Below are 72,089 nucleotides of genomic sequence, written 5' to 3'. Positions count from 1 at the left end.
GTAACTGTTAACATGCACCATGAACTAACATGTATGCATAACTGTATTTGCATTAACAAATACTAACAAATGTTAGTACACACAGCTGTCACTGTACCTTTTAGAAAGGTCCTTAAACATAATTACAGATACATTTTGAACCAGTATGCACCTTTAAGGTACTATTTTTGAAAGGGTACAGTCCCAATTACAGCTGGGGTACATATTTTGACAATTTTTTCTTACAGTGAATCCTAAAAAACTATATTGATCATTGTTAGTTCATGTTAGCTATAAGACAATGTTAGCAAATATAACCGTATTGTAAAGTGTTACCAATAAATTCAACTTCAATAAACTTAAATTTTATTTTTCTTACCCCTCTGGAAGATACTTTTAGTTGTTTTAGGCATAAATTCACTTGATTTTCTTTTCTTTTTTTTCAGGAAACAAGACTTAATATTTTGGGTCATTTTGCCAATCTTAAACATGCATATCGATTAAAGAATATTTAGTATTTCTACTAAAATACTAATATACTGACATTCATTTCTTGCAGTGTAGTTTTAAAGGGATAGGCACCAAAATAATGTACATTTTTGTCATCATTTACTCACCCTTATGTTATTCCAAACTTGTACACATGTTCTTTGTTCTGCAAAACACAAATGAAGATATTTAGAAAAATTTTAATAACCAAACAGATCTGGGGCACCATTCATTTCCATGGTATTATTTTTTCCTACTATGGAAGTCAATGGTGGCCTACATCTGCTTGCTTATAAATATTTTTTAAAATATCTTACTTTGTATTCAGCAAAACAAAGAAAGTTTGGAACAACATATGGGTGAGTAAATGACGACAACAGTCTTTTTTGGTGCCTATCCCTTTAAGGGTTGTGACTGGCAGCTGTGTAGCCAAAGATGATATATTTTATACACAACTATATTTTTAAGTCATATTAAAAATGTGTCACACTGCAAATAATTACAATAAAACATTCAGCATAATTGTTTTTAGCGTCAATGCAAATTTCAACAAACTGACTTCTTATGTGATTTACTTCATCCAAAACTTTGTTTCACTTAGTCTTGGTTAATTTTTATACGTGGAGATTCAAAGTCATTATTATAATACATAGATTATTTTTACTTGACAATGTCATGTCACGCCACAGGAATATTTAACCAATCTGAAAGAAAGCAAAGTGAAAGTGAAACAAAAAAAAGAAACATTAACTGATTACATAATCATGCATTTAAAAGGGGACATACCATGAAAATCTGACTTTTTCCATGTTTAAGTGCTATAATTTGGTCCGCAGTGTTTTTATCAACCTAGAAAATGTGAAAAAGATCAACCCAGTAACTTAGTTTTGGTAAACCATAGGTCATTGAAATTTGGCTCCCCTTGTGATGTCAGAAGGGGATAATACCACCTCTTAATCTGCACTATACAACCACAGCGCTGCCATTTAGTGCAGAGAGCAGCTCATTTGCATGTTAAAGGACGCACACAAAACAGCACATTTTTGCTCACACCTACAAAATGACAATTTTAACTTGCTATAATAAATTATCATATGATAATTTGAGCTAAAAATTCACATATGTACTCTGGGGACACCAAAGAATTATTTTGAGATCTTAAAAAAGTCTTGTGAAATGTCCCCTTTAATTCAACATCTCAAGTGGCAATGACAAACACCAAATCTATTAAATACATTTTATTACATCAGCCACATTTCTATAATTTTATAGACAGATATCATGACTGGAAACCAGACAGCAAAGAATCAAATGTGTGTCTGTAAATAAAAGGACATAATGAAAAGCCAGTTACAGTCTGAGACTTTTGCAAATGTGTGAATAATCTGCGTAAGACAGGAAGTCAAGCTTGGTTCAACAATTTAATATTTACATGGGCAAGAATCATTCAAACATATTGAATTATAATTTCGCAGCTGACTTTTTGTGTACTGTCAGAAAAGCATTTTTAGAAAGTCGATGGACACATACAGCATTTTAAGTGCTTGCAACAACATTAGCAATCAGGGCAGATACACCCCATTAGCAAATTGATGTTTTTTTCCCCTTAATACACAGAGCCAAAATGCAACAATTCTAGAAGTTTAGTCCAGTAGATGTTTCCCATCCCTTTACAACCTCCTCATCTTTGTTCAACCCCAGTTGTGTTTGTCCTCCTCCAAAAGGCTGAGGATCTCCGTTACAAGACCTGTGCCGATGGTTTTGTTACCATCCCGAAGCGTGAACCTTTGTCCTTTATCGAGAACCATGGGCTGTCTGAGGGTCAGGGTTAAAGATGTGTCCTCTCCCGGCATTACCATCTCCTAAAAAATACAGATAAAGACAATACCCATTAAGATTAGATTAGATAATTTACTCACCACCATGTCATCCAAAATGTTGATGTCTTTCTTTGTTCAGTCGAGAAGAAATTATGTTTTTTGAGGAAAACATTCCAGGATTTTTCTCATTTTAATGGACTTTAATAGAGCCCAACACTTTTAAAAAAAGTTTAAAATTGCAGTTTCAAAGGACTCTAAACAATCCCAAAAGAGGCATAAGGGTCTTATCTAGCGAAACGATTATCATTTTTGACAAGAAAAATAAAAAATATGCACTTTTAAACCACAACTTCTCTACTTCCTCTGGCTGTGTGACGCGCCAGCACGACCTAACGTAATTGCGTAATGACGTGAAAAGGTCACGTGTTACATATATGAAATGCACATTTGCGGACCATTTTAAACAATAAACTGACACAAAGACATTAATTAGTATCAGTTGACATACAACAACGTCGGAACGGTCCTCTTTCTCCACACTTGTAAACACTGTGGCGTAGTTTCGATACGTCATCTATGACCTCTTGGCGTATTGGGTGAGGTCGCGCTGGGGCGTCACAGGACCGGAGGAGGAAGCGAAGTTGTGGTTTAAAAGTGCATATTTTTCTTGCCAAAAATGACAATCGTTTCGCTAGATAAGATCCTTATGCTTCGTTTGAGATCGTTTAGAGTCCTTTGAAACTGCAATTTTTAAACTGCATTAAAACTGTTAAAGGTATTGCGGAGGACTTTCTTTTTCCGGGTGGATCATCAAGACTATTGGCCCTCCTAGTTGTCAATCAGGAGTGTTGCGCAATTGCATTTTTTAAAAAAGTGGATATGGCGGTTCATTTATAAAATTCGAGAAAATCCTCCGCTACACCTTTAAGTATTGGGGCCCATTAAAGTCCATTAAAATGAGAAAAATCCTGAAATTTTTCCTCAAAAAACATAATTTCTTCTCGATTGAACAAAGAAAGACATCAACATTTTGGATGACATGGTGGCCAGTAAATATCTGGATTTTTTTAAAGAAAATGGAGTAATCCTTTAACAGCACAAAAGGTCATGAGTTCAAACCCAGCGAGCAAACATACTGATAATAAAAAATAATTATAGCTTGTACAGCAACTTTAAGTCACTTTTAATAAAAGCGTCTGCCAAATGCATACAAATAAAAAAGTAAATAAAATCTTCCAGAAATGGTGCAGGCCCAAAAGCAAAGAAAACGTACCTTGCCCCCAGGAAGCTCCACTCGACAGGCCATGTCCCATGTGAGAGAGAACATGACGGGCATGAAATTTGTGACAAAGGGTTTGTGCCGACCACCTTCCTCTTTACTCAGAACATAAACCTGAACAAACACAAAGTTAAAATGGTTACTGAAACAGGACAATGTGGGACAAATTAAACAAGTTGCAAAATTGGGCATGCTTGAATTTAAAAGTCATCTTCCACATACTTTGGAGCAGATTGATACAATTTTCATATTTTACAGAAAATGTTGTGCTCCACAACACACACACACACACACACACAATGATAATGCAGTTTTGAGGGGGTCCGCAGAGTTTAAGGGGTTAAAGGTAATTATAAGACTTACCTGAGCTTTGACCTTCTGGTGTGGCTGGATGGATGCAGGTTTGCTCATCACCATACCTCTTCTAACATCCTCTCGCTTCAATCCACGAACCAAAGCACCCAGATTATCACCCGCCTCCGCCCGGTCCAGCGACTGATGAAACATCTCAATACCTGGGTTAGAAAGAGATGATTCGGGGACGCATTTACATTTTTATACTTTTGTGATTGACCACGTTTCTTGCAATGCATTGTGGGCAAACTCTAGTTTTCTCACCAGTGACAACGGACTTGAAGGAACGACTGTGTCCAACAAATTCACACTCATCTCCTTTTTTGATCACACCTCGCTCAAGTGTGCCTGTGACCACGGTCCCACGACCTGCAGGCACATGAATAACAAATAGTGAATATTACATGTATATAAATATTTATAATAATAAAAACAAGATTCTGATTTTTATATATTTTAGAAAATAAAGATGATTGTCACTACTAACCCATTAGACAATTTGATGACTAATCGACCATCCTAACCCATAAAACACCAGAAACACAAGCAAAGCCCCTACCTGGGATTGAATAGACTCCCTCTATGGGCAGTAGGAATGGTTTCTCCAGTTCTCTCTTTGGTAAAGGAATATACGTATCCACCACCTCCAAAAGCTTCATCACAGCGTCAATACCCAGCTCCGGATTTCTATTCTAAATCGAAACACACATACGATCAGAACACGGTCTGTACTGTACATTATTCAAACCAATGCAATGAATTGGGATTTGGCTCTTACCTCCAGAGCACAGAGCGCTGATCCGATCACGACCGGTGTGTTTTCCCCGTCGTATCCGAACTCGGTCAGCAGCTCTCTGATCTCCAGCTCAACCAGGTCAAGCATCTCCTTGTCCTCGACGGCATCGGCTTTGTTCACGAACACCACCACGTTCTCCACACCGATCTGCCGCGCCAGCAGGAGGTGCTCACGGGTCTGAGGCATCTGACCGTCTGTCGCGGCCACCACCAGGATGCAGCCGTCCAGCTGAGCTGTTCCTGTGATCATGTTCTGCAGACAGACACAGAGAGAAAGAGAGATAGGGTCTCAAAGTCTGTTGCTTCATATAGTAAATTATTGTATGTATATCATGCAAAAGCTATTCATGTGCATTACCTTGACATAATCGGCATGTCCAGGGCAGTCTGTGTGTGCGTAGTGCCTGTTAGCAGTGGTGTATTCAACGTGCGAGGCGTTAATAGTAATTCCTCTTGCTTTCTCTTCGGGAGCGTTGTCAATATCCTCGTATTTCTTATAGCGTGCACCGCCTGCCTCAGCAAGAACTAACACACACAAATGACATTAAACGCACTGCTGTTGGTATACATATACATGAAGATATATACAACATGGTGCGTAAACAAGAGGGTGGGGTCTATTGAATATTGTGGGAGGAGCTTTGCATAGGTTCATGATTATGAATGAGATACCTGCACAACTGACCATGAAAGATTTGGATAAGGAGGAGATTGAAATGATTTTGAAATACCTTTGGTGATGGCGGCCGTAAGCGTGGTCTTGCCGTGGTCTACATGACCAATGGTACCGATGTTCACATGAGGTTTATCTCGAGAGAAAACTTTCTTCGCCTCCGCAGCGAAATTCCTCCGATTAAGAGGAACTGCACACTAAGAAAAGAATTTTTTTTTAACAGGATATAAACTTTACTGTCATACTATATGTACACTTTATTAAAATGTATTTTATCAACAACATCAACGTTGATAAAGTTTTGGGATAAAACACTGACCAATTTATAGGAACTGTGCAGTAAACTGGGAGAGGTCAACTGCAGAGCTGCAAAACAAAAGAAAACCATTCATTCATATAACATGAAAACAGCACGATATTGGCTTGTGGTTATGTAGCAATTAGGGCTGTCAAAATAAACGCGTTAATAACGCGTTAACGCAAATTCATTTTAACGGCACTAATTTTATTAACGCGCGATTAACGCAACACGCAATTTCTGTTTGACCCACAGCTGGATGAATTGAGACGCAGCAAGTGACTGGCGCTGTCTGGATGAGTCGGAGCTTTTCATAAAAATAAGAACATTAAGCTCTCGTCTAGCGAATCCAATGCTCTAAATGGTATTTAAACATCTAAAATGCACGTTTTCTGCACGTGCAGTTTTCTTTATCTGCACGTTTTCTGTGAGGTGTACCGTCCCAAATCCATATAAAGCAAAGATGCGTCTTCTTTCACTTTTTAGTTTCGTTTTAAAAAGCATTCAGAAATTATAGAAAATAGACCGCAGGACTTTCTTGATGTTAAAATAATTATTAAGAGAGATAAAGTTCGGGATCTGATTGATGTTAAAAGAGTTATTAAGAGTGACAAGGCTCAAAAGCGATGTCTGACACAGACGTCTGAAGCGCATGAACACAAATGCGCGAGTGCGTGACCCTGATATATATAGATATCTAACACAAAATTACAGGTTTAAAAATATCTGTTTTGACAAGAATTCACGCAGGTATGACCTATAATCTGTTATATCTGAAGTGAATGTTTGGTTAACTGTTAAGGAAAAGTATCTGTTGTGTCATTTATATTAAACCCTTGCATTATCCTACAGTCTTAAAGTGGTCTGTCTCAATGTCAAAATTAAACAATAAAAGAAAAACATATATGTATATTGATATTGTTTTTGCTCTGCATTAACAGGTAAAGTTCTGTCATGCTTTGTCAGATTCCAACAATTGTTCCAATTGTTTTGAAGTTTTTTAATAGAGAATGTTAAAATATAAATGACACATTTTTGAAAATTTGCTCATCCCAACTCAATTTGCCAGCACAGGTCACAAATGATGCAGCAGCAAACAGAAATGGAGAAAGAACAAGATCTTCTAAAGGCAAAAACATTTATAAAACTATGGCTGATGGTTCTGTTGAAAATGTAAACAGGCTGTTGTAGACATACATTTGCATATAGCATATATATTATCCAAATCCATGCTGATTAGAGCATTACAAACTTAAAAAGTGTTACATTTAGGTAAATTTAGAACAGATAAAAATGTGCGATTAATTTGCGATTAATCGCGAGTTAACTCATGAAATCATGCGATTAACTGCGATTAAATATTTTAATCTATTGACAGCCCTAGTAGCAATATATCTTTAGTAACGTACATAACTTATCTATACATTACTTAAAATAACACAGAACAACTCTTGATGTTCAGATCTAAACACCTACAAAACGAGCTTATAGATCATATCTTCTAAATGCATGTTGACACAGTACAACTCCTCAATTCATTTATGTAGACACATTTTATAGATCCTATATGTTACTGTACTGGGGAACTTGACCTTGCTTAAGCGACACACGAGCATCTCATCCTCCGTCCGCAATAACAGACAATTATATAATTTTATCCATATATTCACGCATATATGATTGATTACCCACGCAAATCAATTGTGGCATGCACAAAGCATAAGTAAAATGCACGATGACAGATAAACGCTTTTTATAACTTACCGGACAGGCACGCGCGGATGCCCACGAGCGCAGCCATTTTGCGGAGTTTGACAAGAGGAAACGCGCAGGCGCGGAGAAATAGAAGAACGTCATCAACGTTGGACGAGGTAAAAATTTCAATTATTTGAAGTTTCATTTTTATTAACTAAAATAATACAGAACTATACAGAAAATATACAGTAACCATGCCAGAGGGCACAGACCATTATTTTAAAATAGCGTATTAATGAAAAATAAAAGTCATCAAATTGGTGCAGTAGCATAGACTGTAAAAAAATACAGTAGTCTCCTCTCCTGTCCTGGATAAATTATCCCAAAATTATTAAGAGTTGTAGGAAATGTAAAGTTATTATTATAATTATGACCATATGTCTTAAGCAATATAGTAATTATCAGACCTCTACTGGCATACATTTAATTTAGTTTATGTTGAATTATTTATTTATTTGTAGCCAAGGCAACTTGGCAAAGCAAAAGTAATCTAATTCTCATAAAAACAAATTTACATACAGTATAAAAAGCAAGTTTTTTAGAAAAACAAGCATATTACAACCAAATGGCATTCACTTTACTCCACAAATTAAACGGGCTTAGAAAAATAAATAAGTAAATAAATAAATAATGAAAGAAAGAAGAAAATATTATAATAAATTATGTACAAGAATGGTACATTTTTATTCAACATTTTAATTACATAAAAACACTTAACTAGTTAATATTCAACAAGAGAATGATATTGAAAGCCTCAACACATCAGATCCACCAGAGATAAATAAAAAGAATAATTAAATTAAAGTAAATTAAAACTATATAATAATTAATAAATTAATAAATTAGATAAAAAAATATTTTAAAAAATCACGTTAGCTAGGGCTTTTAAAAAGGATCCTATAATTTTTCTACAAATATTTTTTGAATGTGTGTTTTAAAGAATCTAGGATGATTTGAAGGATGATTCAAAAAAATTTTTTTTTATTTTTTTTTATTGGAATGTCAGATGTACATACAAAACAGGCCTGCAATAAGAAAAAAAAACTACAATTCTCAAAGGCAGACACATTGCACCATAACCAGTTACAGTTCAAATATGAAAATATAAGAAAATCTATTAAATAATATAAATAATGAAAAAAAGAACGGAATTAAAAAAAGGGAAAATAAATAATGGTAAAAATAAATAATTAATACTTTTAAACAATGTTAACAATACAAGGGGTTACAAATAATTATTGGGTACAAAGATCTTTGAAAAAATTGGCAATAACATTAGATTTTTCATTTGAAAGGGTATGAAGAGAGTTTGCAAGCATTTCGAGTTCTCTGATGAAGTGAGGAAAGGATGGAGGAGTTTTAAGAATTCTACACTTGTGAATGAAAAATTTAGCAAAGTCAAAGGATGATTCAAAAGTTCTATGGTAAAATTGACATATTACGTCATCACATCGCGACGATTTTCTGCACGCGCTGTGCTGCTGAAGGATCTGGAAGTTTCTGGTTTCGAGCTCGTGTGTTTATAATAACGGAGCGGCGTTCATACACATCAACATTGCTGCTAGATACCCAAGACATACATCATTATTACAAGGTAGGATGAGTTTGTTGTACTCATGGTTTCATTTTTTAACTGGACCGAACTAGAATTTGTTTACATTTAAATTGAATCTCTTTACAGCCTTATTTGTCTAATAACATTTCTAGCAGTGACAGTTGGTCACTTTTTGACTGTGTTACTTGTTTTTTCTATAATGCTTTTTTTCAATGTTGTAAGTTAACTAAACAAAATTATGCTAATAAATAAAAATTGTATTGACGTACACATCACCATAATTAATATAAGTTTACAGTTGACAATATACTAAGATGTAGGTTAACTAGAGACAAATGTGACCCAGTCTGTGAAAACCCAGCTAAAGTCATTTCTGTGATTTTTGTTTTTTACGTAAAATCTTACATAATACAAAGAACATTTTGTGAAAAAATAACTTTGACGTCTTTGATTAATATCAGGTCAAAGAGTGAATGAATGAATGAATTGACACTGTGATGCTCCAAGATTTTAGACCCATATTTTACTGAAGGGGGTTAAATATAATACTGTCATATTCAGTTTTGTGGGTTTTTTCACATTTTTGTTTTGTACCGTTTTACTTTGTTGTCTAAGTTTTATATTAGGGTCATGTTTCATTGATGAATTAACAATATTCTTCATTATAACATATGATTATTATGTTATTTCATATGACATTAAAATATATAAATAATAATAATGATTGATATGATGTCCCTCTTTTTCCTCAGATGGCAGAAGGCAGGGGTAACAGGCGTCAGCCCCGTAATTTGCAGGGTGTGCTTCAGATGGCTGTGGAGGCCGGTTTGGCTTCTGATGGTCCGGCTCCTATAGAGCCCATGACACAGGAGGTAAGCAGATCCCAATAAAAGACTTTGTGTGATCTTTAAAGGAAAAATTAAAAAGTTGACAGTGAGCATAACGATGACACAATGAGTATTTTACTGTTTGAACTGTTCCTTTACGATAAATTTTACCATCATACTCGATCATCTGGAACAAGTTGTTAAAATGTGTATTTGATTGACCAGAACTCTCTCTGCCTCACTAGAGAATGGAGTTTTTGAGAGGAGCCCTCGCCGACGTGTGTAAGGGTCAGATGGATGAGGTTGAACAGATGAAACGCTGTTTGGAAGTGTTGGGAAGAGATGAATGCAAAGAGAGAGGGAGTGAAAAAGATGTGGAGGAGGAAGACGAAAGAGAGGAAGCACTGGAGGTGCTGTCTGAGCTCTGTGAGAACCTGGACAACGCAAGAGGTTTGTGTGCTGTCAAAGCATTTACGTATGAATGTAACTCACTGGTTGACTCAAGCATCATTTATTTAACTGTTTGTGTGTGTTTGGCAGATCTGATGAAGTTGGGTGGTCTGGATTTGTGTATGGCACAATGTCTCTGTCACTCGGAAGCGGGGATTCGATGGAGAGCCGCTCAGCTCATCGCCAGCTGTGCCCAGAATATGCCTGAGGTGCAGTGCTACCTTCTCAACCAGGGGGCACTGTTGTCACTACTACAACTTACAGATCACGACACAAACAGCACAGTTCGAGTTAAAGCACTCTACGCTGTGTCTTGTAAGTCTATGTGTGTGTATGTGAAAGATTCAGGATTTAGTGGTGTGTGTTGTGAAGTGGAATATAATGGCAATTGCTGAATTATAGCCAGAAACAGCTCTGTATGAGAAAATAAAAGCCCTGTTCAGAATAATGTACTTGCATGCTACTATTTCATACGCACTGCTGTGTAGTATGTGTACTGTGCACAGTACTGTATCCCACAATGCAATGCAATTGATGCATCTCTTTTCTTTCCCAGGTTTAGTACGGGAACAGGAAGCAGGTCTGCAGGATTTCCTGAAACATGATGGCTTTTCAGTGCTGATGAGAGGGATGCAGTCAGACAGCGAGAAACTAAGAACTAAATCAGCATTTCTTCTCCTCAACCTTCTGACCAGTCACCCAGAACACAAAGGTATGTTTCTAATAACATCTATAGGCCACTTCACACTGGTCAGACAGACACCAACAGACACGTCTATGGGAGTCTGTCTGACCAGTGTGAAACCCCTGTTGGCAGTTGTTGGATCAAAGTCAATGAGACTTTAGAATGTGGTTGTCTGTTGGTGTCTGTTGGGTCTGTTGGTGTCTGTTGAAGTTGGTAGTTGTCTGACCAGTGTGAACTGGCCTTATGAGGCGTAGATTCTGGAAGCTGTGTTCTCTTGTTTCTGTTAGATTTTACTGCAGCATTTGATCATAATATTCTCATTGCTCGTTTTGGAGACCAGGTTGGTATTAACGGCATAAGGGCCGTTCACATTATAACGATAACTATAAAAAAAGCAGAGAATAGCAGAGCTCACACCACAACTAAAATGATAAAGATACAACGAACAATATCATTGGGATCACTTTCTGAGTGATTTTTTTCCAGCTGTTGAATGATAAACCATTGACAGCCAATCAAATCTATTTGAAATTCAAGTGCACGCACAATTAAAATGACAGATGAAACCATGGAGAAGCTCATTGCTTGGGTTCATAACATAAAATTACCTATTGCAGTTGCTTTGAAATTGATCACATTGATCATTTTATTCTACTACATTGACAACGCCAAAACGAAGATAATAGGTTACACAAACTACTAGATTCACTGTTTAGAGTGTTGAGGACATCTGCTGGCTATATCTGCTGTGTAAATGTCACTGAATTTGTAAATATGTTGTTCTTGTTGCATGTAAACAATTGCAAAAGTTTTTATTACAGGAAATATGCAGTATTAGTTAATGCCATTGAAGGTAAATGATTTGCGCGAGCAAATGAACATTATCGTCTGGTGATGTGGGTAGTAATATACTTATTGTTATAGTTATCGTTTAAGTGTGAACGGCCATTAGCCCTAAAATGGATCTTACTTGATAGATTGGACTATTCTACTACTGTTGGCCCTATGTTGTGTGGGGTTCCTCAGGGCTCTATTTTGGGACCTTTTATATTTTCCCTGTAGGTTCTATTTTTGAGAAGATTCACTATCATTTGTTTGCGGATGTCTGTAATGTGTCTTACCACTGAAATATGGGAATAAACTTACTTCAGTAAAGTAATATTCAGTACCTATATGAATGTCTGACTGAGGTTAACTGTTGATTGGCGAATTACTTTCTCTATATAAACATGGATAAGATAAGGTAATACGGGATGTGTAGATTATGTTTTTGTCTGCCTAAGAATGTTTTCTGGGTAAAAAAGGTCTAGTGTGAGAAATCTTGGTGTCATTTTTGACTCTGATTTTAAATTTAACCCGCAGATTAATAATGTTTTCAGGTTCTCTGTTGCAGCCCCTAAGCCGTTAGCATTAGCATTTAAAAATTCTTTGTAAGCTGTGTATGCCATATGTTGTGCATTGATTTTGTTTTGTTTTATTTTCTTTTTATCCTTCTCTGTACAGCACTTTCAGTCCACTTGTGGTGTTGAAAGTGCTCTGAAAATAAAGTTGAGTTGGGATGTCTGATTCTGAATGTATTCTGTAATACCATCAAATTGATTTTGTATTTACTCTTACTGTTTACTTTTTTCATCAGATACAGTGTTGTCTATGGGAATGGTGCAGCAGCTGGTGGCAGTTCTTCGATCACCTCATTCCTCTGTACATGAACACGTCCTCGGCACCCTCTGCTGGTTAGTAAAGTTGTTTTGTGATAAAAACTAAACTAGTGTAATGTAAATATATTGAAGTTTAAATATGAGACATGTTTTGCAATGTGTATTTGTGTAGTTTGGTTGAAGACTGTCCCCGTGGTGTGAGTGATTGTAGAGACCCATCACTGGGTTTGGAAGAGCTGCTTAACCAGCGAGTGCAGGACCTAAAGGGACGAGAGGAGAGCCTGGTAAATAAATCTTTCAATTCTTAGCCATTGCTTTCTATTTCTGCTACATTTTTGGTGCTGTTCCATTGCATAGTACCCCACGGTTTGGTTTGGGTCAGGTCAGCTCACCTCACTTTGGCTTGGTTAGCTTTTCCATTGAGTTTAGTATCACTTCGGAGTGGGAGGGATTATAGGCGTGCCGTTATATTTGCGTTGCCTACTGCTGTGACATCATACAAGTGAAAGCGTCCTTGTACATTCCCATACATTCATTTATTTCTCAGTCCACCACAAAATTAAAATTGACCACCACAAATAGATGTTTACACATTACGTTTATGACTATCTCTGTCTCACAAGGCAGTTTCTGTACAAACACCCGTGGCGTCATTTAAGTTGCTTTTAAGCATATATGCAAATGTGCCGCCACAAGCTGCAAGTCTGGGAAAACTGGTATGGTGTTCCTGATTCTCAACCTGTGGGTGTTTTTCATCGCTAAAAGGGTGTTACAGCAAAGCACAGATAACAACAGGTTTACTCGAGACAGCGCAAGCTAGCATGAAGGTAAAGCTAATTTTTTACATTATAGCGATGACACTGGTAGTGACAATTTTCTCAGACCAATCATTGATCTATAGTGTTTTCGCATCACATTTTAGTATCAGCTCAGATCGCTTGGAACCCCAGCCAAGGTGGTACTAACTATTAAAAAAAAATATTGGGTACTACGTACTGCACCCAGTGGAAAAGCCCCCAAATGTAAGCTGACCCGACCCAAACTATGGGGTAATATGCAATGGGAAAGCGCCATTTGTCCCTCTCTCATTCTTTTACTTTCTATGTATTTTAGTGTTGCAATGAATTATAAGCCAGAAAAATAATTGATGTAATAATTTGCTCCACCTCTGAAACAACTTTCTCCTTTGTCTCACATTTGTCTCACATCACATAGTTAATGTTAGTCAACATCTGTTTTGGCATTGTTTCAGGTTATGGTTATGCATTTTAAAATATTGTCTAATGTCTATAATTAATGCAATAGGAATAGTTTAACCTAAAGTAGCCCATATACCCTCAAGCCATCCTAGGTGTATATGAGTTCCACAGTCGGAGGTATATTAATATCCTATCTATTTTTATTTTTTATGGCATTGGATAGTGCCCCATTTTAAGCCTTTAGCCTGACCTCAACTTGGTCATAAACAGGCATATGACTATAGTTGATAAAGTTTGAAATAAAAATTTATTTAGATTACAAAAACCCATTACTTTGCCTATTAACTATTTGCTTTAATGACAGTTAATGTTGCATAATACTAGCAAATAGGTTTAAAAACGAAAATCTTGACATTCAGTCTCTTGAGTACTACTATTACAAAGCTTCCTTTTCACAATCAAGTTCTTTCCCAATGGATAAATGTTGTTTTTCATGTTGACTTTAATGTCCATTGGCACGAATTATCTCTCCTGCAGGAGGAGCTGGAATTTTGTCAACGTCTACGAGCAGCTTGTTTCCAAGGAAAACCTCTAGAGGACAATGGAATGGATCGCTGAGATCTTATTGCTGGTCAATAATTGTTCCTGCCACGCAGTGATGAGTTACACGAAAAGAGCAACCAGAGTTTGTATTTCCTCTCTATTTAAAAGAGACGGAGTGGAAACAGAAAGGATAAAGAAATGAACTAAAGAGACTTTTGTGTGCATGAGCATACCAAAACTTGTGTTAAAAACGGAATATGTACTTTATTTATAATGTCTTACTTTTATATTGTACTATTAATATGTACTGTTTAGGGTTAAGAGATTTTATCATACTATCCAAATGCCAATCCATGCTGTAAAACTACACACCAACATAAAAATAAATGTGAATTCTCCAATGTTCTCATTCAAACCTGTTTAAGTTTGATTCTGTTCCAGGTAAACATGGTAGGGAGTTATGTGTAAATAAACAAGTGGCCTTGTGACTATTTCTATATTTGAGATGGTTTTTGCAGATGTTACGTCGTGTAGTAATATTATGACAAATTTGAGAATGATGCCACTAAGCCATAGACAGCCTTAAAGATACATTATAAGTAGAGCATGTGTCTTCTGTTTTGCTTCTAAGCAGACATACTGTTGCATTTAGACATGTGATCACTAGGTGATAATGTGTGCATGCTCTGCAGTCTAACTTTATCTCATATACATACATATACAAAAATCAGTATAGATCAATGTGTGTGGATTAACTTGTGTTTAGATTAGCCAGTTCTTGCCACAAGTATAGCCATAGATCCTGGAATGGTGTTAATAATCGATAAATAAAATACAAAAATCTGAATAAAGCCAAAGTTACTTTAAGGATTAGTTCACTCTGAATTTTTCATTCCCAATGTCTATGCAGCTGTTCTCTTAAATTAAAATGGAGAGCGGCAATAAAATAAAAGTTTCATGTTGCCTGTGTTTAGTTATAAAACTCGATACTGTGGTTCGTGTTTACCTAAAGATAACAAAGGAGAAGTGCTCCTAAAAAATTAGAATTTTGTGGAGTACCATTTTATGATACATTTCTACAAGCACATACAAAATAAAAGTTTGTGTTTGCATAATATATGCTTGTGTGTACTGTGTTTATACAAACGTATATACACTGCAAAAAATGATTTTCTTAGTATTTTTGTCTTGTTTTCAGTAAAAATATCTAAAAATTCTTAAATTAAGATGCTTTTTCTTGAGGAGCAAAACAACACAAGAAAATAAGTCTAGTTTTTAGACCAAAAATATCAAATTTAAGTGATTTTGTGAATAAAACAAGCAAAAAAAAAATCTCCCAATGGGGCAAATTTTTTTTGATTTTTTTTGCTTGTTTTATGCACAAAATCACTTAAATTTGATATTTTTGGTCTAAAATATGATATTTTTGGTCTAAAAACTAGACTTACTTACTTTCTTACTTAATGTTTTTGTTTTGTTTTCAGTAAAAAATATCTAAAAATTCTTAAATTAAGATATAATTTCTTGATGAGCAAAACTACATACACTCTAAAAAACGATTCGTTGGCTGAACAACCATAACTTATGAAAGTAATTGGATTAAACACAAAAAACTTAGTATTTATAACTTTTCAACCTCTACTTACCATATTTAGTATGTGTAACACAAAAATTTAAGTTACCATGTGAACTTAAATGTATCCAAAAATAAAATGAAAAAACGTAAGTAATGCTAACTACTATAACAATTGCATCAAAATTAAGTAAATCTAGCATAACATTTTAAGTAACTATAGAGCCACGTGATTTCCCATGATGCCTTTCCAGCCAAAAATTATGACATCTGTCGTAGCCATTTTGTGAAGCACATGCCCTGTAAAAAATCCAACTTCAAAATGTTCTTTTAACAAAAAACAAAGTTTTTCTTCATCAGTTCATTAATTTGTGTTCACTGAATGAAATAAGCATAATCATCCTGCTAACAAATATCATTTGTTGACTGGAGTTTTAAGTTTTTGTCCAATTTGTTTACCCAACTTGCCAAATTGAGTAATCTGAACAAGCAATTAAAAAAAAAACAATGGTCTGAATAGTTCCCAGCATGCATTGCGACATGTTCACTTCTTTGGTTAATATTTACTAAAGAAGATGACTGTTTTAATGTTTGCTGGGTTTATTTATGTTGATATGTTGTTAATGTTAGTTATATGTTGTATTTAGAGTTATTTTGAAAAAATTATGTTTGTTCATTGTTACCATGATTGAGAAGTGTGTGCTCAGTGTAGAGGGCAACACAGTGGGTTAGCGCGCATCATTGTTTCCTCACAGCAAAAAGGTCTCTGATTCAAGCAAGAGCTAAGTCAGACAAAGACTTTGTTCAGGAGACCTTTCTGTGTACACTAAATTATGTATACCTTTCTGTGTATACTAAATTGCTCCAACTTCACTCTAAAATATGTGTTGGATTTACTTAAAAAGTGTGATGCAAAAATGGTGCATATATATTTTAAGTAATCCCAACTTGAAATAATTTTACTTAAAATAAACAATAAAATATGTGTTATATGAACTTAAATATTTGAGTTCATCATCATTCTTTACTTAAAAATTTAAGTAAATAAAACACAGGTTTTCTTGTAAATTTTAAGTAAAACTATCAAAGTTGGGAATACTTAAAAAGTGTGATGCAAAAATGGTGCATATATATTTTAAGTAAATCCAACACATCATTTTTTAGAGTGTAGGAGTCTAGTTTTGTAGACAAAAAATATAAACTTTTAAGTAAATTAGTGCTTAAAACAAGCAATCTGCCAATGGAATAAGAAATTTTCTTGAAATAAGTTTACTTTTTTTCATAAACACTTAATTCAAGAATTTTTTTCTTATTCCATTGGCAGATGTTTTTTGCTTGTTTTTAGCACAAATTCACTTAAATTTTATATTTTTTGTCTAGACTTAATTTCCTAGTTCATTTTGCTCATTAAGAAAATACATCTTAATTTAAGAATTTTAAGATTTTTACTGAAAACAAGACAAAAACACTAAGTAAGAAAGTAATTTTTGCAGTGTACAGAAAGAAAATTTTTATTTAGGTATTTTATTTATATTTATAAAATAAAATATATAAAAATATAAATATACATGTAAATGTTTCTTAAATACAACCATTAATGTGCGAGTATTTATATATATTTATATATATAAAATAATGGTAGACAGTGCACACATAAATTATGCAAAAAACTTAAATTTTGTATGCGATTAATCACAATTAATCATTTGACAGCCCTAATTTAAAGGGATAGTTCACCCAAAAAAGAAAATTCTGTCATCATTTACTTACTCTCATGTTGTTACAAACCTGTATACATTTCTTTGTTTTGCTGAACACGAAGGACGATATTTTGAGAAATGTTTGTAACCAAACTGATCGAGAGCCCCATTCACTTCCATAATAGGAAAACATACTTTTTCTGGGTGAACTATACCTTTAAACTCTTAACAAAAGCTGTGTTGTTATCAAGATTTCCTATAATGGAAGCATTATGTGTACGCTAGGGGTGTAAGAAAATATTGATGTATCAGGATATTTTGTTTGCCGATACGGTACTGATTCTCAAAAGCGCAATATCTGGTTTGTTATAATAATAATAATGGCCATTAGTTTTGAGTTTACATCCCGACCACTATTAGCTGCTTATCTCTAAACTTCAAGAGTCTGCAGGAAGTACTTGCTAAGGTTTGCATATGATGGTGTGTTCTTGGTGACAGCTTTTCTAAAATTATCCTATTCTATTCTCAAATTAAGAAATAGCCTTGTTTACAGTATCGCATTGCATCATATCGCAACCAAATGTACCGTGATACCGTTCTTCCCGATACACAGCCCTATTGTCCGCACAAAGTGACGTGTCTGAACTTCAACACCAACTATACATTTTTAGTGTTAAAACTGTTATCAGATAAATAAAGTTTATAAGTTATCAACTAAAAGGCCTTTTTAAATGTTTTACTTAAAATAAGGAACATTTTAAATGGATATTTTCTATTTTACTGTTGTTTCATTTTCACACTATTTCTGTTACACCTGCTTTAAATCATTCATTCATTTTGCATTATTCCTAATTCATACGTTACTTTGGATTGAAGAATCTGCTGCATGTATATTAAAATAATATTTTTTTTGTTTTTATACAGTCTCAAACTAGTGACAAAGTCCATGAAGAAGTTAAGATTCTTGACATAATTCTTGTTTATCCTTAATAAGGCTGAAGTTCGAGGCGCACTGGATACATCTGCCACATTCTCACACCTAAAATTACCTATAATGGAAAGTTTATAATGCGTGTTATCAGGACATTCTTGCGCAAGTGGTAGCATGCGTTTGTGCATGTAAGGTAGAGAAGAGTACAAAACCACCCTTAGTAAACAGAATCTTCATTTGTACTTTTATCCTCATGGATTGTCGTCTGGGATTGCTGGTTTACTGGCTGGTGGTCTTGGCCAGTTGTCGTACTGATGGTAAGTCACAATTTTAATGCTCTATCCAATATTCTAATATTGACATTTTTATTAGATTTTATGTTTTTTTGTTGTTTTGTTTTTAGAGAAATAACACTCAAAATGGTTACATTTAGGATCATTTACTTAATATGAACGTTGTATTATTTATTATCTTTAGACTGGAACCACATTTGTTTGAAATGACCCAAGTGAAATTATAGTGTGAAATATTCCTTTGTTTGCGATAAAACACTTTCTATTTGAAAACTATTTTAACAATCTTTTTCGTAAATCTTGCATTAGCCACCATCACAAGACACATGCAAGACTTCATTAAAGCCGTGGAGAGTATTGAAAATGAGAATCCAGGGCTTTCAATGCTCGAAGTGGTGAAAGGTCTACGCAAGACTGCTGGCTTCCAAACCAACCTTATAAAAAATTACCTAGGGGACCTCAATGATGCACCTGACCTTGTGACAAATCCATCGGTCGCTTCGTACGTTCCCAAGGTCGTTCATCACAAGATATCAAAGTTAGGTGAGGAAGAAGGAGTGGTTCTCGCCTTAGATGGTTCAAACGTCGCCTTGGCCCCAGTGCTTCTCGGACTTGAAGCTGGTCTACAATCCATCACCAAAAATCTAATCCCAGGCCTGTACCATTTAGCCTTGACCGAGAACCTGGTTGCCACTTTTGTACATCATTCCCAAAATAAGCAATCCAGCGTTTCTCTGGGCACTCAAGGTTTCTGGGATAGCATTCAATCCCCGAAAGTCTACACTCTATCCGGTTTGCCTTCTTTGGCAACAGATGCTCTAATAATTGGAGGCATAGATGGGATCATTCTTGGGACAGAAGTTGCCAAATCCAAGAATGTTGGAATGTCACTAAGTCAATTACTGAAGAGTTACTACAGTCATCAACTAGACAGCGCAGGATTGGACGCCGCACCCCGTCTCATAAGTCAAAAACGGAGGATGAACTTCAAAAAGCTTGTCAGCTTTTCTTCGCTTAAAAACCAAGTGGCACGCGCTTTAAAAGATCGTCGGGAATTTGACAGGAAGACACTGGAAGCTGTTTTGCATGAGGGGTTTGAGAAATTTGTCCATGTGTATGCTGGTAATTACGTGGCTTTAAAATGACAAAACATTCAGTAGATTTGTGTATTTGTATTCATCTTTCTACTCTCAACAGTCTGTCCCAACATCATCACAAGGTCTCAGTGGGGAGCAGCAGCATACGTCGGATCCCCGACCTATCTGTCTCTCCCTGTGCCCTACCTGTTCATCCACCACACATATGAACCCTCCAAACCTTGCACCACCTTTGAGCAATGCGCTAGCCATATGCGTGCAATGCAGAAGTACCACCAGGAAACCAATGGATGGGATGATATTGGATATAGGTAAGGAATGGGCTCCAAATGAACACCTATTAGATAATTGTGCAACATCTTTCAACTATTTGTGCACATCATGACTTCCCCCGTGCAGTTTTGTTGCAGGTTCTGATGGAAACTTGTACGAAGGACGCGGTTGGAATTGGGTCGGTGCCCACACCAAAGGCTACAACTCCAAGGGCTACGGTGTCAGTTTCATAGGCGATTATACCACCAGCCTCCCTTTCAAAAGTGTTATGGATATGGTGAGATACGACTTCACAAAGTGCGCTGTGGACGCAGGCGGACTGCAGTCATCATACTCCTTATACGGACATAGGCAGGCTGTACGCACCGAATGCCCAGGACAAACCTTCTACCAGGAAATCCAGAATTGGGAGCATTATGAGGTATAAGAAGTTCAAACATATTCCCACTTTAAGGGGTTGTGCACACCAAAACTTTTAAACGCAGCTGATACGCCTGGACAACGCCGAATGCCAGCTGGTTTTTCAGCTGAGTGCTTTGGTTGCTGTGAGCTGGTTGGTTGCTGTGGTAATGTCCCGCCCCTCCTCCAGCCGTGTGAGAACTGACATTGCCGAGCGGAGCTTTTCACCCAAAGTTGAATATTTTTCAACATTCGGCGCTGAGCGCGGAAAAACCACTGAGCGCCAATTTTCAGCGCAGAAGAAAACCGCTAGCTGCTGGCTTATTTGAATAACGCCGAGCTTCCATTGGAAACAATTGAAAACATGCGCCGGCTGCGGGCGTAAAAGCTTTGGTGTGCACGCCCCCTAAGTGTTTTAATACAGGCCTTAACTATGTGTCTCTGTGTATTTGTGTTTTACAGAGCTATTTGCCTTGATGACTCAACCAACTGGCTACAGGGATGTGCATGTACTGTGAACATGTTACTTGCATCTCTAAAAATAAACACAATATCAATTTAACTGCATTGTTTTTGTTGGTAATTAAGATACAACTATGTCTTCTTCCTGGGATTTGAACCCATGACCTTTGCACTGCATCCTACACACACACAAAAAAAGGATTCTGACCCTAATTCAATTTAACATCCTAAATTGCTCATTTAATCCATTACAATATTGTTTTTGGTTTTAATGAAAAATATTAAGTGATTTTTAGGCATGTCACGTGTTTTAAATCAACCTATGCGAACTTGACTCATGTAAGTTGGGACTACATGAATAATTTGTGTATTAAATCAATATTGCTAAAACTGGGCTGGGACTTTGCATGAGACTAAATATTGAGAGTAAATATCAAAATAAAGGGTTATTTATGCATTTTTAATTAATGTAAGAAAGGAGGGGGACTTATTAATGGTTAGTACATTGTATTAGTATTTGAAAGGCGTTCGGTTTTTTCTTGTTGTAAATTGTTGCCATTGAGCAGCTTAAGATGAGAACAGTCTCATTGACACGTATCAGTTATTTAGTGTTGTAAGCAAGGTTGCCGCACAAGCCCTGAAAAGTGAAGCCAAAACGTCTCGATCGCCCCCAGTGACTGGTCCCAGTATAGGTCATAAACCCCGCCTCCCCATGTTATTCAATAGGACTTGAGACCAACTAAACAATTTATTTACACTTCAATTATCTTTTTTTCTTAAGCTGGTTTCTGTCATTTACTGTAGTTTTTATCACACTGATGTAAATGCAAGTGTTTGTTTTTAAAATAAGTTTGTTTTTAGTTAGTTATTTAATGCTATAAAATCGGTGGTGTCACGCCATGATTGACAGCTGTGATATGCACATTCTGCGAGGGCGGGGCCTTGCTTTTGCGGCTTTACTTCCTGCTCATTACTGCGCATGACTGGTCCCGAAATCGCTACTGCGCAGACTCAAGACCCAAAATGTCAGCGCCGTATCGGGACACTGACGGCTTCACTTTTCACCAATGGAAAATATCTTCCTTCATGGTCATCAGAACAACATTTTTTATACAGGTTTGTAACAACATAAGAGTGAGTAAATGTTGACAACATTTTCATTTTTGGGTGAACTTTCCCTTTAACTATTCATACTAACTGTAGTAAATACTGTAATTTACTATGGAGGTAAAAGAAAATACTATAATATAGTAGAATTTGTGTGGGAATCGTGTAATGTGCTCTGTGTGGGACTATATATTTTGAAATATTTATTTAACAAATTTTACCCAATTGAAAACATAATTTAAACATTAAGTTATAATAATACGTATTAATTCTTAAACCATATATTGTCTTTTACTTATTAGTTTACTGCTTACCATATTTTAAAATTATGCTAATAATTTGACATGCATTTTTAGGTAGCTATGCACCGATAAAATACATCGCGCGTCGCAGCGGCGTCACGAACGATCAGGTACCGCTGTTCGTCTCGCGACCTGCTGTGAAAGAGTTACACATATAAACTCCTTTCCCCTCCCCATCAACGTCACCATCCCTCCGAAACTAACAACATGGAGTCCGGTGTTTAGTGGGCAAAAACGGTCTTCACCGTCAACCAAACATATATGCTTTTCCCGGTGCCCCCGAGGGACGCGCGCGACGCTCCTGAACGCGTGTAACGGAACGCGCACACACATGCACTATAGGCGGCGGTGTGTTCATGTCATATGAAATCATACCGGACCTGGAGAGCGAGAGATGTGATTGGACGCAGGAGATCCCAAAGACAGGCCGCTTTCTGTGAGTGTTACGCCATCTGCAGCGCTCGCACATCTACAGAGATCTTCTCATGTCATTTGTGAGGAGATGAAGTCTTAACACGAGCTTCCCAATTTTGGATAGACGAAGAGCTTTTAAACGCCCCAGATTTACGAGATCTGTGCCATTTATATCCAAGCCAAAAAACGGCCTATTTGTTATTGTTGATATAGCAAAAACTATTTATTCTTAGAAATAATTGATGTTTAAATAGGTCAGGGGGAGTAACACTGCACTGGAATGTTGCGTTTAGTTTTTATATGTATCCTTGAAAAAAAATAGGATTCAATGTAGTACGTAATGCATCCCCAAATGTCAACTATTTGGGTTGTAAAATCAAGCTTTTTTGTAAGTTATACACTTAAAAAATAAAAAGGCTTACAGGGATCTTAAAGCGATGCAGTTTTTGGTTTTCTAAAGAGCCTTTATTATGTAATGCATACCCAAATGTGAGCTCTTTAGTTTGTACTCAAGCTTTTTTAGTGAGTTATACACTGTTAAAAATATAGGAGCTTTAAAGGTTAATCACAGCAATGCCATAGAAGAACCATTTTGGTTCCTCAAAGAACCTTTCAGCCAAAGGAACCATTTTTTCTTACCTTCTCATAATCTGTAGAACCTTTTTCCCTAAAAAGATCTTTTAATGAAACCGAAAGGTTCTTTCGATGTTAAAGGTTCTTCATGGAACCATTTAGCCAAACATGGTTCTTCTAGGCACCATGAAGCACCTTTATTTTTTCAAAGAGCTCCTATTGTCCGATTCACAATTTTAAATTTTCTTTGGTGTGTAAGTATGTATTAGTACATGTTAACGATATGCAAAAGATACAAACCCCAAAGTAAACGATAATGCGAGTTATCATCTCCAGCATAAATCTCAGTGGTTCTTTGCTCGTAATCATAGAAGAACCGTTTTTAGTGCCATATAGCACCGGTGAAGCACCAGTGAAGCACCTGTGTAGAACCATATAGTGCTTTGTAGAACCATATGTGGTGCTATAGTGGTGCTATATGGCCCCTATATGGTTCTACACAGGTGCTTCACAGGTGCTTCACTGGTGCTTCACCGGTGCTATATGGCACTAAAAAAGGTTCTTCTATGATTACGATCCAAAGCAACAGTTTTGGTGCTATATAGCACCGTTTGTTTTTTTAGAGTGTATGGTATGTGGAAAATAATGTGTTTTTTGAACCATAAACCACGCAAACACATTGTATTATACCAAATACACAAAATAGCGTTTTTATCAATTAAATAGGTGCACTTTAAAAGTGTCAACTTAAAATAAAGGTACTAAAAAGCGTTCTTGCTATCAGTGCTATAATAAAATGGTTCTCCAAAACCATTTCTTATGTTTTTGTACACGCTTAAAAATAGGATTCTAAAAGGATTATTGGCAGTGATGCCATAGAAGAACCAATTTTATTTTCCCAAAGAACCTTGTAGTCGAAGGTTCTTAAAAGAACACGCCCAGATTTTGGGCAAAATCAAAATAAGCAAACTGCTCCCAATAAGTGACAAAATAACGCAAACATTTTCCTATTTATGTGTTGTGATTTGTATAGTCACACCTTGTACAAATAACAAGGTGATATGAGACACAGCGATCTCTTAACAGTATACATACTGGGAACTATATTCTCAGAAGGGGAAGCACTGCTACTTGGGCGGAGTGATTAGCACAACTCTGACCGAACTCTCTGCTCCCCACCAGGGGGCTTCTTTGGTGCTGCGAGTAAATCACTCCGCCCAAGTAGCAGTCCTTCGTCTTCAGAGAATATAGTTCCCAGTATGTATACGGTTAAAAGATCGCTGTGTCTCATATCACCTTGTTATTTCTACACGGTGTGACTATACAAATCACAACACATAAATAGGAAAATGTTTGCGTTATTTTGTCACTTATTGGGAGCAGTTTGCTAGCTGGAGCCATTCACTTCCAGTCTTTGTGCTAAGCTAAGCTAGCGGGGGCTGCGTCAGACAGAGTAACAGCACGCAAGGAGATGAGAAAGGTATGAATGGACTTATCTAACTCTGGGAGATACGGTGAATAAGCTAAATTCCCAAAATCTGGGCGTGTTCCTTTAAAAGAACCATGGCGGTGTCTGAAATAGCCCCATATATCCTCATTCACTATTCCCTACATTATAGTTCATTCAAATGAGTGAATGAAAGTGACTTTGAATTGGGACACTTGAGCTTGCCGGAAGTGCTGCAGTGTGGACGATTAGTGGCTAGCTGTGAGCGTACTTCGGTTGTACACTCATTATTGCAGTGCATTGTGGGGTTGAATGAGTGCACTTAATAATGTATATGATTTCGCATAGACATATTCGTAGACGCCTCATAGATTGACGCTGCCGATCTATGTATATATAAATCCAACCAAAATGTTCATTCTTAAACCATATGCTTAGTGCCTTAAAGGGATACTCCAGCGAAAAACGATAATTACCCAATGATTTACTCACCCTCAAGCCATCCTCGATGTACATCAGACAAACACAATCAAAGTTATTTCAGAAAATTTCCTGGCTCTTCCAAGCTACATTACGGTGGTAAACAGCGTTCAGGGAAGACTTTTTACTTTGAAGCCCAAAAGGTGCATCATCCTTCACAGAAGCAATCCACGTGGCTCCAGTGGGTTAATAAATGCCTTTTGAGGGTAATCGAGAAAATTATCCATATTTAAAACTTGTAAACCATAATAACTATCTTACGGTATCAGCCAAGGCACATGCATAGAGCTTCTTTTTTGTTAATGGTGGATAGCACCAACGTTAAAGTGCATTATCACCACCTTCACTCTCGTCAAAGAGTATAGAAGCCACTCCAACACAATAGGTGGCGATAATGCACCTTAATGTTGGTGCTACCTGCCATGAATGCACATTCTTGGGCTTCAAGTTGTTTTGTGGACCCTGTTTATTACCCTGTTTACATTTTCTAAAATAACTTTGATTGAGTTTGTCTAAAAAAGATAATCATGTACATCGAGGATGGCTTGAAGGTGAGTAAATCATGGGGTCATTTTTAAGTAACATTTTTCATTGGAATATCCATTTAATGCAAATCATTTCATTTCTGGGTGCACCCACCCATTTATTACTCAAAATCAATTTCTTAGATGTGTATTGCAGCCATATCAGTCAGGGGATGGCAAGTCCTGAAATGGAATTTCTCTTTACCATGTAGAAGAGGTAAAAGCAGCTGTGCCCAAACCAATGCATCAGGGGACCATGGAGCTTGAAGGTGACCTCTTGACCAGGGACCCTCTTGATCTGATGTCCAACCAAGAGGAGGGGCCTTCAACATCAACCTCCTTACTCTTACTGGTACAGATAAGGCACCAGAAGACCTTGTTAACCCCTATTTGGTTTCTCTTAACCTGCTAACCTAATTAGTTACACTTGTGTAGGAATCTTGCAACATTTTATTTCTCTCCTAAACAGAACTATGTAATGTTGGGCTTGTTTCAACCCTCTGAACTCACAGGGAGGGTTATCTCACGGTGACATGGTGGAGAGCGGTGATGGCCATGAAGATTTTGAAAGTCCAAAATGCTTGTTCCCCACACTGGAGCAATGTGGAAAGGCACAGATAAGCCCCCGGTTGTCAGCATTCCCTTCATCCCTCACTTGGGACTCGGACTCAGAAAAGGAAACCTTAGACGGTACTTGTCTCTGTGGTTCAACTCTGCACTCTCAAAAAATGTTGATTTGTTTTCACCCATGGTTGAGCTAAATATGGACATCTTTGAGGTTGTTTTACCCAACCATGGGTTTTAACAACCCATGACAACCCATTTTAGAGTGCATGTGCATATAAATCTGTAAATGACTTTAAACAAGTGTTTGCAATTGTCCAGCTAGCTTCAGGCTGAATATTCTGTGGTTGTACTGTGCAGTGTGTCTCTCCGTGAACATTATTTATGGTTTTTGTTTGTCTACATGTTGCAAGTATAACTGTGAGTCGACTGCTTCCTGCTAAGTCATGTGTATATTGTTTGTGTTCCTGTGTGGATTCCAATGATGATATATGTCAGAGGAAGAACTTCAACACTTTTCTAACCCTCATGGTCTGGCTGCTCACAGCCCGGGAAGTCAAATCTCTGGACAACAGGAAGACAGGTAAGAAGCAGTTGAACATTTTAATTGTAAAATTGGTTTACCGTATACATGGACGTTTTCAAATAGATATAATACTGATTTATAGATTGGGCTAGAATCCAAAGGGGGTCGCACACCGGCCGAAAAACACAGTGTAGTGTTGTGCAATTAGAAATTGAACAAATTGAGTGTACTAGACATTTGGCACCACAGAGCACCACTCACATAGTTTAACATTAAATTACATCAGGGGTGGACCTTCCTGGTCCTGCAGGACCACTGTCCTACAAAGTTTATCTCCAACCCTAATCAAACACACTTGAAAAAGGGTTTGATATGGGTTGGAGATAAACCTTGTAGCCTCCAGGACCAGGAATGCCCACCCCTGAATTACATGATATTTGTCCCAAGACTTCTTTTGTATCTTTTCAAAAAACATTGATCAGGGGTTAACATTGTTTAATGAAAATAAAATGAAAGATAGTTGATACTGGCCAATCTTGCTTCAGTAAGACACACCAAATGCTGCACCTGTTTCCATTGTGTAATCGCCTTAATTATCAATCTTAATCCCTATGTTTGCAGACTTGACATTGATCAGTGCCAAGAACATGAGCAATCAAAACACTTATTTCATGAGAAGATCATCCCTAGCCCCCTGGAGGTGCAAAATCAAGATGATCTAGCACACAGGCATCCAACAAGTACAGACTCACTGAAACATTCAGAAAAAAGTAAAAGAATAATACTTCATACAGTATCTCAAAGCATATCTAGGATAAATTAATGTAAATCACACCCTGTGCTATAATATGAATCAACCCCTTCATTATTTACTTCTAGTGGAACAAGACAAAGTGAGCCATTTTCCAGATGTTACACCAAAAGATGGATTCCAAAAAGAAATGGAAGGTGATATGAAAAAACATAACTTGAAGGGAATGGTAAAGAAGAATACCAAAGAGACAGATATATACACCTTCCCGGGTGACTCCGAGCCAGAGAGCCCACCGCCCGGGCCTTGGGCACACTGCACCTTTATCCAACGCAGGAGGAAAAAGAGGGCCATACTGAGGCCTTTTTCCGGACTGGGGAATTGGCAACGTACCACAGGAGCTGGCAGAAGGACCAGGGGGAAATCCTCAGCAGCAAAGGAGCTTAAGAAAGCCAAAGACGTTGAGGGAGGAATATTTGAGTGTAAGGAGGAAAAGGGAAAGAAGGTACGGAAAAGACAGAAGAGGTCAGTTGTGGACCAGCTGGGGGGAGATCTCTGTCAAGATATTTTCACATGTGTAGAGTGTAGCATTTACTTCAAAAAACAAGCCCATCTTTGGGAACATATGCGAGAGCACGGTCAGATCAAGCTTGGGAAGAAATGGCAATGCGGAGAGAAAGAGTCTTGGAGTGAACAGCTTAATAAAAGCTTTGAATGTGTAGAGTGTGGCATGGAGTTTCTAGACCAGTTATTGCTGCTGGATCATCACAGACGCCATGAGGAATCTCGGCAGAAAATCTTGGAAGAAATTGGAAAATTAAATAAGAGGGAAAAGCAAATGGCAGAGCAAGCTAGTTGCAGTAAAACGTTGGAGCCGGTCACCGAAAAGTCGACAGAGGTTGGCTCTGGCAGGTTTGTGTGTATGAAGTGCAGCTTTAGCTGTGATGTGCCTCAAGAGCTTGCAGACCATGCCAAGACACACAACACTAGAACAAGAGCCGGTGTCTATCGAACGTCACCTCGTTTTCAGCAGAGGGCCTGCAAAAAAGGACAGGTTCAACCATCAGCGGATGCTTCGACAACGGATGCTGTTGCATCGCCTTTTAGCAAGAGGTACCCCATTCGAGCATCCAAAAAAATTAAAATGCAACTTAAAGAGGACACTACCCAAATGCAAAATCCCTCTTCTTGCATGTCCCAAGGAGAGAAGAGCCCTGACAAAGCAACCCTGCATGCGGATACAATCCACTTGGAGGAAACAATCCAAACAGAAGAGTCCAAAACACTTGATGCTGATCCTGTAGTAGAGAACATCCTACAGCCTCAATGTCTTATATCACCGCCTCCAAAACCTCGCAAAAATGCTGCCCCGCGGCGTAGAGATGTGGCATTCAAGAGTATAGGAAATAAGCGGTCAGCTCGGGCTGCGAAGGGTAAGGTTGGGCGCACGAGGGGAAGCATGAGACTGGGTCCCAAGTCCAATCTGACTCGCGATGTTAAACAACAGGATGAAATTTCAAATGAGACCAAAGAGAAGAAACCAAGAGAAGGCACTTTAACACAAGAACCAGAGCTTGATCCAAACCAAGGCGCCAATACAGGTGAGACAGTAGTATGCCATGGCACCAAAACTTGTGTTTAAGGCTAAATCTGAATGAATACATTTCCTGGGTGTCTTTACTGTAGTGCTCCATGTGTATGTGTAGATGTTATGATGTCATCATCTTTAACACTTCGTCTTAACCTCCCAGGGAAAAATCCACCGGTCAGTTCTTTGGATCGCAAAGCTTCCTTCTCACCAAAGAAGAGCAGCAAAAAGCTTCAGCCACATGAAGAAGATCCCAAACTCAACAAAGACAAATCTGATAGTGTATGCAAGCTTGAGGAGGAGGACAAGCTTTTTGCTGCAAAAGTAGAGGCTGACGATGATAACGATGCAGAAGAACATGACAATGATGTGGTTAATCGTCTCATTGGTGTGTTAACAGAGGAGGAGGAGGATGAAGATGATACAGAGGGGTTGTTGAAAAGTGTGGAAAGAAAATGCCCTTATTGCCCAGACCGATTTCACAATGGCATTGGACTAGCCAATCACGTCAGAGGTCACCTGAACCGAGTAGGTGTCAGTTACAATGTTAGGCACTTTATCTCCCCAGAAGAGGTCAACGCCATTGAGAAGAGGTTCTCCTTCCAAAAAAAGAAGAAAAAAGGTGAGGACATTTTAAAGTAAATGCAGATGAATTAGTATGAGTTTGGGGTGGGTCTGGGATGTGTATGAAACGTGTCTGGTATTATTTTCTATTTTGGTACCACTGCTGAAATCACATACCTGAAAAGTTTATGCCACATGTTTGTATTGTCATTCTTTGCTCTCATCCTTAGTTGCCAACTTTGATCCGTCAACCTTCAGTGTAATGAGATGCGAGTTCTGCAGTGCCGGCTTCGACACCCGGGCGGGTCTTTCCAGTCACGCACGTGCCCATCTCAGAGACTTTGGAATCACCAATTGGGAAGTCACAGTTTCCCCCATTAATGTTCTCCGGCAACTCTTTGCTAAGCATCCTAATCTTGTTCTACCTACACCCTCTCATGCACTTCAGTCAAGTCAAGAAGAAATCTCTGATGAGGAGCATGAAGATGAAAAACTTGAGGAACATGATGAGAACAAGACCACAAAGTCCCTCACTTTCTTTCCTGATTCTCCAAAACAGCACTGGAAGGAAAAGCACAATGTCAGTGAACCAGATGAGGGTAAGTTTGTGGGTTTCATCTTAAATAGTTTTGAGGTTAAAATCATTGCGTTTTTGAAGTAGCTTATATGAGAATATGAATAAAATGAAATGAATTTAGTTTAAATTAGAAGAAGTAGAAATCCTACAAGACTGAATACATCCCAGAAGTACAATAAGTTATAAGAGGCTGTGGTATATTGTGGAATTAGCCACGCCTGAAGGGCTCTGTTAGGCACAACTTGAAGCGGAGAGCTTGCAACCCTTTTAGCCATGACTTTTTCACGAAACAGCATTAAGGGGTGGTCACACTAGACCAGGGGTCACCAATCCTAGTCTTGGAGGGCCGGTGTCTCTGCAGAGTTTAGCTACAACCCTAATCAAACACACCTGAAGCAGCTAATTAAGGTGCTTCAGGTGTGTTTGATTAGGGTTGGAGCTAAACTCTGCAGAGACACCGGCCCTCCAGGACCAGGATTGGTGACCCCTGCACTAGACTTTGAGCATGCAAACATTTTTCCGGCATTGTTGCGAATATTGGTGGGTAGCGCTTTGTCCATCTTTACTTTTCAGTAGAGAGAAAGGTCACGCTGTGACTTACCGGTTTTCTACTGGTCACGTGATATGAATTCGCAGGTCAGGGTTCACCATACTTGAACTTTGGGGCGCAGCGAAATGCAAAATATCTTGCACAACTTTTGCATGCGTATGAATGGAAGTCAATGGAACAAAAAGTGTACAGTAGTCTGAAGGTCCCTTAATGGCGCTTTTTTCCACGGGTTGGGTCAGCTTTTTTGGGGGGACTTTTCCACTGGGTACAATACGTAGTTCCCGATACTTTTTTTAGTACCACCTCGGCTGTGGTTCCAAGCGAGCTGAGCTGATAAAAACGTGACATGAAAACCCTGTAGGTCACTAGAGAGAATCGTCACTACCAGTGTCATTGCTAAATGCAAGATTAGCTTTACCTTCATGCGTGCACTGTCTCGACCAAACATGTAGTCATCTGTGATTTGTTGAAAGTTCCCAAACTCCCTTTTAGCGGAAAAAAACATCCACAGGCTAAGAATCAGGAACACCACCTGTGTTTTCCAGACTTGCAGGTTGTGAAGGCACATTCGTAACGCGCACATCCACATGTATGCACAGCATTTTTGCAACTTAAATGAGGTTCCACGTAGTGTCCGTGACATCACTCATAGGTTTCTGAAAATCGTTTTTTTAAGCCAATAGCAGGCGGTGCCTGCCGTCGGCATCTTGACCGCGCGTCACTGCGCATCACTCGTGGAAATCCGAAAATGGGTAAAGAGGCGAGATGTGGGCAAAGCTGAGGTGGCTGGTTAATTTAAACGGATGAGTTACAAAAAACTTCACCCCCTTACAGTTGTCATTATGGGCAAATTTAAGCTATACACCCCCCCCCCAAAAAAAAAAAAAAGTTGTACCAGGCTGTAAACATATTTTTTCTTCTCTAAAGTTGGGAATTTTAACATGGGGGCTATGAGAATTGATTCCCTTTTGGAGCCAGCCTCTAGCGGCCAGTCGATGAATTGCAGGTTAAATCACTTCCGTACTGGCTTCATCAGAGAAATCAGAAGGTCGCACCTCGGTGTCACTTAGCGGAGTAGTGATAAACGCTGTGTGCAAACATCTATTTGTGGTGGAAAGCAAACCGAGCCAAAGTAAAGTGAGCTGACACGACCCGACCCGACCCGACCCGTGGGGTACTATGCATTGGAAAAGCGCCATTAGTCTCTAGTACCCAATTTCTTTTTATAAAACAGTTATACACACAATACAAATAATCAAGCCAAAAAAATTATTGATGCAACATTTCATGAATTAAAAAACACCATTCCACTGGAAAAAAGTCCCTGACCGACTGTGAACAGCAACATAATGTTTCACATATGCTTACTGTGCTAATGGTGCTGTAATATATAGGTTCATTGGGTACAGCAATCAAAGCTGTGCTTTATCGTAAATAAAACACAGCTATTGACCAATCAAAATCAACGACTGGATCTAACAATTTTATAAATCTAAATTAAGTCTGAATAAAGTCTGATCACTGTAATTTTTACACATGTGAGTTAACTAAAGAAGTTTTTAGAAGTGAAGCTAAGAAACGTTGTAATGTTAAATTAAGAAATCAGCCTCTAAAATGTTTTAGACCTTGAAGCATGCAAAGTGTTGTGGCTTAGCGAGCACTATGTTTGCATAGCAAACATCATAGGTTTGATTCTCAGGGAACACACATACATACTGATAAAATGTATAATTTGTAGTGCACTTCATGTGGCTTTTGATCAAATGCATAAATGCAAATGCATGGGAACATTTTCAAATCTTGCTGTCATAACAAATCATCTGAATTTACACAAGCAATACATTTTTTATGCAAAATCTGGCATTTTAAATAGTGTTCCTATAATTCGATTCCAGGGGAATGCACTTGAACTTGAATGCACTGTAGGTCGGTTTGGACAGCGTCAGCCAAACGCATAAATGTATAAATTATTTTGGACCCTTTAAGATGCATTCAAGATGCAACAATTTTTTTATTTTACTATAAAATAAAAAAGTTTTGCAGGCAATTTCATTGCCTCCTCCCTGTATCCAGTAGACAGTAAGAAATTTCAAAACTTAGATAAATGGTGTCCTAAGGTTGATTAGATATTATGTTGTTAATAAGATGATATTGCTTACTCAAACATTAGCATTTACTATAGTAAATTGTATAATGTAGTGTATTGCACTACATTACTAGTGTACAGCTGTGTTAACTATAGTGAATTGGTTAACTGTACTGTACTGTATATTTTGCTGTAGGTTCAAAATTGTACTACAGTTTAATATAGTAAATACTAAGTCATACTACAGTATGATTGTGGTCAGCTAGGGGCAGTTGTGGAAGAAGTTTCTCATTGTTTCTGCATTTGAGGTCTGATGTTTAATATTTAGCCCCAGTCTCCGCCTTTATTCGGTCCGTCACGCCTCGGTGCGTTAGTGCATGTGTGCGGGGCAAAATGGCTGCTTCCGCCTTCCCGCAGACACAAACAATAGCGGAAAAATTATCGGACTGTAGGTGCTGTAAGTCCGATGCGCTGCAGTCGCTGATCGGTGAGTGCGCGCACTTATGCACCGTGCATGACAATGCATGACATTTGCATGTGCTCCGGACTGTCTCACTTGTAAAGCTTGCATGGCATGCGATGGTTTTAAATGATTTAAGACAATCCCCTAGCTGTCACATCCAGTGTGCGTTATAAATCACACATGCCAGAAAATGGTCTCGCACGGGTCCAGTCACAGAGTGCACGTCTGAGGTAGACAGACACATTCCCGCGCGGTTTAACAAACAAAGTAAAGCTATGTGACATTTTGATACTTCACAAAGGCAGTTTTTAACATCCTGTCAGTTATTTTTTAATGAACATATGGTAGGATTACCCAAATTAGGCTTCGCCATTTTACTTGAGGTGTGTTTTAGATGTTGGAGCGCGCAAACGCGTTTTTCTCGCTTTTTGCGCGCTGTCATTTTCTTTCTTAAAATGATTCGCCGAAGACATTCATGTCTTTTTATTTCGTGTATTTATGTCGAAGTGTTTTACTTAGTCTGTTTAATGTAATTTTGTTTTAAATATGCTATTAAAGCGAGATTTAAATCAGTGAGGAGGAGAAAAAGGGCTGATGGTGCCAGATTTGTGTCTAGGACAGATCAAATGACACAAGAGAAACGCCCACAGCAGCAATGCATTCAAAGCTTATTATATTCAATATGCTGAAAGAATCAAAACCAGCATTGAAGGGAAAAAACGAATCCTGTGCTACTTGTGTGCACTACATTTCTTGAATTTCCCCTTAGGGGAAATAAAGTGCTTATTTGGCAAAGTTGAATTATTTTTGTAAGCATTCAATTCAGTGACATCTGATAAACCTTTTATTTGAGTTGTTTGATTTGGTTAAACCAGTTAAATAAAGCCTGTTGCTCTAAAAGAGTGAAAAGAGTTTTCATACTGGTGTCTGGGACTCCGGGGATCCCCAGGGACCCCCAGAAAATTTCAAGAGAAAAAGACAAAACAAAAATAGTAAGTGTCTACGTTGTAAACAATTATTTAAGTTTGTAAATGAAAATGTCTATATAACATTCTTTTATACAAAATATGGATATACATTTTCAGAAAGGGGTCTCTTGCTGAAGGTTCATCATATGTAGGGGTCCCTGCTATCATAATGCTTGAAAACTCATTGTATTGGGTATGCATAGGTGTTCCTGTAGTCCAATAAGTATACCATTGTGTTAGCATTGCAAAGGTCATGGGTTCGACTCTCAGGGTTACACATGCAATAAATGTATACTTTGGTACTATGCACTTTAAGTCACTTTGGAGAAATGCATATTCCAAATGCATAAATGTAAAGCTTTTTCAGATCTTGATATTAACCAGGGGGTTTTGGTTGTTTACAATATTATATACTGTGACCCATTCTGTGAAAAGCCATTTTTGTGACATAAAATTTCCACATAAAATCATCCTACATAATGTAAAAATGTCAAAGATTGAAAAAGTGAAATAAATGACTGAAATCAAACTTTGAGGCTTTAATTAGATTATAAGACTTTAGCCTGAATTTCACAGACAGGGTCACATACAGGTGTAAAAAGTTTTTCGATCCTTTTTTGAATTGAAGCGTTCTGCATGAAGTTTAGGGTGTTTTCAGACCTGTGTCTTTGTTTCAGAACCTAGGCTCGGTTTGTTTAGGCATATGTGAACACGGCAATCGTGCTGGGATCCACACCAAAACAACCGCTCCGAGACCGCCTAAACGAGGTGGTCTTGGCTCGATTGCAAATTAACTTTGGAATGGTTTGCTATAAGTGTGAAAGCAATCCGACCCAACGGATATTGCTTTTTTAACCATAAACATACCTGATAGCTCTTTGGTGATGAATTCTGGTGAGCACGTCAACGCAATTTAAAACCAAAGCGGACCTGTTCCTTATAAAGTGTCTTTTAATTACTGTTCTCCGCAATGTACATGATAAGAATGAAAATAAGTTTTGATTCCAGCTCAAAATAATGAAGTAATATTACCAAACTAGTCTGGTCTGGTCCGTTTCGAAATATTGCCTTGTGAATGCAAACCGAACCAAGATGAAATTGCAACATTGTAGCCATTTAACCCCTGATTTTAAAACAAGGCAATCAATCTACAGGTCTGAAAACACCCTAACCTGGACATTACATGGCCCAAACCTGCTGTTAGGACCAAAGTATAAGTCCCAATTTATAGTATTTATCATTCTTCAAATGAGAGTCTTGCAAATGAGCTTGCAAACTTGTACTAGTTGTCCTTGAAGTTATTAGACTCCACAATACTTACTAATGTAATTATTTTTTGGTCTGTTTAGGTGGTGAGGAGGTGGAGGATGATGACGAAGACGAGGAGGAGGCCAAAATAGCCCTTACAGATAACTTGTCCACAAGTCCAGGAGAAAAAGATCTGTTTTCCCATCAGGAACAGACTCCTGAATCCAAAGAGACAGACTCCATAGGTACAATTAATTACATTTAAAGGGATAGTTCACTGATCAATAAATATGATTCATTATTTATTCACCCTCTAATTGTTCCTCTATAAATAACTTTGTTCTGCTGAGTACAAAAGGAGATATTTTGAAAAGAGTTTGTAACCAAACTGATCAGGGGCACCATTCACTTCCATAGTATAATTTTTTCCTACTATGAAGGTCAGTGGTGCCCCAGATCTGCCTTGTTCTGTTGAAAACAAAGGGAGATATTTTGAAGAATGTTTGTAACTAAACAGCTCTGGGGCACCATTTACTTTTAGAGTATAATTTTTCCTACTATGGAAGTCAGTGGTGCCCCAGATCTGCCTTGTTCTGTTGAAAACAAAGGGATATATTTTGAAGAGAGTTTGTTACCAAACGGATCAGGGGCACCATTCACTTCTACAGTATAATTTTCTTGTTCTGTTGAAAACAAAGGGATATATTTTGAAGAATGTTTAAAACCAAACAGATCTGGGGCATCATTTACTTTTATAGTATCAGCTTTTCTTACTATGGAAGTCAGTGGTGCCCCAGATCTGCTTTGTTATGCCTAATGCAAAGGGAGATGTTTTGAAGAATGTTTGTAACAAAGCAGATCAGGGGCACCATTCACTTCTATAGTATAATTTTTCTTACTAAGGAAGTCAGTGGTGCCCCAGATCTGCCTTGTTCTGTTGAAAACAAAGGGGTATATTTTGAAGAGAGTTTGTAACCAAACAGATCAGGGGCACCATTCACTTCTATAGTATAATTTTTCTTACTAAGAAAGTCAATGGAGCCCCAGATCTGCCTTGTTCTGTTGAAAACAAAGGGATATATTTTGAAGAGAGTTTGTAACCAAACAGCTCTTGGGCACCATTCACTTCTATAGTATAATTTTTCTTACTAAGGAAGTCAGTGGTGCCCCAGATCTGCCTTGTTCTGTTGAAAAAAAGGGATATATTTTGAAGAATGTTTGTAACCAAACAGATCAGGGGCACCATTCACTTTTATAGTATCAGCTTTTCCTACTATGGAAGTCAGTGGTGCCCAAGATCTGCCTTGTTCTGTTGAAAACAAAGGGATATATTTTGAAGAATGTTTGTAACCAAACAGATCAGGGGCACCATTCACTTCTATAGTATAATTTTTCCTACTATGGAAGTCAGCTGTGCCCCAGATCTGCTTTGATATGCTAAATGCAAAGGGAGATATTTTGAAGAATGTTTATAACAAAGCAGTTATGGGGCACCACTGACCTCTATGGTAGGAAAAGCTGATACTATGAAAGTGAATGGTGACCCTGATCTGTTTGGTTACAAACATTTTTCAAAAAATCTACCTTTGTAATTTTTAAATGTTATATTGGTTTCTCTTCAATAGCCAAGGACTGTCACCAAGATTACCTCCATTCCACCATGTTTTACTCTATTCTGCTTTCTTTTTTAGCCTCCAGTTTATTAAAATGCGAATTTTGCGGTGCTACCTTTGAGACACGTCGAGGTTTGTCCAGCCATGCCCGCTCTCATCTACGCCAGTTAGGCATCGGTACATCAGAGAAGAGTGGAGCACCTATTGACCTCCTACGACAGATCTCTAAAGAACGTGCCACCGATACACGTTTCACTGGCACCCCTCCATCCATGGCGTCACCTAAAAAACCCCAGCATCATGCCCTGTCTATACCCAGCCCCACAAAAGATATCGAAACCGAAGAGGAACTTCTAGACACCAAGCCTACGGTCTCGTTCTCCGCAGGATCAGTTGTAAAAGTTTCCTCGTCCCCGGCTACTTCCTCCGTGGCCGGCTCTTTGCCCTCGTCTCCATTCGTAAAATCGCGCTCTCCTTCTCCAGTACTGAGAAAAGCTCCCATCTCTTCCTTGCTGCCTGTTTCTTCCCCACTGCGATCCCAGGAACACAAAACATTGGGAAAGAACCAGGCCACAAACATCTCCAGTCCCACCAAACCATTTTGGGCACCACAGGACACAGATGCCCCTTTGAATCTTAGTAAGAGATCGTTTTTTAATAATTTGCACTCTTCCTCTTCTGCCTTATTAATTTATTTTTGCACTCTCTCTTTTTCTAGCGATGGAGATGGACCCTAAAGACATTATATGCCAGTTGTGCGGTGCATGGTTCGAAACACGCAAAGGCCTCTCGAGTCACGCTCGGGCCCATCTGCGCCATTTCGGGATCGAGTACTCGGAATCCAAAGGCTCCCCCATCGACCTACTCAACCGCTTCATTCTGACCGATGACTTCAAGCACAAAGCCAATGCCTTTCTCTCGGATGGTCCCGAAGACCTGAGGTCCCATAAAACCAGCATGGCTTCCCCTTTACCCTCCACTTCTTCCACTAAAAGGCCTCTTCCATCAAGTCCTCTCCTTTATAAAACAACTCCATTGAGGACCAACATTGGCTCCAAGGCTACCTCATCTTCTCCCCACACCTTGTTAGGTCCACCCGCAAAGAAGCAGAAATCCTCTGCCATGCAGGTGCTTCATTTTAGTGGTGGTGAAATGATGTCCTTCCCAATAGGTAACAGTCCATGGATTGCTTCCTCAATTTGGTAATCTGTATTTGCACATTGTTAACATCCTTGGTTGTTTTTCTTCCAGAGCCAATAAAAGATGTGAACTGTGAATTCTGTGGAGAGCTTTTCGAGAACCGCAAAGGTCTCTCCAGCCATGCCCGTTCCCATCTGCGCCAGCTCGGCATTACAGAATGGTCCGTGAATGGCTCTCCCATTGACACGCTACGAGAGATTATAATCCGTCGAGGTTTACCGTCCATCACACCTCTTAAATCCCCAAAGTCCCCTTCTTCTCCGGGTCCGGTGGTGCCTCGGTCTGCTCTCCATTCCTCTTCCCCAAACGGGAGTGTTCTTGGGCGTCTGCCTTTCCACTTTCCTCATTCACCGATCCAGGATCAGACCGCTACCCGGAAAATGTCTCCTTCAACATCCACCGCTAGTTCTTCTCCGGCAGTGGAGATGGTTAAACCAAAACCGGAGCCTGAACTTGTAGAAGTAACAATGAAAGGGTCAGATATGGGTGTAAATGAAGGCTACACCCCGGAGCCGCAACATTCCGGTTTAAGCAGTTCAGATAATATTTATCCAGTCAACTTCGGTAAGCTTAAAAACTTTCTCCGTTTTTAATGAGATAACTAAATGGGTGATTCTCACGAAAACTTGGTTTTAAAAATGTCAAGCATGAAAATGTAAAAATTGCTTAAATTTAATTTTTTCCCCACCAGACATTGAAAAACAAAGTCTGGAGTAAATGGGAACATTAATTTAAAAACTTTTACTTATCATTTAACACTTTTTGTAACATAATTAAAAAAATTAGTCCTAAAAAATCTCATTACCGCAACAGTCAGAAAACATCAACACTGACATATTTTTAAAATGACATGACAAACCTGAAAGAACATAATTTGGAGATTCTGCACATGCATTTAAAATCAAAGTATTATGCTTCTATTAATTAAATTAACATTTAATAAGCATCTGTTGCGGTAATGATAATCAAAATGTTGTGTAAGCATTCTGACAAGACAATATTTCAAATTAACTGTAAAAAATGATCTTACCTGGTAGCCATCTTGAAGTAACTGGTCCATGTGCTTGGTCACTCAAAATCAAACTTTATTAAAATTCTGTATGTGTGCTTAAACTGTTCTCAAAAAGTGTTGCGGAGGATGAGAACATCAGGCATGGACACATCATTTTCCTACATTTTCTTCATTATTACATGAATATTCAGTAAATATTTTTTCTGTCATCTAAAGTAGTCTAGCAAAACATCCATTTATTTTTTTTCTTAATATTTTTGTGTTAATTTGATTAAATTACAACATAACGCATGTTCAAACACAGCCGGACACATTGCGGTAATGAGAATTTCAGCAGAAAATTAGATAAAATTTACAATTATAAATTCTTATGTTGAAATCACACATTGTGCAAGGTAGAACACAGTATTGTGTTAATTCTGATGCTTTTTTAATGTTACTATATTACACATTTTAAAGCTAAAATCATTAGTGCCGTGGTGTTTCAATGGTTTCGTGAGAATCACCCAAATAGTCTTTTTACTAAATCAGTTTCTCTCTCACAGTCATGACACAGGAGAAGGAACCTTCCCGCGACATTCGATGCGAATTCTGTGGCGAATTCTTCGAAAACCGCAAAGGCCTCTCGAGCCACGCCCGTTCCCACCTGAGGCACATGGGAATCACAGAGTGGTCCGTAAACGGCTCGCCCATTGACACGTTGTGGGAAGTTATGAGACGACAGGGAACAACCCCTGCGTCTGTTGCCTTGGGAATAAAGGGGGAACTGGAACAAGATGGTAGGGAATCATCGAACAGTCCGAGCTATCATTCCCCCATGCTATCCCGCAAGTCGCCCCTTAACCTTCTCCACTCTGGTTCGCGCCTTCATAAGCATGGCCTTGGATCGGTGAGCTTAACCTCCACCTCATCTGTGGCCAAGTTATTTGGGGTGAATCAGCTAAAGAAGAAGGTGCAAATGGACGAGGGAGCACCGGGAGAGAAGTCACTGCCTATCCCATCGAAAAACTTCTCGAATCTTCCACAGGACTATTCCTTTAAGAGCAAAGTCTCCATAGAGAAACATGGAATGGGCCACATGGGTAAGGGTGCATTTTTGGATGACATTGAAGACGGTCTGAGTAAAGAGGTTACAATGAGTGGACAATTATTTGTACTGCTTTTAGATAAATGAAGGGCTGGTTTCCCAGAAAGGGTTTAAATTTTGTCAAGGCTAGGCCTTAGTTATATTTGGACATTTAAAGGTCACGTTCTTCCTGATCCCATTTTTTAAACTTTAGTTAGTGTGTAATGTTGCTGTTAGAGCATAAATAATACCTGCAAAATGATAAAGCTCAAAGTTTACTGCCAGACGATATATTTTTTTGAACAGAATTCGTCGTTCAAAGCCTACAGCGAACGGACGGTTTGGACTACAGCCCTCTACTTACTGGTTGAATGAAAAGTTTTTGATTAAACTCCGCCCACATGAATACGTCAGTCGCCAGCTAAGCTCAAACGACTGAAAACACACTAAACAAACTACACAATCATGTCACAAACATGTTACGTATTTCTGAAGGAGGGACTTCATAGAACAAGAAAGCCTGTTTTGAGTACAGTGAAAACAGCACTATAGAGATTGTGTGAAAACTAAAAAAAAATTTTATTTACACGTGAAACATGAACACATGTTATAATGCGCACTGTAAACACAATCAAAGCTACAAAAACACAAAAAGAATGGGACCTTTAAGTAGTTTTTTGAAAACATAACTGGTGTGCATCTTGAGACAAAACACTGGCACTGATATACACTTTTGGATCAAAACCATTCACAAAGTTTTCTTAAAACCAATACCCAATACACCTTTTTGTCTTAGGGTAACTTTTTAAGATGTGTGTGTCACTACAAGCTGTTTTCAAAGCTCATCCTACTGAAAAAAAAACTAATCCCAGAATAAGCTGGTGAGCTGGTTTTAGCTGGTCTCCCAGCCTGGTTTTACCTGGTGTAGCAAGCTGGTCTAAGTGTTTGGGTAACTTTTTAAGCTGGGCAGACTAGCTGACCCATCAGCTTTGCCAGGCTGGGAGGAACAGCATAAACCAGCTTTCACCACCCTAAACCAGCTAAAACCAGCAAAGCCGCTTAAAGGGATAGTTCAAAAAATGAAAATTCTGTCATAATTTTTCATCCTCATGTTGTTCTAAACCTGTATGAATGTCTTTTTTTTTGATAAACACAAAAGATGATATTTTGATAAATGATGGTAAACACACAGTTAACGGTACCCATTGAATTCCATTGTACTTGTTTTTCCTACTATGGAAGTCAATGGTTACAAGAAAAAAGAAATTCATGCAGGTTTAGAACAACATGAGGATGAAAAAATTATGACAGAATTTTCATTTTTGGCTGAACTATTGCTTTAAGCTGTTTTTTCAGTAGTGGCAAACATGCATTTTAGTCTGGAGCTAGACTTTAAGGGTACCCCGACTATAACATAAATGGCGTAATAGATATACACTGGGATTAGCTATATGAAAGTAAAATTAAAAACAGTACAAGTGTAAATCATCAAAAGACATCAAAAGGTTGCAGTCCTAACTCGTTTTATTAATGCTACAGTGAGGTAAACAATCTAAACAAGTCATCAATCAGTAATATTACAATTAAAATTATACCATTACACGCCTTCGGCCCAGAATGCACAATGCGTGAAACAGTGGCGGCTTCCACAGCCTAAAATGAGCATTGTTGGGATCTTTTAAAGTACTGAAAGTATTTAATGTGTTTCTATCACAATACATTTAAGTAGTAGAAGGCAAATTTAAATGATTAAATAGCATGAAAATCTGACTTTTTCCATGTTTAAGTGCTATAATTGGGTCTTCAGTGCTTCTATCAATCTAGAAAATGTGAAAAAATGTCAACCCAGTAACTTAGTTTTGATAAACCATTTTTTGCAAACATTAGGTCGGTCAGATTTCGCCTGTTTTGTGAGGTAGGTAGCAAGGCCAATTACAATAATACTATTAGAGAGAGAGAGAGAGAGAGAGAGAGAGAGAGAGAGAGAGAGAGAGAGAGAGAGAGAGAGAGAGAGAGAGAAAATTTGACAGCACAATTGAGTTTCAATTGCAACAAACCACCATCATGATGATGTTTGCATTTATCAGCTCATTTGCATTTTAAGAACACACACAAAAAAGGCACACTTTTGTATCTTTTGTACCTTCGTACCTACAAAATTGGAATTTTAACATGCTATAATAAATTATTTGTATGGTATTTTAAGCTAAAACTTCACAAAAGCACTCTGGGGACACCAAAGACTTATTTTACATCTTAAAAAAATTCTCATAATATGACCCCTTAAAGTCCTCATGGTCAAGGTACCCTTTAAAGGGATAGTTCACTAAAGAAATGTACATTTTGTAATCATTTACTCACCCTTAACCTCTAGACTTGTACACATTTCTTTTTCTGACGAACACAAAGATATTTTGAAAAATGTTTGTAACCATGCACATCTGGGGCACCATTGACATCCATAGTAGGAAAAAAATCATACTATGTAAGTGAATGGTGCCCCGGATATGTTTGGTTTTTAATCCCTGTCTGTGAATCCACTCCAAAAAGTCTTAATTCTGAAACTCCTGCTAAATTCAGATACCATTTCAATTCATCATTTAGCTTTTTTATTGTTCCATTTCAGATGCCAGCTGTGAACTCTGTGGATTTTACTTTGAGAACCGAAAAGCTTTGGCCAGTCACGCTCGAGCACATCTGCGGCAGTTTGGCGTGACCGAGTGGTGCGTTAATGGCTCGCCTATCGAGACGCTGAGCGCCTGGATCCGCAGCCGACCGCAGAAGGCAGCAGAGATGCAGCAGAGTTACAAGCAAGGAGCACGTTTCGCCCAGAAGAAAGTACGACAACTAATAAAATGACATTGTGATGCTTTTCAATACTTCAGTCCATAATAATGTGGCATCTATAATCTGGTTTATGTTTTATATGTTTAAATTACAATTGGAACTGATTATTTAAAAAGGGGGTACAATTTAACACATGGGGTCGAGGGGGTCTTTGGGGTCAGTTGTAGTATTACTAGGGTCCACATTTTTTGGAAAAAAATAGGCATCAAACAAAAATAAAATAAAATAAAGAGCATAACGTTCCCACAAGTGAAAATGTAATGTAGTATGCCAATTTTTTTTTTTTTTTTTTTTTTCTAACGTAACCACTATTAATTTAATACATGTACTTAGGTTCCCTGCTCCTCTTTATCAATTAGGGGTCCTTGGCCTAAAAAAAGTTGATGACCCCTGATTTAACATGTTAATTTAGTGTGATTATTACGCAATTTAAAAATGTGTTAAATATGAGGTCTACCACTGACCTGTAAGTATATTGTGTAAACAATAAAAAAAATGTTTGGCCTATAATAAAGTGTTTTGGTTATACTTGCAGAGATGCAATTCTGCTCTTCCGCCGCCCCGTGATTCTGACCCTACGACTCCTGCTTCCCCCAAGCCCACAGTGACCAAGTGGGCATCTCTCACATTGCCCCAAAAGAGGGCAATAGGACGGGATGCCAGCAGCTCTTCCTGGGGTTTATCATTAAGGGCAACAGAGGCAAAAAGCAGGAGCGGAAGTTCCACACAGCATGGCCCGATTCCTGAAAGTCGTCATTCCAGTAACGCACTACCACACGCGCAGGTGGCCCATAGTGAACTCAACGTCCGTGTACCACGAGGTCAGGACTCAGAATACCTTATTTCATCCGAATTTTCTTTTATGCGTGCAAAATTTGTACCCACTTTACCTTTTTTTCACCTAAGGATTTGAGAGACGGCCACCGAAACATCCGTCACATGGCGATGGAGGAGAAAGAGAGAGTGGCCCTCCAAAACCTCGCTCCGGTACCATACCTGCTCTTGTGCCAAAGCCCCCTTCCACCCCACTGGTTAGACTTGTGGGTAAAATTTACTCACTTAAGTGCCGGTGAGTTCTGCTTGATTTCGGTTAAAAGAATAGTCCATTTTCTTAAAAGAAATATCCAGATAATTTACTCACCACCATGTCATCTAAAATGTTGATGTCTTTCTTTGTTCAGTCGAGAAGAAATTATGTTTTTTGAGGAAAACATTGCAGGATTTTTCTCATTTTAATGGACTTTAATGGACACCAACACTTAACACTTAACTCAACACATAACAAGAAAAATAAAAAATATGCTCTTTTAAACCACAACTTTTCGTTTAGGTCCGGTCCAGCGCGACCTAACGTAAATGCGTAGTGACGTAGGGAGGGAGGTAACATGTTACATATATAAAACGCACATTTGCGGACCATTGTCAACAATAAACTGACACAAAGACATTAATTAGTATCAGTTGACATACAACCACGTAGGAACGGTCCTCTTCCAACACACTTGTAAACACTGGGGCGGAGTTTCGCGTTCGTCCTCTGTGACCTCTTGACTTATTGCGTGAGGTCACGCTGACGCTTTCAGGACCAGAGGAAGACGAGAAATTGTGGTTTAAAAGTGTATATTTGTTATTTTTCTTGTCAAAAATGACAATCGTTTCGCTAGATAAGACCCTCGTCTTTGTCGTTAAGCCTCACCATTGGTTGAATTTGAGATACACATTCAGACGCACTTACCCCTGGAGACGTCCTCAAAGTGTCACCGCAGTGACGCAGCGCGAGTTCCCTCGAAAGGGAACTGTAACAATGTGTCTTAAAAGGTAACACAATGTAACCTCTCACTCGAAATGTGTCCCCACATTTAGTCCTTGAATTTGAGGGTATTGGACATGGAAAGTCTTTGAAAGGTCCTTGAATTTGCAAATTTGTCCTTCAGCTGTTCCTTATATGTTCATTAAAATTTTGTGGCCTCTTATTGCTACCTGTCTCAACTTTTTTGGAATATGTAGCTCTTACGAAATCCAAAGTGAGCCAATATTTGGCATGACATTTCAAAATGTCTCACTTTCAACATTTGATATGTTATCTATATTCTATTGTGAATAAAATATGCGTTTATGAGATTTGTAAATTATTCCATTCCTTTTTTACTCAAAATGTGTCCCAACTTTTTCTGATTTGAGGTTGTACAAAATACACAAAATAACATTGTCTTTAAGCAATGACTTTAAGTTAAGTCCATTTGTACTCAATTTCTCAACTGTTTCTAGGTTCTGTGACGTGGAATTTCACGGTCCCCTCTCGGTACAGGAAGACTGGATCAGGCACCTACAGCAGCACATCCTCAACCTGAACTACAAGACTGAACCGCCCGTGAAGGACGCATCTCCTAAACTCCCAGCCGCTACCTCCACCTCCACTACAACCACGACTCTCACTGCCACCCCCTCTGTGCCGCCCCCAGACCCCACGGCCACGCCCACACCAGCATCTGAACCTGCACCCACTCCGGCCCAAGCCTCAACGCTGCCCCCTGTGGCCACCTCAGTGCCACTCCCCACATCAGAGCCACTTTCATTCCCCGCTAAATAGTGTCGCTTCCATATATGTATGTATCATAAGCTATTATATCTCTTGTTTTGTTTCTGTACAGACTGTTACTGAATATTTGTTTCGTAAAATCTCTGATAGCGACCCACTTAAAACCTGCCCTACATTAGACAAGCATCTGTTTTGACAGATACACACTTGAGGTAGGTCTGTTGCCATGACAGCTCTCATCTGTCTTTTGGCTCTTAATGATCAGAATTATTTAAAGTTAACGAAAATTTCATGCATTTTTTTGAATGCAGAACGAGTATGAGGTAAGTGTTAAATAAACTACCCCAATTCATGACGTTTATTGTCAAGAGGTGCTGGAGTGTCTGCAGCCCTACCAAATGATAAATCGTCGACAAATCAAAGAAAAACAAACAATCAAAAGGCACAAAACGTAAAAATATGACATAGCACTAAAGTTATTGATCTCATCTGCTTCAAGCATAGGCAAATTCAATGCCGTGCAGCTTTGACGTTTATAGTACAGCCCAGTTTTTATGTTGATGATTCCACAAACCTTTCTTGAAGGCTACAAGCTATGACCGAATCTCGTCACTGCGTAAATTGGATGATCAGATTCGTCTAGAACCAGTTGCTGCTAAATATTTAAATAAGCTAAGCACATTGAGTTATATGTATCGTTCTAGCACATGACCAACATTTGGAGAAAATAAGCATGAAAGTTCTTTTATGTCTAGCATACAGGTGTTAACATTTTGTTTGGCACATTATTTTGTAGCGCATTTGCACATAAGCTGTATCTTACACGAGAAAGTTTTGCATGATGCTTTGATGAATCTGATCTTAGATTGCAGCTTTTGCCTTTTTATTTTATTATTTTATTTCTCTTGTTAGTTTTGTGCTTGGCACAAAGTAAACTCTAAATGAAACAGCTGACAAAGCTGTCTAAAAACGCCGTCACTTTTAAATAATGATGAAGCTTTCTGAGAAATTGCCTTGGGAGTAAGTATTATAGGACTAAAGACATAGACAGTGAGTCAAAATACGTCTATGGCTTAGCTGAATGGCTACACTACATCATTTTGAATGTTGCTTGAGAGTTTAAAAGTATTGCACTTTTATTTGGGATGAATTAGAGAATGAATGTGTTTCAATTTGATTACCGAATCAAAGTTAATACAAAGTACATTCTGCCCATGTTTTTTTTCTTATGAAGTCAACAACTTGAACTTGTTTGTGACAAAAGATGGATTTCAAAAACCCCCGGGCCCAGTTGTTTAAAAAAAGTTTAAAGTCCGTGTAAAGTCAGATATTAAAGGTATAGTTCACCCAAAAATGAAAATAATGAACCCTCGTGACTTTCCAAACTCGTAAGACCTCCGTTCATCTTCGGAACACAGTTTAAGATGTTTTATATTTAGTCCGAGAGCTTGTTGACCCTTCATTGAAAATCTATGTACGGTATACTGTCCATGTCCAGAAAGGTTATAAAAACATCATCAAAGTAGTCCATGTGACATCAGTGGGTCACTTAGAATTTGTTGAAGCATCAGAAATATATTTTAGTCCAAAAATAAAAAAAATTATGACTTTATTCAGCATTGTCTTCTCTTCCGCGTCTGTCGTGAAGCGCATGCGCGAGACTCAAGTCACGTGACTGCAGTGCCGCGGCTGACGTGTTATTTGGTGCGCCCCAGTCGTTTTGTTGGGGGCGTTTTTGTGCGCCCAGGCTTCGTTTACAGTCTGAGATAGATGCGCAGTAAGTTTAAAAAAAAAAACTTTGCAAACATGTCTGAGGATAACACGTCATCCGCGGCACTGCAGTCACGTGACTTTAGTCTTGCGCATGCGCTTCGCAACAAACGCGGAAGAAAAGACAATGCTGAATAAAGTCGTAATTTTTTTTATTTTTGAACTAAAATTTATTTTCGATGCTTCAACACATACCTAACTGACCCACTGATGTCACATGGACTATTTTGATGATGTTTTTATAACCTTTCTGGACATGGAAAATATACCGTACATAGATTTTCAATGGACGGTCAGAAAGCTCTCGGACTAAATATAAAACATCTTAAACTGTGTTTCCGAAGATGAACGGAGGTCTTACGAGTTTAGAACGACATGAGGGGGAGTCATTAATGACATTAATTTCATTTTTGTGTTCTGAGTTTGCCACACCACCGAAAAATGTTTTATTAACCCAACCAAATTTAATGCTGGAAAAAAAACGCTGAAGTTATCACTGCTCTCAAGCGGTGGGGGCGTGTCTGCTGTTGGCGCTGAAACCACGCCCACTAGCGGGTAAGGTGCCATCTCTCTCAACTTTCAAATATCGCTACAACCTGAATGGATGCTCACGATTGTGTTAGGGGTGGGGCCATGCAATGTTTTAACCCCGCCCAAATAATTATCAGGATCAGGTAAAAATCCATCTTTTGTCCCGGTTTTTGGATAAGATCACCCTGATCTAGATACACTACTTTTCAGATTACCAAATACAGCTTACTCTAGTGCTCTAAATGGGATCACATATGTAACCCTGGACCTCAAAACCATTTTGTTTTATTAAGATTTATACATCATATGAAAGCTGAATGAATAGGCTTTAACATTGATGTATATTTGTTAGGATAGGATAATATTTAACTGAGATACAATAAAAAAAAAACTATTCGATGAACTCTTTATTGAATATTGCACACAAAAAACTTCTGGAATCTGAGGGTGCAAAAAATAAAAATATGGAGAAAATCGCCTTTAAAGTTGTCCAAATTATGTAATTAGCAACACATATTATTAATGATAAATACATTTTTTATATATTTACAGTAGGAAATGTACAAGCTATCTTCATGAAACATGATTCATGATATTCAGAAAAAAAATTGTGATTGTTGCAGGCAAAAATCCTTGATCTTGCGACACGGTTTCTTAAAAAATGCGATGAAATATGCGCAATATTTATGCAGTTTGCGATGAAGTTGCAGGAACTTGCAAATATTGCGGGAACTTGCAAAAACTTTTTGCAGCTTTTCAATAATGTTCACGGCACATATTCACGTCACTTCATAACCTTCCCATGGCAACGAGGGACATGGCTGCACTTGTGTGAAGTAAATGCAACATTTTTCAACTTTCTGCTAAGATATATGTGATTGTTGCTACGAAAAATGCGGGGATTATGAAATCATGCAAGCCCCGCATATTTTGCACACGGAAATCCGCAATTTATGCTGCGAAAGTGCAGCGTATTTGAAAAAATGCGGCCATCGCATAAATATGCTGACTTTGGCTGATTATGTGTTGAATCATGTGATATACACATAATCACGTTTTCTGGAGGGACTGAACTTATTATCATAATGATTATTGCCATTAAAAAATCTATAATTTTGACCCATACAATGTATTTTTTGCTTATGGTTTGGTTGTCCAGGGTCACATATCACCATGTCGACTACTAGCTATGTAAAAAAACAGGTAGTGTGGTGTACACCAAGTGTTTTTACTCGAAGAGACAATAAAACATTAAAACATTCCCTTTCTTTTTAATTTAATGACTGATGATCCAGATCAAAACTATATTTTTTGTTTTGAACAACTCCGATTTGATCCGATAGCCGAATCGAATACTTTTGAACATCTGGGCCCTGACTCTTAAGAACTGAATCAATTTGCCAGTAACAAAATGTGCCAAAGACTCGCCTCTCAGATTGAGTGTGTCTCAATAGCTTTAGTGTACTAACTAGTTAAGACGAATGATTTCATGTAGTCGTTTTTGTTTTTATTAGTAGTTCTGTTTTGACGATAGCAACAGCTTTTGCATTTAAAGTGATTTAAATGAGACAACTAACTGAGGGACGCAAGACATTTTGTTTTGTTCTGTATCGTAACATTTAACTATATGAGTATTGTTATAGGGGCGGTTTCCCGGACAGGGTTTAGATGAATCCAGGACTAGGCCTTAGTTATATAAGTTGCATTGCTATAGTTTATACCATACAAAAAACAATACTAGTGTGCACCTTGATGCCAATATTTTAAGATATGTCAATGCAAGATGTTTAAAAAAACATGCATTTTAGTCTGGGACTATAAGCCCTGTCGGCTGAACCGCTCCATTGTGTCTGAATGGCCCAAGAATTCACTATAATGATTTATAATGACTGCCTTTCGAACGTACGACTGCTTTATGTAAAATTTCTATATCTGCACATGTAGGGAAGTGACAACAGAGCGATCCATACATTACGAATATGGATGTTTGTTGTAACTTTCACGACTTAACTTTGACTGTTAGGCTTTCATTATTCTTAGAAGGGAATATCATTGATTATTATCATAACCTAACGTATGTATAGATCAGAAAAACTACAATATTAACAGTTTAACACATCAAATGTGATCTTGTTGTGAATTTATTTGGATTTTTAATGCTGTGTATTTTTGATGGAGCTGTGCGTTACTTTGATTCCAGTTACATAGCGGTGTAATAGATGAATGTTTTATTTTTTATTCCATCCTTTCTCTTTTAAGACGAACTACATTGGTGCTCATGAGGATGAATGGATATGAAACGGAGATGATGATGGTTTATTGAGAGATTGTCTAGTCCTGCGAGGACTCTAAATAAGTGTCTTACATGTGACTGCTGTGTACCGAGTTCATGTTATTTGTTAGTTGGGACGTTAGTTTGTGTTTAACAGCTGATGGTTGAAGTTCTCTTAAAGATCTGGCCAGCTGGTTTAAGACTAAAGTCTCTGTAAATGTATTTGTGTACGAGAGAGAAAATGCGACTTTTTGTGGCTGAAAGCGAGAGTTGCCAGAGAAGTGTTGACCATAAAAAAGGTTGATGTGAATCTGCTCATGACTGAACATCATTAAATGTGATCTGAACTGTTGGCGTGTTCTGCTCATCATTTCTTATTTGCACAAGATTTTCAATATCACATTTATATTTTATAGACTACTAGTGAAACATTTGGAAGCACGTAGTCAATTTGTGACCCTGGACCACAAAACCAGTCATAAGGGTCAATTTATTTAATTAATACATCTTTATTTATTTATAAGCTTTTTACTGACGTATGGTTTGTTAGGATACACTAAAAAAATGGTTCATTCAATTTACTAATTTTTTTAAGGTAAAAGGTTGCAATCAATTTATTTAAGCTACATTTAAACAAACGTTTTTTGTTTTGTTTTGTATTTCTAATTTTTTTAGTTTGTTTAAATGTAGCTTAAATAAATTGATTGCGACCACTTACCTTAAAAATATTAAGTAAGTTGAATGAAAATAATTTCAGTGTATATTTGGCGGAGATACAACTTTTCGGAAATATCTGGAATCCGAGGGTGAAAAATTGCCTTTAAAGTTGCCCAAAGGATGTCCTTAGCAACACATATTACTAATGATAAATATTTTTGATATATTTGTGATAGGAAATGTACAAAATATCTTTATTAAACATAAACTACTTAACTCATTCCCTGCCAGCCATTTTTTGAAAAGTTGCCCGCCAGCATTTTTGTGTGATTTTCACAAAAGTTTCCCAAAATGCCTTCCAGGAAAATTTTGTTCTAAAAATATATAAACATACATATATATTAAATGAAAGAACAGACCCTCTGCTTTCAAACAAACAAAACGGGGAATTTTTTTATTTTTCTCTGCTTATAAACTCTTAAATGGGTATTTTTCTTAAAAAAAATGTGTTAGCAAAAAGCTGAAATAATTGCATTTTTGTGAAGGAATTGTATTAGAGATCAGATTCAGAATGATTATCAAAACATACACAGAGTGTAAAATAAGTAAATAATATTTTGGCTTCAGTTTTTTTCCATACATTGGGTAATCATGGAGTTTTGCAAATGTTTTCTCTTAAATGTCAAAATAATTTCTTCAGTGGCAGGGAAAGAGTTAATATACTGATTTTGGCATAAAAATCGATAATTTAGACTCATTCAAAATATGAAGAGTTTCGTTGCAAAACGAGATAACCACCGTTTTTTTAATTGTTCAGAAATCTCGTTTTTTGGTTGCATTCCCAATTAATTTCAATTCAACTGCAGTTGGTTTGTTTTGATTTGAACCTTCATAACTTAAAAAATACAGCTAAGTAGCACCATAAAACAAAATAATAACATGATAACATAATAATAAACATGTTTTGACAAAAATGTTAAAAAATGGATTTATCTCGTTTTGCAACGAAACTCTTCATATATTGTTGGCTATTGCTATATTCCCATGCGACTTATAGCTGGTTTTGTGGTCCAGGGTCATTTGCAAAACATACTTGACATTTTATGCAGAAGTCACCTGTTTCAAAATTATTATTTTTAATAAAATGTTTAATTTTTGGTGAAAGAAATGAATATGTTTGTCACAAGTATTTTTGTCTACTAAAGTAATTTCAAACATTTAAGCAAACACATTAACATTTTAGTCAAGTGTTTCCAAACGATACAGTGTTCGTTCTCAGCAAAGTTGTAAACAGAATCTAAACAGCTGGTGAATGTTTTAAGTGTATGTGTTGGGTACACAGTGATAATGAGCTCCATAAACTATACAGATCTTGAAAATGGCACTTGAATTATTTTATCCTGTTTATCTTTATTACCAAGTACCGTTACAATAAAATGTTTAGTTTGACTTCACTTTGTTAATAATCAACATTTAAACATCATCACTTGTAAGGTCAGCAGCATCTTTATTTTGTACCTCATTTACAGAAATGATAACTGCAAACATCTACCAGAGGAGGGCACCGTTGAGCCACTGAGCAGAACACATGATTGGTATTTGGTACCATACATTTATATTTATTCATTTATAGCACACTTTTTTTCAAAGCAACTTACAAGTGAAAGGAGAAATAAAAACATTTTCTGATACCAAACCCTTCTGAATGATTTACAATCCACCATTTGGGTCAAAAAGTTTCTGTAACCCAGAAAATGTTTGACCCAACAGTGAGTTAAAGGGATAGTTCACCCAAAAATGAAAATTCTGTAATTTACTCACTCTCATGTTGTTACAAACCTGTTCGTGAAACCCATTTACTTCTAAAAGAATAGGTACTATCAGAGGCATCATGCCCCTCGGTTTTTTGAGCCAAATGGATTTTGCATGCAATCTCAAAATCAAAGAAGCGTCCATTAATCTGTTACCTTCTTTTAATCTGTTTAATATGCACAATATTATCAATTCTGTGCTGCATCCTTGTCACTTTTCGGAGATTTTTGCCGTTTTGATCGTGTTACATTACAATTCTGGCGGCAGGTGCTGCAGTGAGCGCAGCCGCAGACATTTGGCTATCAGAGGAATTAAAACGTGTAAGAAACGCTTACAACATTTCACAGTATGGTAATGTGAAGTTAACCTCTTCTGTGTAGAAAATGTATGGTTTAAAATGTGACCGTCTCGACGTTATATTAGTAGAGATTTCTAGATTCATCTTCTTGGTACAACGCCAAAGTTCGCCAGAGTTCACGGGGGCGCAGAATCACACATGCTCAAATATGAGGTAAAATTTAATGCAAAAATCCGTTCCTCTGATAATTTTATCTAAAATATTTTTTAAAATCATTATTGAACATTAAAATGAATCACGTGACTATAGCTTATGCCATTTTCGTTGCTTATATACTTTATGGATTTAAAATTACATTAATTTCATAGGATAATGCAGTTGTTGTGCAAAATGCATTGAGACAATTAAACAAGTCATTTATTAAAACTTAAATAAAAAAAACATGCCGTTTCAAATGTAAATATGATACCAATATGTCATTATTGCATGAAAGGCGCTCAGATTGTTAATGTAAGTGCCAAGACTGAAAGCTCTATAATATTTTGTTTGATGTCTGTGTATGCACAAATTTCTTTGAGCTGTGCACACTGTGCTCCCTTAAAACTAAATGGTGCATGACGCCCCTGGGTATGGAAGTCAATGGGGTCCACGAACGGTTTGGTTACAACCATTTCTCAAAATATCTTCCATTGTGTTCATCGGAACAAAGAAATTTATACGGGTTTGTAACAACATGAGAGTGAGTAAATGATGACAGAAAATGTATTTTGGGTGAACTATCCCTTTAAAACAACTCAGCATACAGTCATTTAAATTATAACCCAACGGCTTGGGTTCATCCCTTTTTGGCCCAACCCTGGGTTGAATGTATAACCCAGCATTTTAGTAGTCTAAGAGAATGTGCCAAAGAATGCACTGAAATTATATATTAAATTGTTCTCTCTACAGATGGTCTGTGGCTTTATTAAGTGCAAAATTATACAGAGATGTGTTTACATCCATTAAAAACCATATGATTTGCTTTTAGAATGCTTTTAGTCTACTATTACCTCATTTGAACTCTTATTATTCATCTATGCCTAGATTAATACAGCTTTACGGTCTACAGCACCTTTAGGGGCGGTTTCCCGTACAGGGCTTCAGACTAAAATGTAGTGTTGTAGTCAAGACCACCTAAACCGAGACCAAGTCATGACCAAGACCAAGACAGGCCGAGACCAAGACCAGTGCAAGTCACTGCATTAAAACAACTTATGATAAAATGTGGAATATGCAAATGATTAGGCACTTCGTGTGTGTGTGTGTGTGTGTGTGTGTGTGTGTGTGTGTGTGTGTGTGTGTGTGTGTGTGTGTGTGTGTGTGTGTGTGTGCCATCAGAGTTGATAAAATAATCAAAAGCATTGCAGATATGTGGGAATTTATCTTTGTCTATAAGCAAATAAACACTAAAGAGCTGAAATCAACTTAACCATTTATTCTGAACTGTCTTTCCATAGCTTGCCATCCACTTAATACAATGCAGGTGTTTTTAGTAATATAATTAGAAAAACTGTCATTGGGAGAAACTTAAACAATTCTTTAAACAATGCCAACATCATATGCCCAACCTGAATAAACTGCATAAAATTAATGATAAAAAATAAATTTGTGATGTGCACTGCAAAAAATTATTTTCATGAAAACATTTTCTTAGTATTTTTGTCTTGTTTTCAAAAATAAATTTGTAAAAATATCTAAAAATTCTTATATTAAGATGCTTTTTCTTGATAAGCAAAACTACCCAAGAAAATAAGTCTAGTTTTTAGACCAAAAATATCAAATTTAAGTGATTTTGTGAATAAAACAAGCAAAAAAATCTGCCAATGGGGTAAGCAAAAAAACCTTTTTCTTAAACACTAAATTCAAGAAAAATTTGCTTACCCCATTGGCAGATTTTTTTTGCTGGTTTTATGCACAAAATCACTTAAATTTGATATTTTTGCTCTAAAAACTAGACTAGTCATTTTGTTCATCAAGAAAAAGCATCTTAATTTAAGAAGTTTTTACAAACATACCTTACAAAAAACACTACAGGTGTGCATTTTGAGACAAAACAATATGCTAAAATATGTCAGTGCAAAGAGTTTTGAAATAAAAAACAGTTCAAACATGCATTTTAGTAGTGTTGTAGTTCTCGAGACCGGTCTCAAGACCACTTTTTAAAGGTCTTGGTCTCGTCTTGGAATCAACCGCATTTTTACTCGGTCTCGTCTCGGTCTCAGACAAAGAGGACACGGAATTTTATTTCAAGACCGGTCAAGACTAGCCTGGGTGCCAGCCGATCTTAGCCCCGCCCACAAGAATGTGAAAACGGGAAGATCGGTCTGGCGTTTCTCCGTTGAGGAGCTACTATGCTTGGACAAATGCTGGTCGAACCAATCAAATTGTGAGGGCGGGCTTTATACGATGATGGACAGATAATCAACAGTAACGTAATGAACCACGTCACCAAAGAGCGCGTGTGTTGAATGGCTGCTGCTGTAGAGTTCAGCTGTGTGGATTCTGACATTGAGTCTGTTCTAAAAGATATCGACAGAGCATTGATTTTAAAAGAGGAACAGAGAAACGCGAGCAGGGCATTTGTTGATGTTTTTGCCGTCCTTCCTATTCGGCAAAAGTTGGTCGCAACTGAAATGGCTAACGTTATCACGGCGATGCAGCTCAGCGTGCACGACGAGATGGATATAATTAGCGGTCGTTGCCAGCTTCTTTTCGGAAGCCCGGAATCGTGGTTGCTGAATAAGTGAGGGACATGCTAGGCTCCAATATTTTCAAGCAAACGTAATGGGTATTGTCGTGGATGAAGTTCACCTAACGTACAAACGGTAAGAGATAGTCTTACTCTATGACTTAGTAAATACTTCATGTTGTGATATAAACTAAATGTTGTAAACATAATAGGTGTTGATGTACATTCGCTAACTCAGTATAATCACAATGTTAGTGTCATTGTTGCGAAATAACTAGCAGTTCGGTCAGGCTGTAAAAGACGTAACGTACGTCACACACTCCGTTGCTCTGATTGGTCGTAGGTCTATCCAATTGAGTGCAGAGGCATTTTTCGGTTGAGACACGCCTCATAATTATAGCTCAATGTATGGGGAGCCAATTCTGCCATATTCATAAATAAATAAATACATAAATAAATATACAAGGAAATGTAAAAAAACAAAAATACAAAAATAAATAAAGAAATATATATACATGGAAATGTAAAAAAACAAAAATAAATGAGTATTTATACCTGTATTTCTTTATTTATGTATAATTGTATTTTTCCACACTATTATTTATTTATTTATTCATTTATTTATACATTTATTTATTTTTACTTTTATTTATTTTCACATTTATTTATGTATAAATGTATTTATGTCTACACGTATTTATTTATACATTTATATATTTCTATATATATTTATTTCCACATTTATTTATTTATACATTTATTTATTTCTTCTTTTCTTCGTCTGTATGCTAATGAGGGGGGCGTGTTTTACCTCAGACTTAGCAATCGATCTCTGAGTGCCAGTGCTGAAGCTTTGAGGCCACAGTGACACCTGGTGGTGTGAAAAGCGAACAAAGTTGCACATGGAGTGAATGACTTGGAGATGTGTAATATCCAAAACCTTATTTCAAGTTTTAAATCATTTTGTGTCACCATAACTGTGTATATATAGGGTCACTATACATAGCATACATACTGTACTCAGTACATGGCCGTAAATCGCCATCCGGTCGTGATTTCTAAAATGTCTTGGCACACATAAATATCAAAATGCACGTTATCAACATATCTGATGACAGACCCTTGTAAGTGGACAGTATGCTCCAGGGCATTTACATTAAATGTTATTAATAGTGCATAATTTCATGCGTTTCCATATTAAAGTGTCCACTTACAAGGGTCTGTCATCAGATATGTTGAAAACGTGCATTTTGATATTTATGTGTGCCAAGACATTTTAGAAATCACGACCGGATGGCGATTTACGGCCATGTCCTGAGTACAGTACGTATGCTATGTATAGTGACCCTATATATACACAGTTATGGTGACACAAAATGATTTAAAACTTGAAATAGGTTTTGGATATTGCACATCTCCAAGTCATTCACTCCATGTGCAACTTTGTTCGCTTTTCACACCACCAGGTGTCACTGTGGCCTCAAAGCTTCAGCACTGGCACTCAGAGATCGATTGCTAAGTCTGAGGTAAAACACGCCCCCCTCATTAGCATACAGACAAAGAAAAAAAGAAATAAATAAATGTATAAATAAATAAATGTGGAAATAAATATATATAGAAATATATAAATGTATAAATAAATACGTGTAGACATAAATACATTTATACATAAATAAAAGTGAAAATAAATAAAAGTAAAAATAAATAAATGTATAAATAAATGAATAAATAAATAAATAATAGTGTGAAAAAATACAATTATACATAAATAAAGAAATACAGGTATAAATACTCATTTATTTTTGTTTTTTTACATTTCCATGTATATATATTTCTTTATTTATTTCTGTATTTTTTTTTTTACATTTCCTTGTATATTTATTTATGTATTTATTTATTTATGAATATGGCAGAATTGGCTCCCCATACAATGGAGCGGTATCAGACTCAAATTCTGACTAGAATTGAGTATGACAACGTCAGGCTAGGTCAAGACCACAACTGATGGTACACTGCAAAAAATGATTTTCAAGAAAAAAAATTCTTAGTATTTTTGTCTTGTTTTTAGTAAAAATATCAAAAAATTCTTAAATTACCTAATATGTATAAGACCTACTGGATTAGACTGAACCCTGGCCGGTAAACTACGCCTTAAAAAACAAAGTTTACTTGGTAAAGTCTTACTAAAAGTTGTTTTTCACACATTCCTGTATGTTGTGTTGATGGTAACATATTGCAGCAGTATAATTTATGTATGACTGCTATCAAATTATTTTCAGACTATAAAGCAGTCTGATCTTTGTGGCAGCCAAGCTGGGAAGATTCAGTCTGCTATGAATTGTTGTGCAATGCGATGCTTCACATCAGCCAAAACAACATCATAGATGATAAAACGAACTGACCACTTTTCTTACAATTAACCCAACCCTCATTTAATACAAACTGTAGAGAAAACCATTAACCCGCCATCATTCACTCACATCTACTGTACATTTAAACTTGCCAGTATGATTAAATATCTAAAAGCTGTTGTTGTCTGAATCTGAAAGGGTTTTTCAAACCACACGGGAATTTATTGTCCTCTCGAGATAAATTATAGACAGAATGCGTAATCCTTACTTGTGAAAAGTCTTTGATCATTTGCACAAAGGCGTGATCTTTTGACGTTTCCCAGCACCCTTGGTGCGATTTAAGATGGATAAACCCGTGGATGCAAAGCATGCAGACATGTCAAACTCAAACAAACAGGTCATTTAGATGGGAAATCAGTGCAACAGAGCTGGATCCAAAGCAAAGGGGCGGACCCACAGATGCTATCAGAAATGTGTGTCTGACAGGATGAGGAAATACCTCAGTGAAACATAAACTATCCGACACAACTGTCTCTTTAAAGTGCAGAAAAATACCAGTCCTGTGGCTCACATCAGGCGGAAAGTCATGGCTAAACATAGACACAAACCATTTCTGTTTAGTTTTCTCACAACATAAGATGTTTATTTAGGTTTGTGTGGATTCGTTTCAGGATTGTGTCGAGTGATTTTGTGATTATTTGGATGACTAATGTACTTGTTAACGGTAAATGCTAATGCTAATATAATAATAATCATAATGCTGATAAGACACTTTAAAAATGGGTTATTTTCCACCCACACTTTAAAAAATAATATGCAGGATTTACTTTAAAATATAGTGCATCATTTTTGCATCCAATTTTTTAAGTAAGTTTTAAAATTAATTGCATGAATTGCTTAAAATTCTAATAAAATGAATGCAAAAATTATGCACTGTATTTTTAAGTAAATCCAGACTTTATTTATTTCAGTGCAGCGTTGTTTAAAAAAGGAACAAACTCAGCCGTTGGTTAAATTACAACACGGGTACAAAACAGGTTGGGTTTGTTCCTGTTTTGATTTGAGAGAAAAAAAACAGCATTTTAATAATACAAATATAAATACTACTCAATGTGAAAATATTTAAATGCACTTTACATTTTCATTTATGCATTTGGCAGACGATTTTATCCAAAGTGACTTGAAGTGGATTACAAGGTATACATTTTTATCAGCACACTGTAAAAAAGTGAAGTTGAAGTTAAAACAAATTGGTTTCGCAAGTCAATTTATTTAGATTTTTTGATCTATTTATTTCATTTTTAAAAAGTTACTTATAAAACAAGTTGAAATTGTTTTAACTTTATTTGTTAAAGGTGCAGTGTGCAAATTTTAGCGACATCTAGTGGCGAGGTTGCGAATTGCAACCAACAGCTCAATTCACTGCTCACCCATCGCTTTTGAAACGCATAGAGAAGCTACGATAGCCGCCACCAGAAAAATGTAGTCATCGGAGAAAACTTAGTAAAAAAAGTTTGTCCGTTAAGGGCTTCTGTAGATACATGGCGGCACAAAATGGCGACTTCCACATAAGGGGACCCTCGGTGTAACAGTTCATTATAAAAAGGTCTTTATACACATCTAAAAATATAGTTTTGTATATTATTTTGCATTTCTGTCAAGAGATCCTTTTAAAAATTACACACTGAACCTTTAAGTTAAAGTAACAAAAATTACAAAAATGCTGCAATAAAAAAAAGTGTGTTCATTCACAGATAGCAAAATACACTCGGGCCAGTTCCGGTTAGATTTTCACCTGCCGGAGGCTTACCCGTTGGCCCGCTTCCGTCTGACGCACTCGTGCCGGATGCCCGTTTACTTACTGCTCGATTCCGGCCCGAATCAATCGGTCCAGATGCGGCAGCCGTTAGCTTGCCGACATTGCCGTAATCAACCCAGAATCCCATGGGTTCCCTTTTGAGCTGCTAATGTAATGCTCTACCACTAAGCTATGTAACTTTTTAATGTCATAGACTTCTTATGAAAAGCCAGCTTGATCTCGCAAGCATTCGTACATATTTTATGAGTTGGCTAATTCGTATGAATTTTTACGAAGTTAATCGTGCAAAAACGTACGATTCTCATATAAAAACAACAACAATGAAACTGAACCCCTAACCCCGCACCTAACTCCAACGTCACAGTGGTGAAGACAAATCATACAAAAACGTATTAATGTGGTCTTATGACTTAATACGAATTAGCCAACTCGTAAAATATGTACAAATTCTTGTGAGATAGCGTTTGAAAAACCCATCAGACAGACAGACAGGATTTTCAGCCGAACAACAGACGGACAGATAGATTCATTTAGTCGTAAATTTTGCCTACGTTTTTGGCAGTGTTTTCTAGTCTGCATATTTCTCTCTGTTGCTGCTTCATCCATTTACACGTTTACTTTTAAACCAGCCAATAAGCTTTTGTCGAATCAAATCGTTTTAAAGCTGATCAGGGTTTGAATGGATGAAAGATTAGCGAAATAAATAACACTCAGGTGCTCTGTGTCTGGATGATGGCTCCCGTAAGATAAAGGTGATCAATAATTCAAAATAAAGCGTTAAAGTATTTCAAAGCCGGTCTTTAAAGATTCTCCTGAGGGTTTCAGTGCATTATTGATTTGCCATTTTCGATACAAAGATTTAAAAGACAAAGACAACATGAAGGACTGAATGTGTCTGTTACGGTTTATGTGTTCTCTATGTGGGCACCTGTTTCTTAATATCTGCGTAATCCCATCTATTTATCTGCATTAACTCTTGGCAGGAGAAGAGAGGTCTCGATGAGCTGCTAGCGATATTCTCTGGAGACTTGGAGAGAGATTCAGAAAAATGAAATTTGCATTGATCGGATTTGTGCTATTAAGACTGAGATGTTGTTTTGTATACAGAAGTGCATTACCATTAACTCTATTGCTTTCATTGGCCAATATGCTTAAAGGTTAACGGTTAAGCTTCAAAGATTTGGTAATGGATCTTGCACTATGGCATCTACAACATATGCATCATATATGTCAGAAATAAAGGTACGAAAGCTGTCACTGGGACTGTAATCTTTTAAAGTGTCCTAATATGTACTATTTATACAGGTACTAAAATGCACCTTTTAGTTCCAAAGAAGTACTTTTGGAAAGGGTACTGTCCCAGTGACAGCTTTTGTCCAGTGGTGGCCGGTGACTTCTCTTCTGAGTGGCTTGAATTCAAAATATGTGTACGGAGTGTCATGTGTATGGCTCGTCATGTCAAAATATGTGTTTGTCGAGTCATGTGAACCAAAATAAGTGCCTGCTGCATATGCGTATAAAGGTTTTATGTAGCTGTCAATCAATAGCCTGGTAATACCATCCTCTGCTATTTTGCTTCGCTTCATAGACAGAGTCTGGCTGGGCATAATTGACAATCGTTTTCCTTCTCGTGGGAGGGGCTTGTCTGAAGTTTAAAATCATTGGTCTAAACGTAAGCCAATCACACATAACATTTGTATATGATGTGCTTTATGCGCCGGATCAGCCGCATCGATCGAATCTCTGCTGTAAAATACACGTATGATGTGAAAACAAACCCATCGAGCGAAATACCAGAGTTAACATGGCTATGAACGACTTTTGCAGATTATGTAAAGTAAATCGGGCCAGAGCTAGTTGAACACTATCCTTACGGTGGCTTTCCACTCACGTCTAACGGGAGGAAAGCCCCTCTCTCCTCTCAAACTCTTCCACCAGACAACCATAACCATATGTAAATTAAATCTTCCTACCTTATTTTCTGGTTAATCAGGAATGTCACCAAAGAATGCTTGCCCACGCGTCCTCCACCATTAACTGTGAACAATATAATTCCCTTCCATGATTTCTCGATCGTTGTGCACGTCAAGCTGTGCTGCACACAGTTTCTCGCTGACGATCGGTAAAGTTGATAAATTAAACTTTTCCAAAAACTTGTCGGGAGTGGGGCAACAACATAATCTCCATTCAAATGTTTAACAAACACTTTTCTTGTTCGGGTTTAAGTTGGCAAGTGCCGGTTCTCCACAACAGAGCTTTCTGTGTCTCCATGTCCTCAACAGACTTCAACCGTGATTCGGCGTTTAGCGTCTACGTCACGGCTCTCAGCCCGCCCTCTGTTCGTTGATTGGACGGTCGTTTTGAGACCGGTGGAAAACGGTTTGAATGGGAGGTATCTCAGACTGAGTACAGAAGCGTAATGAAATTTAGCGGAAGTACGAAGTCTGACGTAGTCAGGCTAGTCAATCAATGTAAACAATGTGCAAAGTAGTTGAACCAAAACGTGCACGATTAATAAAGTTATTGGCTTCTAAAGTAGGGAGTCGACTCTGAATTGCTGAAACAAGTCGTCATATGGATTGAATCTCCTGCCTGACTTTATCAACGTAATACCAAGACTTTGCATAATAATCTCCGCCTACAGCCTTGCCCGCAGGAGAAACGAAAACTATGACCTGCCCACAGCTAGTTAGTGTGTAAACATCATATCATGCTGTTTTTTCAGTTGTGTTGTAATTTTGATGAAGATATATGAAGAATCTATAGTTAAAATTACCTTTTCGAGGAGGGATTTACTAGACGTTTGGCTGTGAAGAATCTGTGGTGAAAATTACTTTTTCACGGAGGGATTTACTAGACGTGTGGCTGTGAAGAATCGGTGGTTAAAATTACTTTTTCACGGAGGGATTTACTAGACGTTTGGCTGTGAAGAATCAGTGGTTAAAATTACCTTTTCACAGAGGAATTTTCTAGACGTTTTGCTGTGAAGAATCAGTGGTTAAAATTACTTTTTCACGGAGGGATTTACTAGACGATTGGCTGTGAAGAATCAGTGGTTAAAAATACTTTTTCACGGAGGGATTTACTAGACGTTTGGGTGTGAAGAATCAGTGGTTAAAATGACTTTTTCATGGAGGGATTTACTAGATGTTTGGCTGTGAAGAATCTGTGGTTAAAATGACTTTTTCACAGAGGGATTTACTAGACGTTTTGCTGTGAAGAATCAGTGGTTAAAATTACTTTTTCACAGAGGGATTTACTAGACGTTTGGCTGTGAAGAATCAATGGTTAAAATGACTTTTTCAGTGAGGGATATACTAAATGTTTGGCTGTGAAGAATTAGTGGTTAAAAATACTTTTTCATGGAGGGATTTACTAGACGTTTGGCTGTGAAGAATCAGTGGTTAAAATTACTTTTTCACAGAGGAATTTTCTAGACGTTTTGCTGTGAAGAATCAGTGGTTAAAATTACTTTTTCACGGAGGGATTTACTAGACGATTGGCTGTGAAGAATCAGTGGTTAAAATTACTTTTTCACAGAGGAATTTTCTAGACGTTTTGCTGTGAAGAATCAGTGGTTAAAAATACTTTTTCACAGAGGAATTTTCTAGACGTTTTGCTGTGAAGAATCAGTGGTTAAAAATACTTTTTCACGGAGGGATTTACTAGACGTTTGGGTGTGAAGAATCAGTGGTTAAAATTACTTTTTCACAGAGGAATTTTCTAGACGTTTTGCTGTGAAGAATCAGTGGTTAAAATTACTTTTTCACAGAGGAATTTTCTAGACGTTTTGCTGTGAAGAATCAGTGGTTAAAAATACTTTTTCACGGAGGGATTTACTAGACGTTTGGGTGTGAAGAATCAGTGGTTAAAATTACTTTTTCACAGAGGAATTTTCTAGACGTTTTGCTGTGAAGAATCAGTGGTTAAAAATACTTTTTCACAGAAGAATTTTCTAGACGTTTTGCTGTGAAGAATCAGTGGTTAAAAATACTTTTTCACGGAGGGATTTACTAGACGTTTGGGTGTGAAGAATCAGTGGTTAAAAATACTTTTTCACGGAGGGATTTACTAGACGTTTGGGTGTGAAGAATCAGTGGTTAAAATTACTTTTTCACAGAGGAATTTTCTAGATGTTTTGCTGTGAAGAATCAGTGGTTAAAATTACTTTTTCACAGAGGAATTTTCTAGACGTTTTGCTGTGAAGAATCAGTGGTTAAAAATACTTTTTCACGGAGGGATTTACTAGACGTTTGGGTGTGAAGAATCAGTGGTTAAAATGACTTTTTCATGGAGGGATTTACTAGATGTTTGGCTGTGAAGAATCTGTGGTTAAAATGACTTTTTCACAGAGGGATTTACTAGACGTTTTGCTGTGAAGAATCAGTGGTTAAAATTACTTTTTCACGGAGGGATTTACTAGACGTTTGGCTGTGAAGAATCAATGGTTAAAATGACTTTTTCAGTGAGGGATATACTAAATGTTTGGCTGTGAAGAATCTGTGGTTAAAATGACTTTTTCACAGAGGGATTTACTAGACGTTTTGCTGTGAAGAATCAGTGGTTAAAAATACTTTTTCATGGAGGGATTTACTAGACGTTTGGCTGTGAAGAATCAGTGGTTAAACTTACTTTTTCACGGAGGGATTTACTAGACGTTTGACTGTGAAGAATCAGTGGTTAAACTTACTTTTTCACGGAGAGATTTAGATGTTTGCCAATGAAAGATGGTTCAGCACCCACTTTATTTGGAACAACATGCGTCTCCTAACCACAACCTGTACGTTTGATTATAGCTACATTCTTGCTTATATGAGTGTAAAAATCGTTTTTATAACCTGGATTAATGACATATGATGTGTATTGATGTTGTTTTTTAAACTCATAATATACTGTCAGAGAGTCACGTTAGCAAGCAGCTAGCGCATGCTCACTTACGGTTTTGCTATGACCCGGTTAGCTTACATAAATGCTTAAATGAGTGTAAAATGTAAGTTTCTATTGGCGTTTTTATTGCTTAGATGAATGATGAATGATATGTTTTGATGTCGATAATGTCTTGTTTCAAATTATGATGCTGTAAAAAACTCAAATGGCAGAATGTATAAACTGCAATTATGTTTGCCATTGTGACCCAAATCAAAATAATCACACAGTATGAGTTCTGATGCGTTTTCCATCCATTTTGATTGTCAAGATATAAAGATGTTTCTAGTGCTGGGCAAAGATTAATCGCGATTAATCAAATACAAAATAAAAGTTGATTTTCGCATAATATATATGTGTGTGCTGTATATATAATATAGAATATAGGCTATACAAATATAAATAAGTAAATAAATAAAATAAATATATACATGCAAATGTTTTTTAAATACATACATGAATGTGTGTGTATTCATATATACATAATAATTACACAAAGCACAAACTTATATATTATGCTAAAAATCACTTTTATTTTGTATGCGATTAATCACGATTAATCTTTGCTCAGCACTAGTTTTAAAACAATCGATGTCCGATCTGCCGTTACCAATTATAGACCAATATTTTGGTGCATTCCTTAATCATTCCATCAGTCTAAAGATGTCTAAAAAATGGTGCTAAATTGTACTAAAAGCTTGTAATCATAGTGCCATTTTTAGCACTATAAAACACCTCTGTAGAGCCATATGTGGTGCTAAAGCATGACTAAAGCACCACTTAAGGTTCAATTTAGGACAGGTGTTATACAGGTTCTACATTATTGATGATTAGCACTAAAAATGGTATGATTACGAGGCAGTGAAGCACTTTTATAAAGCACCATTTTTCTAGAGTGATTATTAAAAATTAAAGTAACGGTTCCCCATCAATAAAGTTTATTTCATATCTTTGTCGCTTTTTCTGAATATAAAAATCCTGAGTCACCTTGGTCATGTTAACCTATTTCAAAGTTTGTGTGACATTTTGACGGCCTCTGCGTTCAAACAAAGTTCTCCAGAAGCATTCCAGTCTGCTACTGCTTTGAATATGATCTCAGTTTTGTGTCCGTAAACCATTTGCCATTTTCTGTATGTTATTTTAAAGTGACTTGGTTTACTCTGATGTATTCATTTGTTATTATTATTTAAACCCCAACTTTTCCATTTAATCAACTTTTGTTGACTTCCAACACCGCAAAGTCTAAATTCATCCTGTTTCTATATCTTCCAAAACTCGTAAATCAATTAACTTGTAATAAATTGAAGTGAATTCCCGCTCTGTTGTGAACCAAAATGTCTTTGGTATTACAAGGCCAGCATTCATAGGCATCCAAATCCTCATTCAGCAGTTGGAAAGCACATCTTCCATGACATCATCTGTTCACGCTCTGCATTTTTCTCCCAGACGTCCATACTCGCAGGTTTAATGGATCTCCTGCGTGCCGCTGCGCAGTAATGTTCTGTTTGGTTTCACACAATTTCTCTAAGCTTCCTTAGCTGTTGTGAATCACAGCGCTCATATTTAGCTTGGCATCTGTCAGTTTGTTTCCTCAAGGGATGCAGGTTCGTTTTGTGGGTGTACGCTGTAAGAAAACACAGCGGCAGCTCAATGGCACTGGTTTGTTTTGCGTACGTGTTTGTGTGGGCTGTTGTTTTCCAGGAAATGGGAAGAAACCTAAAATTAGTGTTGAATTGTTTTCTGTATTATTCTGGGCCTCGCGACTCCTTCTTATTTTTTTTAGTTTTGTCGATCACCATGTGAAAATCATTAGCTCAGTTGCTTATAAAATATATTGGCACTCCTCTCCTTTACAGGCAGCATGTTTTAATGTTTCACAGCAAGTGATGTATGAAGTAAGTTATGCACTTAAGTTGAATTTGTTAAACTAGATTATTACACGGCTCGTTGGAATGCTTGATTCTGATTGGCCAATGGCAGCATTTACAAGTTTAATATTCCAACGCTGTTGAAAGAAATTCAGCATTTTTGTCAAATCAACCTTAGTGCTTGGCAAAGATTAATCGCGATTAATCGCATACAAAATAAAAGGTTTTTTTTTGCATAATTAATTATTATGTATATTTAACCACACACATACATACATATATTCATTTCAGATTTTTTTTATTTATATATCATTTTTTATTTATTTATATTTAATATAGATATGTAAAAATATAAATAAATATATATACATGCAAATGCTTAAATACATACATGAATGTGTGTGTATTTATATATACATAATAATTACACAGCACTAACACAGTCTCACACCCATGGCGTCAATATTTGACGACACTTGACCATGCATCAATATGTTGACGCGGAGGGTATACCTTTCGCGTCATTTTTTGACGAACTGGGGACTTCAATACTATTACGTCCGTTGCATTCTCTTTTCCTATTTTCAAACCATTTTCGCGTCGGTTTAGGGTTAGATTACGCAAAATTAAACAGTGTACGCGAAATTAAACAGTTGTCACCTGGCGTTGGGGTTAGAGTTAAGTACGCGAAATTAAACAGTTGTCACCTGGCGTTGGGGTTAGAGTTAGGTTTGGGTAGGGATGTCATTATGTAAATCTAACCCTAAACCGACGCGAAAATGGTAAGAAAATAGGAAAAGAGAATGCAACGGACGTAATAGTATTGAAGTCCCCAGTTCGTCAAAAAATGACGCGAAAGGTATACCCTCCGCGTCAACATATTGACGCATGGTCAAGTGTCGTCACATATTGACGCCATGGGGTGAGACTGGGTTGACAGCACACACTCATATATTGGGCTGGGTATTGGCAAGGGCCTCACGATACGATACATATCACAATACATGTGCCATGATACAATGTATCACAGTACGGTACGGTACGTTGCATGCTGCGATACGTTGCATTGTTTTTTTCTTTTTTTTAATGTAAAAAATAGAGGTGATTTTTTAAAAACGTTTTTTTAAAGCCAAAGTGCGGCCACAGAAAAGCTGCAGGTGTTTTAAAATTTTCTGCTAATTTTCACTCCTGCTAACTTCTGAGACATATATATGTCTGACCGTATATGACAGACAACTGGACAGCGACAACTACAGCAGCGGTGGAGGAGGTCGCTTGACGCACACAGAGGGATTATTAATCTTTAAAAATATCGACAGTAGAGATTGAAATATCGACACACTATCATGGGAAAAAGTATCACGATAGTTAGCCTAGCTGTATCAATATTTTGCACAGCCTTACTCGTATATTATGCCAAAAATCACTTTTATTTTGTATGCGATTAATCGTGATTAATCTTTGCCCAGCATTAATATTAATGTTATATCAACTTATCACAAGTCAAAACTTGCAAAACTAAATTGTTTTAACTTGCATTTTTTTTTTACAGTGCAGTAGGGGTTGAACCAACTAGTCGATTAGTCGACAAGTCGACCTTAATGCAAAGTCATGACGCTTTAAGCTCGACGTCGACTAGTCGCATTAATCACTATACTTTTTTATTTATTGTTGCATTGTTAATGTTAAGTTGCAACATAGGAGCTGTATAATTTTAGCATTGTTATGCCCACATGCATCTATAAAAAATGCTTTAAAACAGGAGTTATTGTTGCATTGTTAACGTTAAGTTGCAACATTTGATTTGTATTACTTTTTAAATTTAAGTTGCAACATAAGCTGTATAATCAGCATCTGTATTAATGTTCTGCTAATAAATTGTGGCATGTTGCAAAGCAGTCCCATCTCTTGGGTTTTGTATGATTGACATCAACAACTAGTCGACGTCAACTCGACTTTGATGTCATAACAGTCGACTTTAAATAATTTGAAGTAGTTCAACGCCAACAGTGCAGATATCAACCGCTCAAAACTAATAACACACGTTAATCCTGATGCTGCAAATAATTTTGACAGGTACAGTTTAATATTACAAAAATAAACATAAATGTGTATTTTAATAACATAAATGGCATTATATTTACAAATGATTAAACCAAATATTGTGTTTGTGACATTTAAACCGAACGTTTTAAACAGGCTTTTTTCACGAAAGGTCTGCATTTGTTTAAAATGAGCAATTAAAATATTGCAAATGAATATGTAATGTTCTTTACATTACTTTTAGTGTAAATAGCTGTGTAATAAACAGGATAATGTACAGACAGCCGGTTGTTATCTCCTTCAGTGTGATGCAAGACTCTAATCCTGCTGTAATGGCTTTTCCACCGATAACAACCGGTTGCCTGTGCATTATCCCTTATAAAGTGACACTATGTGCATTTTTGTTAGTAAGAATTCATTTTAGTATATCTTGTTAATATAAATAGAAAATCTTTGTTTAAATATGTAAGGTTTTTTTTTACAATTGAATGATGTCCAGGTTTGCGAGTATACCAGTAAAAGGGCTGCGTTGTTCCAAAATCCCCCCTTCAGTTTATTAGCAAATCTCTGCAAAGTATGAGGTTATGCATAAAAGTCGTAATAAAATATAACAGCCTGTTGTAACGGTCCAGCTTTTGTTTCACCCAGGACTTCCTCAGCTTCGCTGAATTTTCCCATGGAAACTGTTTCGACTTTAAAGGTGATGACAGTTTCTTGGTCAGCCCTGAGCACCAAATCGAAAGGATTGACATTGTTGATTGAATTGTTCGTTATTTATTTGGCAGACACAAATAAAAGTACATGTTACTGCTGGAGCCCTTAAGGTTAAGTGTCTCGCTCAAGGCTGAAGTGGTCATTAAAGATAAAAGCAAAGGACAGGCGATTTCATGTAACAGATATTCCTTTTCCTGCATATGTGCTCCTGTGAGACACATTTCCTTTCCAAAATCCGCCGATCCCAGCTGCACTGAAGGAACAGCAATGTGTCTAGCATGGAAACAAGGACATATTCTGGTTCCTTTCATTGTTTTTGAACAGAAATGTCAAGCTTCTAGGTGTAATGAAACGGATGCACTTGGGACAAGGATGTAATAAACAAGGATGGACCTGGCAGGATTTTAATTCTGGTCACTTGCACACATGCATCACGATACAACACGCATGCAATATTAAAATAAAGATACAGAAGCTGGAAAAGTCCGATTTGCATGGTATGTCCCCTTTAACACAAACCAAAACAAACTAAGGGGGCATGTACACCAAAGCGCTGAAACTCGGCTGAAAATGCCAGGCGGACAGTCAATTGTTTTGTTTGCTGTGATACTTCTGCTTGGTCTCTCAGTTGTTGAACTTTGAAGCCAGTTGTTTTTTGTGATATTTGTCCCGCCCCTCCTGCACTGTGATTGGACAGCCAATTGAGAAGTATCATTGATGAGCTGAGGCTTTCACCCGAAGTTCAGCATTTTTCAACTCTGACGCCCTATTCAGACCGCCAGTGACTAGCAATAGCAGAATGACGCTATCGCATTCAATTTTAGGAAGCTTGGCAACTTCTGGCGACATGAACAAAAGTGACTGTTGACGACCAGATGTGCATGTCCAGTAAAGAAAATTTGAACTTTTTGCAAATGATGAGCAATTTTTGACAGCGACTATGGGTGCGAAGCAAATCACTTCATCCGTCTCTTGTTTACGGAGCCCCTAAGGGGACATGGAGCAAAAATTAAATAAAGTTTAGTTTCATGTGCGCACGTGAAACTATCGCATGCTCACGTGAAACTTTCGTGTGCGCATGTGAAACTATTTCATGCCCACGTGAAACTTTCGTGTGCGCACGTGAAACTATAGCATGCCCACGTGAAACTTTCGCGTTTAGTTTGCACGCTCGATTGTTTCATGTAAGCACGTGAAACTAAACTTTAAAAAAATTCTGCACATGAAGGTTCTCAAGAAAGTCGCTGGCGATCTGAACGAGGAATGAGAGCTCAGCGTTGAGTGTGAAAAAACCCCCCGCAGAGGGCCTGCGCTCAGCGTGGACAAACCCCGCCACCTGCTGCCGTTTTTTAAAAGCACGGCACTTCCATTGGAAACAGTTGACAACATACCGCGTACAAAATATCTTCTTATCAGTTGTTATTTTGTCAACCACTGTACAAAATGTACATCGAAGGCACTCCTTGATCGACTTTTTGACAGTTTTTTCGTCCCTTACACCCAGGGGCGCTGCTAAGGATTTTGGGCCCCATGAAAAGAATCTTGACAGGGCCCCCAACACAGCTGAAACTTTTTTCATATTAATTTACATAAAATCATGCGCTTTTATGGTATTTTGACTACCAATGGGGTGAGAAAATTTTAATTTAATTTTGAATTAAGTGTTTAAGAAAAAAGAAATCTTATTTCACAATTTTTTTTCTCACCCCATTGGCAGATCATTTTGCTCGTTTTAAGGAAAATTTCACTTAAATTGTATATTAATTTGTCTTAAAACTAGACTCATTTATTAGGTCATTTTGCTCATCAAGAAAAAGCATCTTAATTTAAGAATTTTTAGATATTTCTACTGAAAACAAGACAAAAATACTAAGTAAGAAAGTCATTTTTTTGCAGTGTTGAATGTTTAACTAAAACTGTGTATTGTTATTTTTTCCAGTATTTTCTTGGCCAAACATGAGGAGAAAATTGAGTTCCCTTATCATGCACTTTTAACACTAGAACGGCCACCAGTAGTCATTTTAACCGCAACATTTAAACTTATGCATTGCAAAAAATGATTTTCAAGAAAAAAATTCTTAGTATTTTTTTCTTGTTTTCAGTAAAAATATCTAAAAATTCCTAAATTAAGATGCTTTTTCTTGATGAGCAAAACGACCCAAGAAAATAAGTCTAGTTTTTGGACCAAAAATATTACATTTAAG

The 72,089-nt window shown here is 37.3% G+C and overlaps 5 protein-coding genes across 6 annotated transcripts in view; 4 read left to right on the top strand and 1 right to left on the bottom strand.

Moving 5' to 3' along the window:
• Positions 1-1,366, top strand: part of LOC129436598 (uncharacterized) — an 18,866-nt gene extending 17,500 nt beyond the window's left edge. Inside the window, exon 12 of the mRNA XM_073865222.1 lies at positions 1-1,366. This exon is cut by the window's left edge and continues 701 nt beyond it. The gene's annotated coding sequence lies outside the window, so the exon portion shown is untranslated.
• Positions 1,367-1,691: 325 nt separating this feature from the next.
• Positions 1,692-7,524, bottom strand: LOC141362936 (elongation factor Tu, mitochondrial-like). Its single transcript, XM_073865220.1, has 10 exons — positions 7,452-7,524; positions 5,709-5,755; positions 5,448-5,586; positions 5,075-5,241; positions 4,700-4,969; positions 4,481-4,613; positions 4,186-4,290; positions 3,931-4,082; positions 3,562-3,681; positions 1,692-2,330 (listed from the first exon to the last, which is right to left on the bottom strand). Exons 1-10 carry the CDS (start codon positions 7,486-7,488, stop codon positions 2,160-2,162), a joined length of 1,341 nt encoding a protein of 446 aa, XP_073721321.1. The 5' UTR covers positions 7,489-7,524; the 3' UTR covers positions 1,692-2,159.
• Positions 7,525-8,832: 1,308 nt separating this feature from the next.
• On the top strand, positions 8,833-14,774 carry LOC129436600 (hsp70-binding protein 1). Its single transcript, XM_055194826.2, has 8 exons — positions 8,833-9,036; positions 9,750-9,869; positions 10,070-10,274; positions 10,365-10,589; positions 10,831-10,986; positions 12,596-12,692; positions 12,790-12,901; positions 14,354-14,774. Exons 1-8 carry the CDS (start codon positions 8,848-8,850, stop codon positions 14,432-14,434), a joined length of 1,185 nt encoding a protein of 394 aa, XP_055050801.2. The 5' UTR covers positions 8,833-8,847; the 3' UTR covers positions 14,435-14,774.
• A 3,945-nt stretch (positions 14,775-18,719) lies between these two features.
• Positions 18,720-21,187, top strand: LOC141362814 (N-acetylmuramoyl-L-alanine amidase-like). The gene is made up of 5 exons (XM_073865063.1): positions 18,720-18,880; positions 19,166-19,978; positions 20,054-20,264; positions 20,353-20,647; positions 21,088-21,187. The coding sequence occupies exons 1-5, from the start codon at positions 18,817-18,819 to the stop codon at positions 21,100-21,102; spliced, it is 1,398 nt and encodes a 465-aa protein (XP_073721164.1). The 5' UTR covers positions 18,720-18,816; the 3' UTR covers positions 21,103-21,187.
• A 1,484-nt stretch (positions 21,188-22,671) lies between these two features.
• On the top strand, positions 22,672-47,513 carry LOC129436602 (uncharacterized). 2 transcript variants are annotated; one of them, XM_055194828.2, is made up of 17 exons: positions 22,672-22,932; positions 26,147-26,286; positions 26,447-26,624; positions 26,997-27,081; positions 27,646-27,794; positions 27,904-29,376; positions 29,527-29,985; positions 30,158-30,526; positions 35,921-36,064; positions 37,511-38,071; positions 38,151-38,603; positions 38,684-39,196; positions 40,190-40,726; positions 43,337-43,548; positions 44,093-44,378; positions 44,464-44,626; positions 45,826-47,513. In XM_055194828.2, exons 2-17 carry the CDS (start codon positions 26,176-26,178, stop codon positions 46,145-46,147), a joined length of 6,015 nt encoding a protein of 2,004 aa, XP_055050803.2. In that variant the 5' UTR covers positions 22,672-22,932; positions 26,147-26,175; the 3' UTR covers positions 46,148-47,513. The 2 variants fall into 2 exon arrangements, with proteins under 2 accessions (XP_055050803.2, XP_055050804.2); XM_055194829.2 differs by having other exon boundaries at positions 26,404-26,624.
• The last annotated feature ends 24,576 nt before the right edge of the window (positions 47,514-72,089 follow it).

This window comes from Misgurnus anguillicaudatus, unplaced genomic scaffold (assembly GCF_027580225.2).
Source record: "Misgurnus anguillicaudatus unplaced genomic scaffold, ASM2758022v2 HiC_scaffold_29, whole genome shotgun sequence".
Taxonomy (NCBI): Eukaryota; Metazoa; Chordata; class Actinopteri; order Cypriniformes; family Cobitidae; genus Misgurnus; species Misgurnus anguillicaudatus.
Note: the sequence above shows the minus strand (reverse complement) of the source record. Positions and strands in the feature narration are given on the sequence as shown.

Bases quoted from the DNA above. Each gene is read 5' to 3' on its own strand.
- LOC141362814 (XM_073865063.1), top strand. From the start codon at position 18,817: ATGGATTGTCGTCTGGGATTGCTGGTTTACTGGCTGGTGGTCTTGGCC. The intron at 18,881-19,165 runs GTAAGTCACAAT...ATCTTGCATTAG, and splicing joins GGCCAGTTGTCGTACTGATG to CCACCATCACAAGACACATG. The intron at 19,979-20,053 runs GTAATTACGTGG...TACTCTCAACAG, and splicing joins ATTTGTCCATGTGTATGCTG to TCTGTCCCAACATCATCACA.
- LOC141362936 (XM_073865220.1), bottom strand. From the start codon at position 7,488: ATGGCTGCGCTCGTGGGCATCCGCGCGTGCCTGTCCG. The intron at 5,242-5,447 runs GTATTTCAAAAT...TGTGTGTGTTAG, and splicing joins TACGGCCGCCATCACCAAAG to TTCTTGCTGAGGCAGGCGGT. The intron at 4,614-4,699 runs GTAAGAGCCAAA...GTTTCGATTTAG, and splicing joins CAGCGCTCTGTGCTCTGGAG to AATAGAAATCCGGAGCTGGG.
- LOC129436600 (XM_055194826.2), top strand. From the start codon at position 8,848: ATGATTCAAAAGTTCTATGGTAAAATTGACATATTACGTCATCACATC. The intron at 10,275-10,364 runs GTTTGTGTGCTG...TGTGTTTGGCAG, and splicing joins GAACCTGGACAACGCAAGAG to ATCTGATGAAGTTGGGTGGT. The intron at 10,590-10,830 runs GTAAGTCTATGT...TTTCTTTCCCAG, and splicing joins AGCACTCTACGCTGTGTCTT to GTTTAGTACGGGAACAGGAA.
- LOC129436602 (XM_055194828.2), top strand. From the start codon at position 26,176: ATGCATCAGGGGACCATGGAGCTTGAAGGTGACCTCTTGACCAGGGAC. The intron at 27,082-27,645 runs GTAAGAAGCAGT...CTATGTTTGCAG, and splicing joins TCTGGACAACAGGAAGACAG to ACTTGACATTGATCAGTGCC. The intron at 44,627-45,825 runs GTGAGTTCTGCT...AACTGTTTCTAG, and splicing joins ATTTACTCACTTAAGTGCCG to GTTCTGTGACGTGGAATTTC.